At 35.6% G+C, this 72,089-nt stretch overlaps 2 protein-coding genes and 1 pseudogene across 6 annotated transcripts; 2 read left to right on the forward strand and 1 right to left on the reverse strand.

Moving 5' to 3' along the window:
• The first annotated feature begins 6,073 nt into the window (after window positions 1–6,073).
• LOC142643107 (uncharacterized) lies at window positions 6,074–7,719 on the forward strand (annotated as a pseudogene).
• Window positions 7,720–24,895: 17,176 nt separating this feature from the next.
• On the forward strand, window positions 24,896–25,330 carry LOC142643108 (uncharacterized). The gene has a single exon (XM_075817648.1). The coding sequence runs from the start codon at window positions 24,896–24,898 to the stop codon at window positions 25,328–25,330; it is 435 nt and encodes a 144-aa protein (XP_075673763.1).
• Window positions 25,331–34,702: 9,372 nt separating this feature from the next.
• LOC142642590 (uncharacterized) lies at window positions 34,703–56,875 on the reverse strand. 5 transcript variants are annotated; one of them, XR_012845687.1, is made up of 7 exons: window positions 56,725–56,875; window positions 52,396–52,694; window positions 40,975–41,445; window positions 40,247–40,396; window positions 38,051–38,481; window positions 37,227–37,978; window positions 34,703–35,131 (listed from the first exon to the last, which is right to left on the reverse strand). XR_012845687.1 is itself a non-coding variant. In XM_075816982.1 (6 exons), the coding sequence occupies exons 2-6, from the start codon at window positions 52,442–52,444 to the stop codon at window positions 37,349–37,351; spliced, it is 1,707 nt and encodes a 568-aa protein (XP_075673097.1). In that variant the 5' UTR covers window positions 52,445–52,694; window positions 56,725–56,875; the 3' UTR covers window positions 37,147–37,348. The 5 variants fall into 5 exon arrangements, 4 of the variants coding, with proteins under 4 accessions (XP_075673097.1, XP_075673096.1, XP_075673094.1 ...); XM_075816982.1 differs by lacking the exon at window positions 34,703–35,131 and having other exon boundaries at window positions 37,147–37,978; window positions 40,999–41,445; XM_075816981.1 differs by lacking the exon at window positions 34,703–35,131 and having other exon boundaries at window positions 37,147–37,978; window positions 38,051–38,472.
• Between the last annotated feature and the right edge of the window lie 15,214 nt (window positions 56,876–72,089).

Here is a 72,089-nt window from a genome sequence, read left to right on the forward strand (position 1 = left end):
TATATATATATATATTTTAAAATTGATAGTTACAACGGAAGAATGGAGATTTGAACCCTAGATGTTTCCATTGAAAACACTCGAAGGTGCCAACTAATTGAGTTATAAGGCTCTTGGCATAATTTATTTTACTTAAAATAATAAAAGAAGAAGAAGGTGAAATCATGACAAAATGGGAAGAGTGATGAATAGAGGAGGGTTGAATATAACTAACAAAATTAAATTTAAACTTGATCTTAGAGAATAAAAATAAGTATGAGTGAGGGTTTTTAGGGCATTTGAAAAAAATGGTTAATCCAAACTTGACATGCTAAAATGGCAGGTTTGGTTAGGTTAATCTGTAGATTGGCTTGTTTTTATGTGGATAGGAATCCTCTTTTCTCGTTTAGGTATGAAATTTTTTTTTTTTTTTTTAAGATAGAATTTCTACTCTAGCCTAATTTAAGTCTATATGTGTGTGAAGCTCCCTCTTTGAGACTTGAATCACGGCCCTTACCCCCCACACCTCATAAGCATTTATACTTATGGAGTGACCACCGCACCAAGAGTGCGCGGTGGTAGGTATGACATTCTTTGTTTCATTGTTTCATACTCTCAAATCTTTCTCTCTTCAATTGTTTATATTTTTTTCTTTCACTCTTGTTAATCTTTCTTTCTTTCTCTGAGCCAATAAGGGCTAGTCTACCCCATATCATCATCATAACTCATCTTCTTCTCTCTTTCAATCTCTCATTCTTACTAAGCAATCATGGATCTTCATTTTTGTTCTTTGATCCCCAATCTCCCTCCACTAGGGATGCTACACTACCTTAATATGTAGAAATGGTGTGGTGCGGTGCCGTTTTCTTATTATAAAACTGCAAACTGCACTAGACCATGTAGTGCGATATGGTGTAATGTTATTTGCGGTGTGGTGCAGTTATGCCATTTTGCAAACAGTTTTGGTGCGGTTTGGTGAACACCCCTTACTTGTAACCATCAATCCATCATTACATCTGGCCATTGGCCTTTCCAATCAAAACACTCATACTTTTTGTATTATAATTATTATTTTTTATTTCGGATAAATTATACCAATTCCTTTCGAGGTTTAACAAAATGACACTCTCCCCTTAAGGTTTGCATAAAAAAAATAAAAATAAAATAATGTCCCCTTCACACCATGACTTCTATGATGGAATATTTCATTTTAAAAAAATGGCACTATTCCTCTCTCGTTTGTGGTTGTTGTGGGAAAAGAACACTCCCTACCTGTGATTCGTAAAGATGAGACCAAGAATATGTTTCCAAAATAGTAAAACCACTAGGCTATAGGTGCTACAAGTCTACGATGTTAGTCTGCTTGATTAGTGTTGGTGGGAAAATTTTAATGACACCAAATTGAAAACTGGTTTTTTTAAAAGAGTTATAATTTGTTAAGGATGAAGTGTAAAATTTATGTTTTACATCATCCAATAAGAGATTGTTACATTAATATTTTATTTAAAATTCATTACATCCTACCACACCTTGTAACATCTTAATAAACTCCTAATTTGATTGGATTTGTATAGGAGTATTAGAATTGATTGTGTGTGCTTATGGTTGTGCTTATTCTTAGATATGTTGTAAAGTTGTAATTAACAACTATTTTGTGTTGACTTTAATTCCATGCCAAATTTGATTGTAACTTTGTTCAATCTTTTGTATCCTGTATTTCATGTGGGATTTATTTGTAAGGGTTGTGTGTAAGAGAAAGAGTGTGAAGACTCAAGGCAACTATTAAAGACAAAAGAAGTTTTCGCGGGTAGCTCGCAAGTAGCTTTCCTACAAAGTGAAGCATGTACTCAGCACATGACTAGAATGCGAAGAGTCATGATGGATGTGACAGCTGGTTTTCGCGAGTGTCTTACTGGTAAGGTCTTCTCGTGAGATACCTGCGAAACAGTCTATTTTGCTATTTTGTCATATTTGCTCCATTACATTCTCATGCACACTATATATACCATCATTACCCACATATTGAGTAGAGAGCTTTCCAGAGAGAAAACCCTAGCCACAAACCCTTAAGAATGAGAGATTGTCATACCCACAATTCTCTACACTATCCATTGTGGTTTTCCTCTACTCCTACCTCTCCATATCCAAATCCTTGAGAGGTTGATAACCCGAATACTTACCACACCCATACTGAGTGTCTAGTGAGGTTTTGGTGCTGCTGGGAAGCATTGGAAGAAGCCAAGTTTTGACGGATGCAATCGGGCGCATTGCGGGATCTGGAAAACTAGACAAGACATGGTTTTGAGAAGCCTTGTTGGAGTAGGAGATTGTAGGGCTTAGGTGCACTAGGTAGATTAGGCTTGGAAGGTCTCTTGCTATTCGTGTATCCCAACTTATTGTCTAGTGGATCAATTTACCGCTTGGAGGGCGGCAGAGAGTTTTTTTGTCGAGTTCTTCGGTTTTCTCTTCGATAACATATCAGCATGTTATCTTGTGTTTGTATCTCTCATCCCTACTCTTTTAGCTTTCATTTTACTGTTGTATTGTGTTGAATATAGCTTAGAATAGTTGTATTGGTTGTTCGCTTGCATTTACTCTATTCCACACTTAGTTTAAGTTAAAGTGAAATCAATCGAGCCCTAATTTTTTAATTTTAGGTCTAAACTACTCTTGTGTTTTTAATACAAATCCAAGTTTTTATATGTAATAAGATGATATATCATGTTGGTATTGGGGGGTAAAACATGAACTTTACATCACAAATTTACAAAATTTAATCTCTTTTTTTAAAAAAATAAAAAAGTAAATTAACACCAACAGATTCATGAAAAAAAATCATTTAACTATCAAATAAAAAAAATAAAAAAAAGTAAGAAAAGAGAATTGGGCCAAAATTGGAATCATAAAAAGTTCAGTTTCCTGTATTGGCTTCACTTTTTTTTTGTTTTTATTATCAAAACAAGATTTTTTATTTATTAAAATTGTGCCAAATAAAAAAAAAAAAATTTGGAAGATCAATATATATCTTTACGTTTTCACTTACAAATTTACAATTAATCAGTTAAAAAAAAAAAAACCTAAATAACCAGACCGGACCATTCTAGTCCTACTAATAAGAGAAATGAAATTAAAAACAATAGCATGTTTCGGGGAAGAGGAAAAAAAGAAGGATTTTGCGAGAAGAAAGAATCACACCGGTGCGGAGGTTAATCATCTCTTTGTCGCCGACGGTGCCGTAGTCTCTCTGTAGCCGTAGCCACTAGCATTCGACTTCTTCTCAAAATTACAATCAAAGTTCGGTAATTCTAATAATTGCGTGACCCCCCATTCTTCAGAACCATGTTTCTCTCTCTGCCTCACTCATTTTGTTCTTTCTTTTTGCTGAATTTATTTGTGCTTTAGGAACTGTCATTTTATTTGAGAATGTTCTGCTTTTGGAAATAGGCAGTGCTTTTATGATTTCCTCTCTTTATTTTGTTTTAGATTAAGTTGGTACAGTGCGAAACTTGGAAAACATTTGTTTGTTTATCTTTAATGAATCAAGTGAGATATTATCTCATGATAAGCTCTATACAACAAAATACACTGTTGCAATGCTCTTTGGCAAAAAAAATCTTCCCATTGAATGTCCTTGCAATTCTCTGAATCCATATATGGTAGATAGCCACTTGAGAACTTAATCCCAAGAACGTGCTAATTGGTGAAACTGACACAAATGCATAAGATTGCTCCAAATTTAACGAGTGAAAAGAACACTCGAAGAACAAATTATCACAACTCTATAAAGTTTTCATAGAACAAGCACATGATATGACCTTCATACCCCGGTTAAGAAGCCATCTCCAACTGATAAAAGAGTGTTTAGGAATACAAAGTGGTTGCTAAATCAGTTTGTCCCCATTTACTATTTCATGTTTAACTTGAATCTTATTCTAAGCATAACAACATGAGAATGTACTAGAGTTAGAGGGGATGCAGTGAACAGAATCAACACCTGCTATTCTAGCTGTTGGGTAGATCAAGTTATTTTTATATTATTTTTTTGATAATTTGGGATCGAACAAGTTATCCTCTTGAAGAATACTTGAGACTTGCATCAAAACTATTCAATGCTTCATATACCAATCTGAATTCAAACTTCACTTTTAGAATACCAGTTACCATGACAAAGTATGGTTCTTACTCCATTGCCAATAGAATGGCTAAACGCAGGTTTAATCATGTCTCTAAGCTTTAATATCTTCCTCCAACCCCATGCGCAACTATTGGGTATGTGGACATACCAAAAGCTTTTGCCATTTTAAGAGGTAGGTATGCACCCATGCAAATCACAAGGAATCTGCCTCTATAAAGAGATTCCATATATGGTTACTAACATCAGTTCGATTCCAGTCCTGGAACTTTTTAAGCCCCAATCCTACTGATTTAGGAGAGAAATCCACATCTCATGCGACTCTGACTTTAGGGACCATAGATTCAGCACCTGCCATAAAAATCTGTTGAAGCACCTTTTGATCTCTTTGAACACTTTAACTGAAGAATGAAGATACTAGTCCACTAAACTTGTATACCACAAAGCATAGATTGTATGAGTTGTAACCTCCCTGCAAAATAAAGTTTTCTGGCACACCAGGAATTTATTCTGGCTGAAATCTTTTCAATTATAAGCTTGCAGTCACTACTAGACAGTTTTCTAGATATCAAATGCAAGCCTAAATATCTAAGATGCAGTTGGGCTTCAACAAACTGCAAGCAAGATAATATCTTGACCTTTGTACGTCCAAATTCCCCACTAAAGAAGGCTTCACTCTTGCTGGTATCAACTTGAAGACATGAAAGAATTTTGAATTCGTCCAACACATTTTTTATGATGCTAGCAGAGCCTAGGTCAGCACTAGTAAATACGATCTTATTATCACCAAAATATAAAATGGTTAACTGGAGCTTTTCACATCTAGAATGAAACTTGAAGCCTACTGCTTTTATAGCCCTAGACATCATGAGCTTCCTAAAGCCTCCATAGCAATAACAAACAAATAGGGGGAGAAAGGATCAAGCTGTCTCAATCCTTTGCCACCCTTGAAATACCTCACAAGACTACCATTAAAGACAATAGAGAAGCTAGGTGAAGTGATGCAAACCTCAACTCAATGCACAAATTTTTCAGGAATACCACAGGCAGACAAGCACCTCAGAATAATTTTCCAGTCCTCCTAGGCATCGGCCTTCATGAGGTATACTTTAATAGCTCATCTACCGGGTCCATCTTCTTTATGATATTCATTTTCCAATTCATGAGCCTGCCAGAGGATGTCTCCGCCATACTATAACCTGGACTAACAACATCTAATAAGCCAACTTTAATGTGATAGCTAATATTTTTGTACATTTGTAGATGATGCTGCAGCAAGAGATGTGTGTAAATTTCCCCATTCTAGAAGGATTTGGGACCTTAGGGACTATGGATATAGCATGGAATTAACCTCACAGAATAGTTTACCTGAGGAAAAGGAGTTGTCAGCAGCAAGCATATCCTCTCTATTGACCTTCCTCGCATGCTTAAAAAAATGAGCAGAATAGCCATCTGGACTTAGGGCATTGTCCCGTTTCATTGGAACTATAGACCACTTGATTTCATCAACAGTAACATCCCTTTGAAGCACTTGCCTTTTATGCTTAGGAATACTATCTGGTATGAGCTGTGAAAGGCTCTCCAATTTTCTTTCATCTGTCCTTGCAGGATACCCAAGCAATTTCTGGTAGAAACTAATGGTCAACTCTTGAACTATGAGGATCCTCCACTCTCATTCCTTTTTAGTCATATAATCACCTAATTTGATTTTTTGCATTCCTAACTTTCAGAATTCCATGGAAGTATGCTGTTTTGGGCCCAGCAGTAGAACCTATGAAACAATGAAGCTTCTCCTCATCTTTCCGTAATAGTGCCTGCTGACCTGGGAGGAGAAGTCTTCTTTGTACATCCTCTAGATCTTCTCTAGCTTTTTGGACTTTTAACAGAAGACCACCAAAAAATTTCGGGTTCAACTTCTTCAGCTCAACATTAAGCAACTTCATCTTCCTGCACAATCTAAACATGGGAGCACCATTAATTTCTTTGCTCCAAACAGCTCAGTTATTTTCTTATGCTCCCTATTCGCTGCTCCCTTAGTTGTTGCTTGCTTTCTGGTGCAAGAAACTTAGGATGATCTGTCCAGAAATCAAAGAACTTGAATGGCTTGGTGCCATAACTGATGACATTATAAGCAGAAGCATAGTCGGAAACAACTGGAAAATTGAATCCAACCCTAGTATGAGGAAGACAGTCAAACCAATAACAATTAACAAAGACTCTGTCTAACATCCTGTCTAGAAATTGATCATCCTGTCTAGACATTTCAGGTTACATAAATCAGACCATTGTAGGGTTCTAGTATCTTCATTATTGGAATCATAAATGAAAGAAGCAGAAAAAGACTGCCCCTTAACCATAGTGATTTCACAATGAATCCCCAACTACGAACAATGCAATCTTTAATTCATAAAGCCTTCTCAGCCTTAACCATTTCAACTACGCAAAAAGCTTAGAGATTATATCTTTTAACAGCTGCTCTCACTTCCTTCTGACTATGTTTCTTATAAAAGTTGTGAAAGTTTGTTTAAAAATGATTTTAATTTCTAAAAAATTTTTTTAGTTATCATTGCTATTAATACAAATTTATTTTTAATTTAACTAATCATTAGCTTAGTTATGATGTCATCCCAGTTTAAATAATCTTTTTAGACTGGTTGTTTGGTCTGGTTTTAAAACATTGGCACCTGAGCCAAAGGAAGCAAAAGAAGTGGCATGTGAGGATATTGTAGTCTATAGAACCTTGTTATTTGCTTAATGTGATAATCGGCAAGTTGAAGAGGCTGTGGAAATTCTTGGTAAGATTTTAAGGAAGGGGCTGAAGGCTCCTAAGCGCTGTTTCCAGCATCTTGATCTCAGTCCATGTAGTAGTGGTGAAGATATAGAAGGCAACAAGCGCTTGATTAATGGGGCTTTGATCAGAGGTGGGATTCCCAGTTTGGCTAGTTATAGTGCTATGGCTATTGAACTTTACAATGAAGGTAAGATTAGTGAAGCTAACAAAGTTATCATTCAAACGAAAGAAAGAGGATTTAGGCCAACAAACTTAATTTATGAAGCCAAGGTTGCAGCCCTGTGTAGGGGAGGGAATGTTGATGCAGCGGTGAAGGTAATTGAAGAGGAAATGGAGGGAAACTGTGTACCAAATGTTATGGCATATAATATTGTGCTGAAAGGATTGTGTAATGAGAGGAAATCAATGCTTGCTGTTGGGTATTTGAAGAATATGGCTAAGAAATTGGGTTGCAATGTAGACAAGGAAACTTACAGCATTGTAATTGATGGGTTCTGTTGTGAAAGTAGATATCTTGAAGCAAGTCAAGTGTTGCAGGAGATGTTAATAAAATTATATTGGCCTTGTGTTGATACTTAAATCTACTTATCAGGGGTCTTTGCATTGTGGGCAGGCAATACGAAGCTGTTTTGTGTTTGAGGAGATGATTAGCCAGGGTATGAAGCGAGAACTTTCTGGATGGAACTCGTTGGCAGCTTCTGTATGTCCAACATGGCTGACATTGAGGTGAGCTCTCAGACATTTAATTAGATTATTAGATTCTGGTTGTTCATGTTGGAGGAGTCATAATGGTGTAACCATTTTTATAGTCATATTTTTCTTTCTCAATTGCATGGTATCTGAACATAATGAGGAAGATTTTTCAATTGAGAGATACACAATCTGAAAAATTCATTTTTCATGAATAGAATTTGTCACACTGATAACTATTTTAGGCAGCAACTATTCACAGGAAGCATATGGCCTTATACAAGGAGCGTCCGAATAGGATATTGTGAGGAAGCCTCTCACTTGATATTAGGCGTATTTTAGACAAATTTGAAAGAAAGTTATTACTTAAAATGTGCACGAGTCTTCAAACTCCTTCGAAGAAATGGAATTCATCCAATGCTAGAGGTCTTAGGCTTTGGATCTCTTCCATTGCATTGCCAAATAATAATAATAATAATAATAATAGTAGTAGTTGTAATAATAATAATAATAATAATAATAATAATAATTAGTATATCGGGAATGTTCTCACGATGAAGTTCAATCAAACTCTCAAACTATAGTGATCGAACATATCTAAAAGAGAAAACAAGGAGAAGAATGAAGAAAAACACTCCAATCTAACAAGGTACAAGAGAAGAAGGCTTCAACTTCAAGGATAGACCGTTCACATCCCTCAAAAATTCTGGCGTTTTGTTTTTGCCAAAGACACTACAAGATGCAATGTGGCATAGCCTTCCTGAAGGCTATATTCCTATGCCTTCCAAAAGAACCCTGCCAAGCTGCAAACATATCAATAACCCTCTTGGCATAACTCATTGGAATTCAAATAAACAAAACACTGTTGTCCACATCTTGTAGGCAATGGGACAATAATAATAAATATAAATATAAACATAAAGATTGTAGATATGAGCAGTTGTAAAGTTAGAATGAAACTGTGGAAAAAAAAAAAAACAAAATAGGCTAAAATGCATTTTACACACCAGAAGTTTGGGGTTGATTTTAAATTGGTCATTTGAGTTATTGCAGTTGTTAACCAAATAATAAATGAGTACTTTCCAACATTTGTGAGACAGTGCGGCATCATTTTATTGAACGTGGTGTTTATGATTGATGTTTTGGTTCTTTCTTTGCTGAATATATTTGTGATTTAAGAAGTGTTCTTTTGCATGTGAATGTGCTGCTATTAAGAAAAGGCCTGTGCTTTTGATTTTGTAAGTTATGATCAGCTCTCTTTATATTTCTTTAGATTTAATCTATTGTGGTTGTTACTTTTTTGTGATGTTACAATGTGAAACTTGGAATTCTGTTTCTTTATGAAACTATTCTTTTGTACTTGAAGGATTAATTACACTTATCCTATTAGTTTGCTTATTTATGATTTAGTATTATGGCTTCTTTTTTTCTTTTTTCTTTTTCATCTCAAATCGCAATAAGTTTTGGCACCTAAGGAAAGCGTCCTCTGCTTCATGAGGTTCAATATATTTCCTATATAAGTTGTGAAAGTATCTTTCAAAGATTTTCTAAATTTCTTTAGGTATAGTTTTGGTCAACATGGCTAATTTTTACAAATTTATCCTATTTAAATTGTAATTAATTATTTGAACCCCAGTCTAATCTTAAAATCTTTTACCTTTGCAATTTTCTGTTTGCTCTGGTTTTTTAAAAATTGACACCCTAGCTACTGGGGGTAAAGGAATTGGCTTGTGAGTTTCTATAACATATGGATTCATCCCTTATCTTTTTGCTTCTCTTCTTTTTCCGGTTCTTAAGAAGAAAAATAGGAACAAACAATACAAACCTAATAGCTAAAAGTCAGACAAACAGGAGGAAATTAAATGATATCAGAAAAGGTAGTACCAAGTGCATAAAGCACCCACTTTTGCAAGGTTTGGGAGAGGTGATTGGTAGGAAACCATACCCTCCCACCCTTTTTTTGGGTGAGGCTGACTCCCTAAAATCATATCAGAAAAGAAGAAAATAAAATATAGGAGAGATTTTGGAAGGATTGGAAGAGTAAAATCAGCCAAGATATCTTGTGAATATCTAAAATTTTGGATACAATTTGTTGTGTGAGTTGTCATTTTTGAAAGCTCGAATTTGTGTGAATACACTAGAGCTTGTTTAGACCCCTAATTAAAAGTTATGGCTCGGTTATTTTTACTCTAACTTAAACTAAATGCGAAATAAGAGTAAATGCGAGCAAACAAAAAAATAAAACTACTCTAAGTCATATTCATCAAATATCAACAATAAAATGAAAGCTAAAAGAGTAGAGAAGAAGAATGCAAACACAAGATAACATCAAGACACGTTATCGAAGAGAAAATGGAAGAATTCAGCGACAAACCTCTCCACCGCCCTCCAAGCGGTAAATCGATCCACTAAAGAATAACTTGGAGCACACGAATAACAAAAGACCCTCCAAGCTCTTGCTACCAGCTGAATTGACGAAGCCTTGTCATTTCTAGCTTTCCCAGATCACGCAATTCAGCCCCGATTGCATCCGCCAACGATTGGCTTCTTCCAATGCTTCTCTGCAGCACCAAAACCTCACTTTACACTCAGATTGGGTGTGGCAAGTGTTTGGGCTATCAACCTATCAAGGATTTGGATATGGAGAGGTAGGAGTAGGAGTAGAAAAAAACCACAAGGAAATGTGTAGATGATTGTGGGTATGACAATCTCTAACTCTCAAGTGTGTATACTAGGGTTTTTTCTCTGAAAAGCACTCCTTACAATATGTGGATAATGAGGGTATATATATTGTGGGTGAAGACATGGTAGAGCACAAATGACAAAATCAATAAAATCCCACATAAAATACAGGGAAAAATGATTGAACAAAATTACAATCAAATTTCGTACAGAATTAAAGCCAACACAAAATAGTTGTAAATAACAACTTTACAATCTCTCCTTTTGGCTATTCTGTGACAAAACCCCTAAAACAAACTCTAGACTTAAACGTGAGTTAAGAAACAATGACAAAACTCACTCACACCTAATTCTAGAAGCTATGAAGCACTTGCACCGTATACACCTGTGTCCTGAAACACTCGCACACAAACAAAACTTTCATTAAGCTTATGACAAGTTGAATACAAGGTACGTATAGGAACAAGTAAAATGCGATCAAGGTATTAAACAAGATATAGTCTATGAAGCATAACTTGATCAAACAAGAACAGTCATTAAAGAATGACTACAATGAACATTTATCTAGTAAATGATCATCCAGACACGCAATGCAATTAAGAACAACACTCAAATCAATTGCATGTCCAACACACAACTAATGCAAAACACTAAGGTATTTGCATCAAGGATACAAGATCCAACAAGGGCACAATTGTGGAGTACTAAAAATAATGCAACATAATCTAAAAGTACTTAAAAAGCTACAAAGCAAAGATGCAAAAACAAAGTACTAAAGATAAATTGAAATTTAAACTGAAGTACTTTAAAGCTTTAAAAGAAAGCAATGTAAATATCCATAAGTTATAAAAACTTTTAAAAGGTAAATGAAAGTAAACTACTAAACCACTACAAAATAAACCAATATTCTATGATATGCTATGCTATGCTATTCTCCCCCTCAAACTGTGCAGCTCCCCCTCAAACTTTTCCCCCTTTTTGACCGAAATGGCCAAAGAGGCTAGAACTGCTCGGACTCGGCATCGGAGCCATCCTGCTGCTACCGCTGCTGCTCCATCATCATGTCATCAATCTGAGACGAGAGTGCAGTGATTTGGCCTTCGATGTAGGTAATCTGAGTCGAGGGGTTTTGCACATGAGATTCTAGCATACCATACATCTGCTTAACTCATGCAATGGGATGATCAAGGTAAACGCGTGCCCATGCACGTGCTTGGGAAGAGGGTTATGCAGAGCCCTTCGGGGCTAATGTGAACCTATCTTTCTCTTCCTCCATGTCTCCACCTTCTTCCTCAACATTATCCCTTGGAATTTGAGAAATACAAACAGATGGTCCAGTGATATGGGATTCGCTTCGGGTCATGGTTTGAGCACTAATCGGATAATCCCTTGGCATCACGGGAAGACCACTTAGAATCTTCACTCTTGCTCTTGCTATAAGAGCCATGGCGAGACTTGGAAATGGAAAGACCAGTCTCGAGTTCCTTTTGGTGATGCATTTGGTGAAGAGGTAGAAAATGTGACTGCAAATGTCGATCTCCTTGTGTGTGAAGAGATTAAGCAGGAAAATGGCTCTTGGTCCGAACAAGGTGGTCAAGTTCTTCACCGGGTAGAGATTGTGGACCATTATGCAAGCCAATGTTCTCATCTCCAGGGTGAAAGGAACAGTGTTCAGCGCCTTATTTTAAGATCACCACCAAGGAGTTCCACAATGGGTACAAGAGAGTCCAATCTATCATCATATTGGATATAAAGTTGTTGAGATGGTGAACAAACTTCCAATATCTCTTGGATAGATTCCCTTGTGACAGAAAATTCTCTCCCCTTCAGCCAACAATTTATGAGACCCTCTTCCATAAAGGCATTTGCAAAGAATTCCCTTATGATGTCAGCATAGACATTCCTCACTGGGTTCAGCAGCTTTGTCCTTGTCCGTTCTTTAAACACTCCCAAAATGAAAGTGTTTTCAGGGGTTTCCATTGCTACAACCTTTTCCATGATGATCGGGGCCCTTTTGTAGAAGTCGTTGTAGGCCATGTCTGCCTCAATGCTTCGGAAATTTTCCAAGTCAGAGTGTTGATCCTTTGTTGACTTCTTTGAGGTCGATTGCTTAATAGGAGACATTTGTAAAGACAGTTACAAACACAAAGAGACAAGTACAAAACACAAAACAAGAACACAAACTTGATTAGTACCAAGTTAGTCCATAAAACAACCACAAAGTCCTAAAAAGAACATAAACAACATCACAAGATCATGTTGTAATTGCTAAACATGTAGCAAGACTTATCTAAAATGAGTGATATGCAAACATGACAAGTGAATATGTGTGTGCATCAAGTGTGTATGTGGTGTGCATATGTGATGCATAATCAAGGCATGACTAAGCACACTTGGGTTAAAGTGTGTAAAATACACAACCAATGATAAAAACATGATAAACATGCATAATCATGGTAATCCCTAAAGTTTGGTACTCATCGGAGTCCAAAACAACACCAAAATGCCATTTGGGCATTTTATCAAACACCTAATATGCATAAACACAACTAACATGTAAACAATGCATGAACATTTGTAAAATATGCCTAAATACATGTTAGAATGCCACAAGGGGCCAACACAAACACAATCAAAGCAAATGGGACAGAGCCCAATCAAGAAAATCGAAAATGTTTTGCACAAAAATAAATTTTCCCAACCTTTTCAAACATATACCTAACTCATGAAAACCTAGAATCTAAGGCTTAATCTAAGGAATTGAAGATAAAAGAATGATGAAACTTACCTTAGCGAAGACATAGAGTAGATTGCACTTGAGTTTTTGAGAGAAAATTGGTTTAGGGTTAAGAGAGACTCGAGGGAGGCAAGGGGTGTGAGTTTGAAAAACTGTCATGTTCAGCCCTTTAAAAAACTAAAAACACGCGTTTTTCGCGGGTAATCTTCTCGCGAAAAATGCCACTGAAGCACATAAATTTTTCGTGAGTAAAATTATCTTGCGAGACAGTCGCGAAAGTTTCTGTTTGAATTTTGGTGTCAATTTTTTTCATCCTCATTTTCACGAGAAGAGCTAACTCGCCAAGCTTCTCGCGAAAATGCCTCTAAAGGAGTTTTTTGTTAAAAACATGAAATATGCAATATTAACAAAAACTCTAAACACAAAAGCATAAAAACACTTTCAAAAACATATAAAATACTCACAAATCTTTTTGGGTTTGATCGACAAGCAATTGAGTATACACATCACATTTATACACGTACAATCACACAAATGAAAAAAGCATTCGTTGAACAATAGACTTGTGTATTGTGTGTGTGGATCAAGTAGGAACTAGTCTTTAGTCTAGTATGAAATTTCAATGATCAATTTAATCAAGTCATACATGACTAATACGAAGTCAAGTGACCTATCTCACTTGTAGAAATGAACATATATAACCCCTCACCAATGTGATTACACTTGATTGAAAGCTTTTTTTTTTTTTTTTTTTTTGCTTCCATTTACATACTTTTGATAAAAAACAACTCAAATTTTTAAGAAGTGATGCCATAAAAATTTTAAGATAACTTTGACAATTTAGCCCTTGGCTTTGGCACCATACCATTTAGTACAAATCGCTTTCCCTTTTTCCTAGTCAAATACTAGTATGTGTGATGGCTTTTTCAGCTTAAAGTTCTCTTTTCAAGATTGACATTTGTAGAGCTCTTGAAAAAGAAAATGTGAGGAGATATATAGACACAAGTCTACGCATTTATCAAGATCAAGCAAATCTATTGACCAATCATTCATAACAAGCTTGAAGATCTATTTATGATATTCAAATGTAGATTTCTAGATGTCGCTCACACTTAGAAAATGTGCATACATAACAAGCTAAGCTCGTAAATGCACTACGCCATTAGTACGAAGGTACTAGGCCAAACTCTTATGTGATATACACAATACAAGCGATCAAAATTTTTGGAGATTTTTCAATTGTTATGGGTTTTTGAATTTTTCGACTCACTCAAAAACAGAACATGAAAATTAAGATCAACAAAAACAACAAGTACAAAACAAACTTGAAAAAAAAAATTCTAAAACGGAAAAACATAAGCAAACAACCAACCAAAGTCACAACATATCGAAAAAATTGATGCATGGGCATGGTCTAATGCTTATGCATGTGTACCCTTCTTCACCCACACGGCATGTGCATTTGGGATGATATCCCTAGAGGATTGGGTATTTGAATTATGATTCTCAAACCTTTGGGTGAAGTTTGCCAAACAAGAAGTGATGGTATCTATCATTTTCATCACATCACCAATACCGGGATCGACTTCTTGTTCTTTTGATTTCTTGGCATTCCAACTCCCCTTTCCTTGTCCTCTTAGCCTTTGAGAATCTACCTTCTTCAATGCATGCAATTTATAGCAATTAGGTCTAGTGTGTCTTCGGATTTCATAGTGATGGCAAAAGTGTTGGACTTGAGGACCTCTTTGAAACTTCAGAAGAGACTTCCCTTTAGCCTTGGGTTTGGCCACAAATGGATTTTGAGGTTTTGTCAAAACCTTTTGAGCAGTCCCATTTGGCTTCTTCTCAACCTTCACATTCTCAACGCTTGGAGTCGCTACCATTGGTTCCTTGGCTTTAACAAACTTCATCTCATTATACACATTGGCGTTTGAACTACTTTCTTCGGTGTATCCTAAGCCGCTTTTGTCAGAAGAAGGCTTTTGATGTACAAGCACTTCGTCAAATTTCTTGGAGGTAACACGCTCCACTTTGGCATTAGCTTGAATCACTTCAAGCTCAAGAAACTTGATCTTGGAGTAGGCTTCGGTTAGTTCTTCATTCAATGCCTCAACTTCACACTTCGTTTCTTTGTATCTCATGAGTATGCTCTTGTAGTGTTGTTTAGCTTTCTTCATTTTTCTAATAGCTGCCTTAGCCACTCTAGCATACTCTCCAGTCTTCTCAATAAGAGAATTATATGATTCTTGCAATCCCTTTGCTTCTTCATCTTCATCATCAGATTCTTCCCTAATCCTTATAGACTTTACTTCGATATGCTCATCGAGCTCTTCCATTAATAGGCTCAAATCTTCCGAAAAGTCCACGGGTGCAATAGCCATAAATGTGGAGTAGTTTCCTTCTCCGTCACAACTTTCTTCCGAATCCGAATTGGAGCCGTCCGAGTCACTAAGGGTAGTAGCAAAGACTTTACCCTTGGCCTTCAAATAAGTGGGGCATTCCTTTTCACATACCCATGCCCTTTGCACTCATAGCACGTGACCGCTTGAGATGGAGAGGAATCTTTGGAATCCTTCTTCTTGAAGTCTTTCTTATCCTTCTTGAAATTTGAGAATTTCCCTTTCTCAAAAGACTTCCCATCCCTTTTGAGCTTTAAAAAATTACAAAAGTTCTTAGCAAGGTACACCACTTCCTTTTTAACCTCATCCTCATCCGAGGAGTCTTGAGCTTCCAATCTCTCATTGATTGTCTTGAGAGCAAGAGATTTGCTCTTCCTTTGTGATGGTAGAGGTAGCCCATAAGTTTGAAAAGAACTGATGAGTTCTTGAATTAATCTCATCAAGGTCTTTTCTCTCTTTGATGGTGGTAACCTTATCACGGAAGCTCTCCAGCAATGATTGTAGGATCTTCCTCACAATCTTGGAGTCCTTCATCTTTTCACCCAAGTTGAATTTGCCAATTACCACTTCATTAAGCTTCCCATAGAAGGAGTCGAATGACTCATCTTCGCTCATCTTTAATTCCTCGAAGCGAGTGGTGAGCATTTGTAACTTGGTGTCCTTCACCTTTTTGGTGCCTTCATATGTGGTCTCCAAAATTTGCCACGCCTCCTTGGCAATTGTAACATGGGAGATCTTGTGAAATTCATTGGGTGAGACACCACAAAAAATAGCATTTAAAGCCTTGCTATTAGCATTGGCCGCTATAAGGGCTACCTTAGTCCAAGTGGATTTAGTGGCCTCCGGCCTAGTCCATCCAATCTCAACAGCATCCCATACATTATCATCAATTGAAAATAAAAATGCACGCATATGCACTTTCCAAAAGGCATAATTACTCCCATCAAAGCAGGGAGGTGCATTAAGGGATTGAGACCAATCCATTGAAGGGTCAAGGATCACACTTAGGATGTAGAAATTCAACAAAGTGTACCCGCTCTGATACCAATTGAAAACTCGAATTTATGTGAATACACAAGAGCTTGTTTAGACCCCCAATTAAAAGTTATGACTCAGTTGTTTTTACTCTAATTAAACTAAGTGCAGAATAAGAGTAAATGCAAGCGAACAAAACAATAAAACTACTCTAAGCCATATTCATCAAATATCAACAGTAAAATGAAAGCTAAAAGAGTAGGGAAAAAAATGCAAACACAAGATAACACTGAGATGTGTTATTGAAGAGGAAAGGAAAGAACTCGGCGAAAAACCTCTTCGCCGTCCTCCAAGCAGTAAATCGATCCACTGGAGAATAAGTTGGAGTACATAAATAATAAAAGACTCTCCAAGCCTAGTCTACCCCATGTACTTGAGCCCTCCAAGCTGCTGCTACCAACTGACTTAACGAAACCTTGTCTTCTCTAGCTTTCCCGGATCACGCAATTCAACCCGATTGCATCCGCCAACGATTGGCTTCTTCCAATGCTTCCCAGCAGCACCAAAATCTCACTTTACAGTCAGATTGGGTGTGGCAAGTGTTTGGGCTATCAACTTCTCAAGGATTTGGATATGGAGAGGTAAGAGTAGAGGAAAATCACAAAGAAATGTGTAGATGATTGTGAGTATGACAATCTCTAACTCTTAAGTGTGTATGCTAAGGTCTTCTCTCTGAAAAGCACTGTGGGTAATGAGGGTATATATAGTGTGGGTAAAGACATGGTGGAGCACAAATGACAAAATAGCAAAACAGAATGTTTCGCGAGTATTTCGTGAGAAGGCCTTACCCACAAAATACTCCGAAAACCAGGCTATCATGACTTTTTGCACTCCAGTCATGTGCTCTGCACGTGGCTTACTTCGCGGGATAACTTCTCGTGAATCTTCTTGCGAAATCCACTTGGTCTTCAATAAGAGCTTATGTCTTCACACTCTCTCTCATACACAACCCTTACAATAAAATCCCACATAAAATACAGGGGAAAATAATTAAACAGAGTTACAATCAAATTTGACACGGAATTAAAGCTAACACAAAATAGTTGTAAATAACAACTTCACAATTTCCATACATTTTTCCATACTTGTTTCAGAGCATATGAACGGAGAACTTACTTTGTACTTAAATTTAAGTTAGCAATTGTCATTATAGAGTCGTATTTACTATTGGAATGCTTAAGTCTTCTGTGAAGATTTTTTACTTCGTAAAATTGAAGCTTATGCAAAACTAACACTTATGCGTAGGCAGTCTGGCTAGGGGAAAACTATTGCTGGCATTAAATTACATTACTCACATCATTCATGTGTTTTATTAACGCCTCTAAATGAATATTTTATTGAAAACAGCAGTTCTGTAATTTTGCTTGTGACTAATCTCATAAGTTGACATTCATTTTTGCTTCTGCTTATATACATGTATACATGCCACATTGTTTGCTCATTCCTTACATTTTTGCATTGTTTTCCCTATACTTTGGCCCTAACATGTCTATCTTCACTAACTGCACTTTGCTTGAACGTTACCTTTTTGCCTTTCAAACGGTCTTCTTCTCTTTTTAACAAATAATAAATAATCTATGCAAAGCCAGAAGATGAACTTTTTCATACGGTTCTGAACTTTATTATGCTCTCCATGCCCAAAAATAAGCTTTTCACTGAGTAATATATTTCTTTTAGCAAGCCTAGCTACCTATATCATTTATTATGTCTCTACTTATATATATAAAAAATAAAAATAAAAAAAAAATAAAAAAGAAAGAAGATAATATATTATTTTCTCACGTATTTCTGAATTTATTCTTAAATGATTCAGCCTAGCCTGTGGTCCTTTAGATTTCCTTTGCACACTCAACAGCGTGCACCTCACAAACTTAGTTTTTTTGGTCAACCTATCATCATTTGTTGACTTCCACAATTTGACTACAAAACTCTGAAAGCCGAATATAATTCTGTTCAACTAGGCATAGAAAGGCTCACTACCATGATAAACATTTGATGCAATAGTAGCACCACTATATTCTTATCAATATATTGTCGATTATTCAAGCATGGAGCTTTTCTCCAAAAATACTTAGCTTACCTTACACAATATCTTCTTATCAGTACATCGCTGATAGTTCACCATGTCCTCTTTCAATGGTACTTTTTGTTTTTGGTTGATGCAGCTGAAATGGATAGTCATGTGTTGCCCTGTGTCTTTATTCTTGGGACTCATGACTTTTATATATGTGTGCGTGCGTGTGTGGGGGGGGGGGGGGGGGGGGGGGCGGGGGCGCTAAGAAATTACCTGGTTATGGGATTAGTCATGGCTGTTGAAGTAGACAATTTTTACATTTCGGCAAGAGTTGAAATAAATAAATAAAATGAATCCTAAGGCTGAGAATAAGGAGTATTGGTATGTTGTAGCTTAAGAGTTCTCTTATTTCTTCTGCCAACATTCCTACAAAAGCCTTCTTTTCTGCCGAGCTCATTTCCCAAGAATTTGTTACAGGATAAGTCGGAGAGAATTCCTTTAAACTGTCATTTTATCTTTTTATCGGATTTGAATTTTACAAATCCACTTTTAGATTGTATTTTCTTCTTATATCTTCAATACTTACAAAATAAAAAAAAAAAAAAAAAATCAAAGATCAATAACTATATCATTAATCATATGTTTATATTTCAAGTTTGTATTATCTTAAATTGTGCAAAAAAATACATTTATGGATCAAATGCTAAATAACATTTGATTTGAACGATATTTAATATATATGTTAAGAGCATAAATAACATGCAATTTAATGGATAGATTTTCAAAATATATATCTATGTTAATTTTTTTAATGGAAGTTTGTAAAGTTGCTATCGAAACTAGTTTAAAGAGAAACTTTGTCCACTTAAAAACAATAAACTTAAGTGATTAACATGCTGGTTGACCATCTAAACCATGGGCTAAAAGTGCAAGAGAACAGGAGAGATATAGAAGACAAATCTATATCTATATATATTTAAAAGTTGAAGCGTAACATTTATTGTTACTATGCTTCTGTTGAGCTACCTCATCGCCATGTCATTAGCCACATAATTAGTCTTTTTCATATTTACTTTTTACCTTTAATTTTTTTTACAATATTAAATATATAAATATATTGGCTTTACAAATTCATCTTAGGCGGTTTTAACTTTACATATTATTTTGCTCCTTCATCTTCCTTTATTTTGGCTCTTCTTATTTTCATCATTTTTCTGATAAATTTGTCACTCTCCCATTCTATGCATATTTTTCCTATACAAAAAAGGTTCTTAGATGCTTAAGTAATTGTTTTAAGCGTTTACGAATATTTTATATTGTTTTTCATCTTCTTTGTTTCATTAGTGTGTTCTTTGAGGCTTTTAAGAAAACAAATTCTATTTTGTGTTTAAAATTATTTATTTATCTATTCATTTTTCATATGTTGGATTAGATGTTAGATTAGATTATGACAGCATTAACATAATACTTCTTTTTTCAAAAAAAAAAAAATTTATCTACTTTTTCTCCTTTGGAATTGTACTCTTGGTTTTTTTTTTTTTAAGGAAAAAGTATTGCAATCTTTTATTTTATTTTGAATTGTAGTTTTGTTGAGTTTTATTAATTTGTTAATATGTTTGGATAGTGTTTTGATTGCTTAAAACTAAAAGAAAATTTTTCAGATTTTATATAATTTTTAAGGATACACAAAATATTATAAATAAAATTTATTAAAAAATTAATATTTTCATTTATTTAACTTTTGAATATGGGAGAAAAATTGTATTATTTTGATTTGGTAGGACAAAAATAATATATATATATATATATATATATATATATTGATGGTAAAATGATAAATCTGACCAACTCCATGTCGTCCAAAGAAGTCGTCCAGAGAATTTAGATGCATCCCACAAGAAGATTGTCCATCTGAAGATAACTGTCTGTGAGAAGGTCGTTCATAGAAGGACGACCTGCTGTGGGAAAAAGGTATGCTCGTCAGGAAAGCCCTTGGACGAGCCCCTATTAGGAAAAATGAGAAGGTCGTCTATAGAAGGACGGTCTTCCCTAAGAACAGGATACGCTCATCAGGAAGGCTCCTGGATGAGGTCCTGACACTTAGGTGAAATACAAGTGAAGTGCAATAACCCCTTATCACATGAATAATTTCTAGTGACAATTATATGAAAAAAGTGTAACTCCTAAATGGTTGTGGAAGTTATCTTTGAACCCACAGACCTCCTCAAATATAGGGGAGGTTATAAGTCTAATAATCGTTTCCAAGGTGCACTATATAAACGCCCATTCAGACCAGACAAAGGTACGTTTTGACATTTCTTAGAAAGTTGGAACTCTAAAATTTGAGAGAGAAAAACTAACTTTGGCATCAGAGAGTTCTTGGCCGGCGACCCCGGTCACCTTTGATCATTGTTCTTTCTTTTTCAGGCCATCAAGACAACCAGTAGTCCTTCCAAATTCGAAGCATCCAGCCTACTAATTTTCTTCGCATCATCAGTTGGCGCCGTCTGTGGGGATCGTGTTCTTTTCGCTCGATCATTTGTTTTCAGCGATTCGCCTTTCCCAGATAAAAGGCTGAATGGTTCAGACAAGATCAAGGGCTACCAGCCCATGCCACCAAGAGAGTAGGGATGCTTCTAGCAATCCCCATCATGGCCGTCAGTCAGCGCCTATCATGCAATCGCCTTCCATTCAACATATACAGTCCATGGCTGCCGCTATGACAGAATTAACCCGTCAGAATCAAGAGTTGAATAAGGAGATCAATTTCAAGAGGCAGCACCATGAAGTACATGCGGAAGGACGAGCCCAGAGTCAGGAGGGTAGAGGAGAAAACGTTGAGTCCGAGAATCAATCAAGGGGTACTGCTTCAAGAAGAGTGCCACACTTGGAGAGGGAGATGGACCAGATGAGAAAAGCCATAGATGAAATGAAAGAGAATATGAGACGGGCGAACCCCGTGGATGATTTAGTTCACCGAACGGACTCCCTTTTCACGGCTTCCATTAATAGTCATCCCCTACCCTCGAAATTCAAAATACCTTCCTTGGATTCATATAATGGAAATCGAGACCCGTGTGATCACATCGCTAGCTTCAAGACCACCATGCACCTTCAAGGGGTTCAGGACGAGATTATGTGCAGAGCATTCCCTACCACACTTAAGGGATCAGTGCGGGTATAGTTCAGCAAAATACCCCCAAACTCCGTAGGCTTATTTGAGGAGTTGAGTAAGTTGTTCATCAATAATTTTATTGGAGGGCAATGCCACAAGTGTTCCTCTTTTAGTTTGCTAACTATAGAGCAAGGGAAAAATGAGAGTTTGCAGTCCTTCATTACCCGGTTTAATAGAGAAGCCTTGACGGTGGACGAAATGGACTACAAGTTGTTATTGGCCGCCTTTCATAATGGGGTCAACTCTGACTTGTTCATCCATAAGCTCTACGAGCAAGAACCACAAACTATGGTTGGGCTCGTCCATTCGACCCAGAATTTAATAAATGCTGAGAACGCGATCATAGCCAAGAAGCGGAAGAGAGCAGAACGTTCGGAAGCAGGTCACCCGCGTCATCCCAATCAAGATCCTCATCCCAAGAAGGCTCAGGCAGAAGAGAAAAGGGATAGAGATAGTAAGAAGGCGAGTTCTTCAGCGAGAAACCAATAATACACTCCCTTGAATACGCCATTAGAGTAAGTGCTTATGCAAATCACGGACGATCCGTCCTTGAAGTGACTAGAGAAAATGAAAGGAGATCCTAACAAGCGCAATAGGAACAAGTATTGCCGCTTTCACAGAGACCATGGGCACGACATGGACAAGTGTTTTGATTTAAAACAGCAGATAGAGAATCTTATAAAACAAGGGAAGTTGAGGAATTTCCTTGGAAGAGACCACAAAGAAGAGAAGCTAAAATTCAAGGTGGAATAGTCATCACGACCCCTACTTGGAGAAATAAGAGTTATTATAGGAGGAACCTCAGCAGCTCAGTCATCTAAATCAAGGAAGACATACTTGAAGGTGGTGCAAAACGTCTAGCTATTTGGACGATCTCCCAGGACGAGGGAAGCTGACGAGCAATCCATCACATTCATGAACGAGGATGCTGAAAGAGTTCACCACCCCTACAATGACGCGATTGTCATTACCCTGCTCATTGCCGATTATACATCCAGGAGGGTGTTGGTAGACAATGGCAGCTAGACGAACATTTTGTATTACCCCGCCTTCCAATAAATGAGGCTAGGATGATATCAACTTCGACCAGTGAATTTTCCATTGGTGAGATTTGGAGGACCGCCTGTGGGCACCATTATGTTACTGGTGGTGGTTGGAGCGTATCCGCAGCAGATAGCCAAAGAGGTAAACTTCCTTGTTGTTGATTATTCATCATCATATAATGCTATTATTGGAAGGCCAACTTTGAATAGTTGGAAGGCGGCAACCTTTACCTACCATTTGTCTGTCAAATTTTCGATTGAGCATAAAGTAGGTCAAGTACAAGGGAATTAGTTAGCTACCAAGGAGTGCTATTTAGCCATGTTGGCGACGGACGAGCACGTGCAGACAATGAGCATAGACGAGAGAAGGATTACAGCGAAACCCACTGAGGTGTTAGAAGATGTCCCTTTGGATGAGAGCAGACCCAAGAAGTTCACTAGAATTGGGACGAGCATGGAAAAAGAGGCAAAGCATACTCTGATCTAGTTTTTGAAGAAAAGCATTGATGTCTTTGCATGGAATCATAAGGACATGTCGGGTATTGATCCAAGTGTCATTACTCATCGTCTGAATGTATGTCCCTACTCCAAACCAGTGCATCAGAAAAATAGGGTTTTTGCTCCTGAGTGAGACAATGCCATCAAAGAAGAAGTCCAAAAGTTGATTAGCGCGGAGTTCATCTGAGAAGTTTATTATCTGGACTGGTTGGTGAATGTAGTCATGGTAAAAAAGGCCAACGGCAAGTGGCAGATGTGCTTGGACTTTACTAACTTAAACAAGGCTTGCCCCAAGGACAGTTGTCCACTACCACACATTGACCAACTGGCGGACTCGACTGTAGGTCACAAACTGCTGAGTTTCATGGATGCCTTTTCAGGCTATAACCAAATAAAGATGGACTAGACAGATCAAGAGAAGACTTCATTCATTACTAGCCAAGGATTATTCTGCTACAAGGTAATGCCTTTTGGTTTAAAGAATGCGGGGGCAACTTACCAAAGACTAGTTAACCACATGTTCCATCCTCAAATCGGGCGAAATGTGGAGGTTTATGTAGATGATATGCTAGTAAAAAGTTTGGACGAGAAGAAGCATCTGAACGACCTTCAAGAAACTTTTAACACACTTCGGCGGTATAACATGAAATTAAATCCAAGCAAGTGTGCTTTTGGAGTATCGTCAGGGAAGTTTTTGGGGTTCATGATTTCACACAGAGGAATTGAGGCGAACCTAGACAAAATCCAGGCGATACTAAATAGAGAGCCACCGAAGAACATCAAGGAAGTCCAGTCTCTTACCGGACGAGTTACCGCTCTTAACAGGTTTGTTTCGAAAGCTACTGAAAAGTGTTTGCCATTCTTTAAAGTCCTCAAGAAGGCATTTGACTAGACGGATGAGTGTCAAAAAGCCTTCCAAGACATGAAGCCTTACCTCACGACAGCACCATTGTTGAGCCCATTTGTACCTGGAAAGGAATTGTACTTGTATTTGGCAGTGTTCTCGCATGCTGTGAGCTCGACATTGGTCAGAGAAGAGGGACGGGTTCAGAAATCGGTTTACTATACGAGCCGGGCACTAAGAGGAGTGGAGGGACGATATCCGATAATGGAAAAGCTAGTCTTTGTTTTGATCATGGCTTCTAGAAAGCTAAGGCATTATTTTCAAGCTCATGTTATCAACGTCCTAACGGATCATCCCCTAAAGAAGGCAATGAACAAGTTAGAAGCCGCAGGATGATTGATCCAATGGGCGGTGGAACTAAGTGAGTTCAATGTTAAATACCATACAAGGAGCTCGATAAAGGCACAAGCATTAGTAGAATTTACTGTGGAGTTCACTCCCAGTCAGGATGAGTTAGACGAAGGGTCCCAAAGGTGGATTATTAATGTTGACGGATCGTCCACACTATATACAGGGGGGATTGGAGTTAGACTTAAGTCCCCAGAGGATGACAAGTTGGAGTACGCAGCCCGTTTACAGTACCAAACCACCAACAATGAAGCTGAATATGAAGCTCTACTCAAAGGGCTAGAACTGGCTAAGTTCCTAGGGGTGGAATCAATAATAGTCAAAGGAGACTCCTATCTAGTCATCAATCAAGTGAATGGAATGTGCGATACTAAGGAAGATCAGATGAAGAAATACCTTAACAAGGTGAAGCGGCTTGTCCTGAAGTTTAAATAAGCAAGTTTTGTTTAACTCTTGAGGGAGGATAATATGGAAGCAGATGCCTTGGCGAAAGCAGCTTCGGCAGGAGGAGTTATGGACGAGTGTGACAAAGTCCAATACATGCCGAGCATTGACCTCCTAGATATACAGCAAATAGGAGGAGGAATAAATTGGATGAGTCCAATAATAATCTATCTTAAGGATGGAAGGCTCCTAGAAGACAGGGACGAGGCTAGGAAGTTGGAAGTCAAGGCTGCGAAGTACGTCCTTATAAATGAAGTTCTATACAAACGGGGCTTTTCTCAGCCCTACCTAAGGTGCCTGGCTCAGGACGAGTCAAACTATGTACTAAGAAAGGTCCATGAAGGAGCATGTGGGAATCACTTGAGAGCAAGCTCACTAGTCCATAAGGTCGTCCATGCAGGCTACTACTGGCCTACAATTCAAGCAGAAGCTAAGGCTTATGTCAAGGTGTGTAACTAGTGTTAGTGCTATAGCAACGTCCCTAGACAGCCATCGGAGTACTAGACCCCAATGATGGCCTCATGGCCCTTTGCACAGTGGGGACTGGATATCCTAGGTCCTTTCCCCCTAGGAACCAGACGAATGAAATTTTTGGTAGTAGGGATTGACTACTTTACCAAGTGGGTGGAGGTCGAACTTCTTGCAAAAATCACTCAGCAAAATGTTAAGAATTTTGTTTGGAAAAATACCCTATGTAGGTTCAGAGTACCTAAGGTACTAGTATCTGATAACGGACGACAGTTTGACAATGCACCTTTTAGGGACTTTTGTGAACAGTTTGGAATCAAGAATCAATATTCCTCGCCTCCCACCCACAAACGAACGGACAAGCATAAGTATCAAACCGATCCTTGCTGAAAATCATCAAGACTCGGCTCGAGGGGGCAAAGGGGATATGGCCAGATGAGTTGCCAGGTGTTCTTTGGGCCTATAGGACGACTGTGAGGACACCGACAGAAGAAACCCCCTTCAAGCTAGCCTATGGAAGTGAAGCAATCATACCTGTGGAAGTTCATATGGCTAATCATCGAGTGATGAAATACCAAGAGAAAAATAATGAAAAGCAACTCTGTCTTAACCTCGATCTCATTGATGAGGTAAGGATGGACGCAGAGCAAAGGACAGTGAGATATAAAAATCATATGGCTAGGCAGCACAATGCCATGGTAAAACCCAGACGCTTCAACATTGGGGACCTCGTTCTCAAAAGAGTCTCCTTGGCAACAAGGAATCCAGCTTATGGAAAATTGGGACCCAATTGGGAAGAATCCTATAGGGTAATCAACTGCAAGAGGAAGGGGTTGTACTACTTGGAAGCTTTGGACGGACGAAAGTTAGAGCATCCCTGAAACGTGGAGCACTTGAGGAGGTATTATTAGTAATAAGCTTGGACAAAATTCTCCAAGGACGAGGTTGCAACTATGGACAAAGTTATAGCTATGGAAACTGTTGTGTTCTTACTACTACTATGGTGTGTTTTAATAATAAAAAGTGCACTAGTTCTTAAACTTTTGCACCGTCTACAAACACGCTTGTGAAAGACGAGGTTATGTATGTAAAAGTATTTTCCTAAGTATTTTCCAAAGGCACTAGCTTCTAAGCAGGTGCCATATTTGTGAACAATGTTTATATAATAATATGGTTTGGATTTCCAATGTATTTCATGCATAAATCTAATTTCCATAATAATACCCACAAGGGGGCAAAAGCCTAAGACGAATGAAAATTTCTGGACGCAGGAATGTAACGTTCATAAACTTTCCTCGAAATGAGGATAAAGCAAAGAAAAATAAGCTAAGGCATACTCGTCTGAAACACAGACGGACAAGAAAAGGGCATATAGCGAAGCATTAGTGTCCATGGACGAGCATCTAGCCAAGACGCTCTAGTGTTCTAGGACGAGTCAAGCATTAGAAATGTCTTGACGAAAGATGAATGCCAATTGCCTAGCCTATGGACGAGGAAAAGAGCTGGCGAAACCATCACTGCCACTCTGAGGATGAATTATACTTGTAAAAATTGTTGAATGACAAATGAGTCGTCCATATGCAAACAGGTCATCCATAGGAAAAGCATGCGGACGAAACTCTTACATCGTCCATAGAAAAAGCGTGTGCACAAACCTCTAACATCGTCCATAGGAAAAGCATATGGATGACCCTCTAATATGAGTATGCAGATCTCATAAAAGCCAGTAGCATAAGTGGTATATATATGTATATATAAAAAAATAAAATAAAATAAAAACTCGTCCATGTGAAAATATGTTCAATAATTAGACAAATAATGTAAATAAACATTCATAAGTTAAAGCTTTAAAGGGTAGACGACCACCGTCCAAAAACCCTTATAAAGTAAAAAGCCTAAAAGGCAATTGTTTATAAACTCGTCCCAATTTCCTGGAAGAGCAAATTGTACTTGAATAAATTTCAAACGGTCCCAAACTACGGACCTTACAAAAAAAAAAGGAAGAAAGGAACTAAGATAAACTTTTTCTAATACAAATTTACTGAGGGTCATCTCCAGCCTTAGGCTCGTCCCGGACAGGCTGCATGGTGGCATTGTCCTCAACGTTAACGTCCTCTGAGCTCGTCTGGAGGAGAGAGCTATCAGAGCCACCAAGGTGAAGTTTGATAGGGCTGAAATCTACCTCGGGGAAGCATTCAATAGTGTCCATGCGGAAGTTTTCGAAGCCAGCAGCATAGTTCCTGTCGAACAGGTTAGTGAACTAGCTGGAAGCTTTGAATTCCTCGATAGCTACCTTTTTGGCGTCCTTGAGAAGGGTACCAAGCTCGTCATTCCTCTTTTGAAAATGATCCAAACGAGTGTCCTTCTTGACGATGTCAGCCCTCAGCTCCTTGACGAGATTTTTTAGCTCCTAAACCTCGTCCTTAGCTTTGCCTACTGCCTCAGCCCAGTTTCTACAATCGTCCTTAACCTGCCGTAGCTTTGTTTCAAGCTTGGCCCTCTCCTTGTCTAACTCTGTGGCTTGTCTAGACGCTGCTATGAACTTTGACATGGCCTATGCAAACAATTAAAAGTCCAATTAAAAATAAAACAATGGCCACAGTAAAATGACAGGACAAGGTGAAAGATAGAATTACATACCTTGAAGAGGTCACGGATAGCAAAGTGCTTAAATTCCTTCAAAGACATCATAGCAAGTAGCCACGTCTTCCTCAATCACAGATTTTTCAAACCTCTCCTAGGCTTAGTCCTCATTTTCAATCATATTCATGTGAACCTTAGGATGAGGCTGAGACAAAGCAGGATTGACGACCTTGGAAAGGGTAACACCAGCAAGCTCAGGCATTTCCAAGTCCAGGACTTGGACGGGAGGCACTTGGGAGACAGAAGGGGTAGTGCCTGGCTTAACAATTTCGGGCTTAGACGACCTGTGTCTTGCCTTCTTGTGCCCTCGACGACTGGGAAGATCCTCCAAATGTAGATTTTTAAACAAGTTCTTCCTCTTATCCCCACTGGTAGGACGAAGCTAAGACTCCCCAATGGCAGGACGAGGCTGAGACTAAGCCTCTGGCCTAACAACCTCGTCCACTATCTCTTTCCCCTTGTTCTCCTTCATGGTAGCCATTCCTGCAGAGAAATTTGTCAAAATCACTCCTAAAAATGACAAAAGGGATCACTCAAAGTAAAAACTTATGTCTATAGACTATAAGCTCGTGGGCTGTGGCTTCAGGAGAAGGCTTAGGACCAAGTCCTCAAGTAGCGAGGCGTTGAAAAGTAACCAAGGAGTGGAAATTCTTCTCAGGGTGAAGATGAGCTTTTTGAACGCGTCCAAGGTAAAACTTGTTCAAGGACGGTCGTTTGACGCCTGTGAGAAAGAGAGTTGGAATTAAATAGTTATAAAATGACATGCGATAAAGATAACGCAATAGTAATAAGCATACCTTCAAGACGAAGGTTCCCTAACTCTCCAGTATATGGGGCAAATGGATCCCTACCAACCTCAACAGGGTGTCTTGCCCAAAAACTTGAGACGAAAAAAAATTCGTCTTCCAGTTCCAATCTGACGTAACCAAAAACTTTATAATCCTACAATTTCTCCCTCTGGCTGTGAATTGATAAAAACCACGGGATTGGCTAATTTCAGAGGGTTTGTAACAATAAAGGAACTCGTCCACAGTAAGAGGAAGATCCCCTTCAAACACCTCTCTCCACAAAATTTGCATAGAGACGACTAGTCTCCACGCATTGGGGTTAAATTGATACAACCCTAAACCTGACCTAGTCAGTAGCTTCCTACCAAAAGCGTTAAGAGGCAACCTAAGACCTCCTAAAAGATAGGCCTCATAAACTCCCACGCCAAAATGAGCTTGAAAACACCATTCCTCTCGGAAGGCCAACCTAGGGTTCAACTCGTCTGGAATTTGATACCAACTCCTAAAAGACGCTAACTTCTTGTCGTCCGTCTTAAAAGGGACTCCCACAGCGCAGCTATATATGGTTTCTACCTCGTCTGGAGGGACAGACGGGGAAGCACTTGACGGACCAGCCTCAGACCCAGATGTTGCTCTCCTCCTAAGTTGTTCTTGAAGGACTTCCAGGGTGACCACAGGAACCCCAAAAGTATACTCCTCGTCTGTGGTATTCCCCCCACTACTACTATCACTACTAGAACCACTGTAGCTAGAAGAGTTATGATACTCATCTATCTCTTTTTCCACACTATTACTAGACGAAGAAATTACAATTTCAGACATTTTGAAAACTTAAGGAAAACCTAATGACGAGTGTAAAGAAGATACCTGGCTCTAAATGAAGGAAAACTAGGGACGTTGGAATACTTCTAGACGAGACGATGGACGAGAAATGTCAAAGAAGAAAATTGGAGAAATGCAGAGCTATTTATAAGCATTGAAAAATGGTATCTCGAATTACGTGACCAACCTGGAAGCGCCACATGGCACTTCCCTTGAAAACTTGAATCGACGTGACAGATCGCCAATGAAATTGTGACGCATGGCACACTTTGAGACCATAGAACTCAGTCCTTAAAATTGTGACACTTGGAGTAGCTTATGATGAACAACATGAAGACACACATCCAAAAAACAACAGTAGGTCCTCCAATGCTCTGGACGACCTTCAAATGCTCTGGACGACCTTCTGGACAAGGGGGCAACTGATGGTGAAATGATAAACCTAACCAACTCTATGTCGTCCAAAGAAGTCGTCCAGAGAATTTAGATGCGTCCCACAAGATCTATTTCTTTTTCCACACTATTACTAGACGAAGAAATGACAATTTGAGACATTTTGAAAACTTAAGGAAAACCTAATGACGAGTGTAAAGAAGATACCTGGCTCTAAATGAAGGAAAACTAGGGACGTTGGAATACTTCTAGACGAGACGATGGACGAGAAATGTCAAAGAAGAAAATTGGAGAAATGCAGAGCTATTTATAAGCATTGAAAAATGGTATCTCGAATTACGTGACCAACCTGGAAGCGCCACATGGCACTTCCCTTGAAAACTTGAATCGACGTGACAGATCGCCAATGAAATTGTGACGCATGGCACACTTTGAGACCATAGAACTCAGTCATTAAAATTGTGACACTTGGAGTAGCTTATGATGAACAACATGAAGACACACATCCAAAAAACAACAGTAGGTCCTCCAATGCTCTGGACGACCTTCAAATGCTCTGGACGACCTTCTGGACAAGGGGGCAACTGATGGTGAAATGATAAACCTAACCAACTCTATGTCGTCCAAAGAAGTCGTCCAGAGAATTTAGATGCGTCCCACAAGATCTATTTCTTTTTCCACACTATTACTAGACGAAGAAATGACAATTTGAGACATTTTGAAAACTTAAGGAAAACCTAATGACGAGTGTAAAGAAGATACCTGGCTCTAAATGAAGGAAAACTAGGGACGTTGGAATACTTCTAGACGAGACGATGGACGAGAAATGTCAAAGAAGACAAATTGGAAAAATGCAGAGCTATTTATAAGCATTGAAAAATGGTATCTCGAATTACGTGACCAACCTGGAAGCGCCACATGGCACTTCCCTTGAAAACTTGAATCGACGTGACAGATCGCCAATGAAATTGTGACGCATGGCACACTTTGAGACCATAGAACTCAGTCATTAAAATTGTGACACTTGGAGTAGCTTATGATGAACAACATGAAGACACACATCCAAAAAACAACAGTAGGTCCTCCAATGCTCTGGACGACCTTCAAATGCTCTGGACGACCTTCTGGACAAGGGGGCAACTGATGGTGAAATGATAAACCTAACCAACTCTATGTCGTCCAAAGAAGTCGTCCAGAGAATTTAGATGCGTCCCACAAGATCTATTTCTTTTTCCACACTATTACTAGACGAAGAAATGAGAATTTGAGACATTTTGAAAACTTAAGGAAAACCTAATGACGAGTGTAAAGAAGATACCTGGCTCTAAATGAAGGAAAACTAGGGACGTTGGAATACTTCTGCACGAGACGATGGACGAGAAATGTCAAAGAAGAAAATTGGAGAAATGCAGAGCTATTTATAAGCATTGAAAAATGGTATCTCGAATTACGTGACCAACCTGGAAGCGCCACATGGCACTTCCCTTGAAAACTTGAATCGACGTGACAGATCGCCAATGAAATTGTGACGCATGGCACACTTTGAGACCATAGAACTCAGTCGTTAAAATTGTGACACTTGGAGTAGCTTATGATGAACAACATGAAGACACACATCCAAAAAACAACAGTAGGTCCTCCAATGCTCTGGACGACCTTCAAATGCTCTGGACGACCTTCTGGACAAGGGGGCAACTGATGGTGAAATGATAAACTTGACCAACTCTATGTCGTCCAAAGAAGTCGTCCAGAGAATTTAGATGTGTCCCACAAGAAGGTCGTCCATCTGAAGATAATCGTCCGTGAGAAGGTCCTCCATAGAAGGACGACCTGCTGTGGGAACAAAGTATGCTCATCAGGAAAGCCCCTGGAGGAGCCCCTGTTAGGAAAAATGAGAAGGTCGTCTATTGAAGGACAACCTTCCCTAGGAACAGGGTACGCTCGTCAGGAAGGCTTCTGGATGAGCTCCTGACACTTAGGTGAAATACAAGTGAAGTGCAATAACCCCTTATCACATGAATAACTTCTAGTGACAGTTATATGAAAACAATGTAACTCCTAAACGGTTGTGGAAGTTATCTTTGAACCCACAAACCTCTTCAAATATAGGGGAGGTTATAAGTTTAATAACCGTTTCCAATGTGCATTATATAAACGCCCATTCAGACCAGACAAAGGTACGTTTGACATTTCCTAAAAAGTTGGAACTACAAAATTTGAGAGAAAAACTAATTTTGGCATCGGAGGGTTCTTGGCCGGCGACCTTAGTCACCTTTGATTATTGTTCTTTCTTTTTTAGGCCATCAAGATAGCCAGTAGTCCTTCCAAATCCAAAGCATCTAACCTACTGATTTTCTTCGCATTATCATATATATAAATTACATTTGTGATTATCCCTATAATAAATTAAAATATGATTATGTAATTTAGTCCAAAATGAAATAATAAATAAATTTAATGAGACCGCCCTAAAAAAATTATCATTCGCAACGCATAGGATTTGCGACTAATGAACTTTTTATTTTTAAAAAGGTACACGAGCCATGATTACTAGATTAAGTAAATTCCTCAAAATGATGAAATCCCCATTGTACAAGAAAAAAAGGCACCTCAAACACACACACACACACACACATATATATATATATATATATATATAACTTTAAAGTCTAGCACTAATAATTTTATTAATTACCATTTAAAGTTATTATTATTTTTTGGTGAAAAATACTATTTTAGCCCATACACTTTGGAGTTACGATTAATTTGGTCTCTATGTAACTATCAATTTCGTCCCTATCGTTAATTTAGTAATGGAAAGCACCTAGGTGGCAATGGTGTGCATTGCTAGCACACTTGAAGTGCCTTGGTTTGTTGTTGGTTAAAATTTTATGTAATCTAGGTTTGATTTGTTGGTTTGTTCATTGTGTATGATTTTCTGGGTTTGGTTTGTTAGGGAAAATTGGTTTGTTCATCTGTTCATGTTCATCGTATTCATTTCTCACTCTGATTTGCTCTTTGATTTTTGGGGGTTTTGATTTGTGGAAGGTAATTGAAATTATGTTTTGTTTGATTGAAGGGGACAAAGCAAATGGCAGGTTTGAGATTTTTTCCACAGACATCTTGATTTGATTTGCTCTAATTGTCACTGAAATTTTTAAAACCCCACTTCAATCCTTCCACAAACATTCCTACTCGCTAATTGTTCCTCTTCCACGAACAAAATCCTTCCACAAATGTCATCGGTTAATAAAAATTGGTCAAAAACTCAACACATGTAATGAAGAAGAAGAATAGAGATGGTGATCTTGGTATTTAATGTCAATATATTTTTTAGGGTAAATTACAACTTACCCATATGTGGTTTGACCGAAATTTAAGTTGTTTACCTGAAGTTTAAAAGTTGACACCTTGCCTACTTGAAGTTTACTCCATTAAGCTTTCGTATTACTTTCACAGTTAAAATCACAATAAAAAAAAACACAATAAAATTAAAAGAAACAAGATCAAAAAATGGTTTTTGTAAAAATATTTGGGAGCTTTAAGAGCTATAACAAGAACACAAAAATAAGATGACATCTTCTGATAGAATCCATAAGATAGTCATTTTTAATCCAATAATTTGCATGAAAAGCTGTAATTGCCTTGGTAAGAGGACATCTTCTGGGGCATTCTTTTCGCTTCAGCAAAGTTCAAGTTCAACTTGCCTTTGTTAAAGGAGATTCTGAGTCTGGAAATGGAAAGAAGAAGATTGGGTTTCAGTTGAATGATTTGAATAAAGAAGAAGAAGACCCAAATTCAAATGAGGACGAAGAGACAGCTGTAACAGCAACGGCTAGTAACCAACAGTCATCTAGATCAAAACGATGAAGTTTGGTTCAGTGGCAACGGCGTCGTTTTGCTCAAGTTAAATTCATAAAAACACTAGCCTAGAAACGGTGACGTTTTGAGCATAGTGTATAAAATATCTTCTTCTCAAGGAGACTTAGCCTGGATTCACTCTGATCTCTACTCTCTGGTAGTTTCACGATCATCAAGCTACGGTTATGCCAGATTGCCAGGCTGGACAGTTTGTTATGAGTCTGTTGCAATTCAGTTAGAGTAGGATTTTCTAGAACCATTCCTAATTTATAATGTATATATCTATGAAGCACGGGTGCGTTTCGGGATTCGGTGTGGGTGCGGGAGCGGGTGCGGGACTCGGCAATTTTTGAAAAAGTAGAGTGCGGGTGCAGCAATTAAAAAATTATTAAAAATATTTTTATTTTTATTTTTAATATATTGCTAAACATACTTTTTTCACATTATATAACTATATACCAAATTTAAGAGTAATAATAAATAATAACTAGAATACAGAGAATGGGAGGGGCTGAGTCTTGGTTTTTTTTCCAAATGGTGCATTTGTACCTTTTTTTTTTTTTTTTTTTTTTTTCGGCCATACGCACCTGTTGTTGTTGTTGTTGTTGTTGTTTTTTTTGAATTTCGGCCGGTTTCGCCGGTATCGGCTGGTTTCACCGGTATCGGTTTTCGACCAATTCGGGCCGAATCGGCGTGAATCGGCCCGATTTCACGCGCGTCGGCCCGAATCGAGCCGAAAATATTAATTTTTTAATCCCGACATGGCACGGACGCGCAGGCAGTGGCGTCACCTGCGCATCGGGCCCCGTCGGTATATATATAGAATATAATGTATCTTGTATAGTTGAGAGCTTGGAAATACAATTTCAGAATTACTCAGTTTTTGCTCTCTCTCGCTTTCCACCATTGTTATACACAATCCAAGCTCAAATCTTTCAGTCTTCACAGTAGCAGGCAAATTTCTCGCTATACTAGCTGCTTGAATTCGCATTAGCTTTTGTGCCAACATAGAAATCCCCACAATAGATTTATCAATCTTGGAAAGCAGAGGATGTGATACAAAAAGTCTAACCTCTTCCACTCGCGCCTCTTTATAAGATTCTTCTCCTATCCGATCCCTAACGCAGACATAGCTAAGCCCAATATTGACATCATCATCATCAGTAACCTTCTCAACAAGCGCTTCAGGAGCCTTGTCAGACTTAGTAACGACAGCAAGAGTCCTCCCACCAGTCTTAATCTTCCAATGTCACATCACCGCCTCATTGCCCATAACAACGACCATCTTTCCGCAGTTCAACCAAGGCAAAAGTAAAGTTAGCCACAATAAACACGCATCAAACCAAATCATATCAGAACTCAAACAAACTCCCATATCTAAAATGAATTTCTGAACGCCAAAGAAAAAAAGTACCATAATTGCTTGCCTTGATCCATATTGAGGGGTTGGAGGAAGGAAATAGAGAGTAAAGGAGATGCATAAAAAACTTTTTGAGCCAAGCACCACGAAAAAAGAAATTTTGATCTTGTTTTTGTGTTCTTGTTTTAACTCTTGAAGCTCACAATTTTTTTACAAAAAATATTTTTTGATCTTTTATTTTTTAATTTTGTTATTTTATTTATTTATTTATTTGTGTGTTTCTAACAATGAAAGTACAAGGTGGATTACAGAAGTCTAACAGAGTGAACTTTAGATAGGCAAAGTGTCAACTTTTAAATTACTGATAAACAACTTAAATTTCAGTCGACTCACAAGTGATAAGTTCTAATTTGCTCTATTTTTTAATTGTTAATTTAGTAGCCACATAAACTTCAAGTGTGCTAGCAATGCACATCATTTATCATTTAGGCAATTTCAGTTAATAACTTAACATTAAAGATCAAATTAATTGCAAGTTGAAAATAATATAGATTAAATTAATTGTTACTAAAATGTAGGGGCCATAATAGTATTGTTGATTAATATATATATATATATATTGTCTTATTTTTTTGAGCGATGTCATTTAAAGTTATCATCTTATATCTCAAATTTTCTCAACATGACTAAGCACCTGCAGCCCCTTTAAGAAAATTAGGAAAAAATGCTTATACACTCCCTGAACTTTAAAGCAGTGGCCATTGCACCCTCTACAAAGAAGATAAACTTTCTATAGTGAGAGTGACACGTTGATCAGAAGTTAGAACCACCGTGGCATCCCTCCCTCTGCGCCAAAAATTTTGTCCCGCCGTCCATGGTCTTGTCACATTGTTCAACTGCATATCCATCTCTTGTTCGATAGCCACCATGTGACTGACATTCGCATTCCAAATATTTTCCAAGATACATCAATTTTGAGACTTTATTATCTTACAATGAACTCTGATTTACAAGTTTGGATGTCTTCACTGATGTTTGACGATGAATTCCTTGGAAGCTGCAATCAACAACCAGACCAAATCCAAAAACCCAAATAGCCGAGTCCCCCACAATCTTTACAAACGCAACAAAGAAAACTAACCAAAACCCACCAATCCAATTCGAAATCCCAACAACGCACACTGAATTCATCAAAACCTTTTCTTTTCTTTTTTTTTCTTTTTTTGTAAAAAGAGTTACATATAAATTCCTTTAATCAAAAACTAAATTGAAAAAAAAAAAAAAAAAAAACTTTGTTTTATTGAAGGTTCTTGGGGATCAAAGTCTAGGAGCTTCAGAGGCGTAATTCCCATGTCCAGATCCATTAACCTTCTAAAAATTGAAAATAATTGGTTTTAGAAATTCAAGACTTTTTTATTTTTTTTTGGGTTTGTGGTGCGGATCCATATATACTGTTGAACTGCACTGTGAGACCACAGATGGCAAGATGAATTTCATTTGACAGAGGGAGGGATGTTGCGGTGGTTTTGACCAATCATCTTTCTCACTCAAAACGTTTCTCTCTTCTTCCACTAAGTTTAGATTTCAGATTTGGTATTTTAAATATCACGTGTCTCACATGCATATTCTATTATAATTTTAACAGCAAACTAATGGAAGTAGTGATTTGGCACATGAATAAAGTTTAAGGAGTAAATTGGCTAAAATAAAAGTTTAAGGATTGTAATAATCACTAATCTAAAGTTTAGGGGGTGTGAGGGCATTTTTTCCAAAAAATTATTCTGTTATTGGACCATGCAGCAAATCGGACCTTTGACCATCCATACCCATAGATATGTTAGTATTGTCATCCCTAAAATTCCTAAAATACAACTAAAATTTGATAAACATGAATCAACAAAAAAGAAAAGGACAATAATGAAATTTGATTAGGATAATCAGAACACAATCTCAACACACGAATTTATTTTTAGTATCAACCCGTGGTACACTTAAAGGTTGAAACATTAAAAGCGCATACCTGGAGTTACTTTGAGAAGCACAAACAATTGCCCAGTTGTCATCTTCCATTAAAAGAGTCTAAATTAATTTTCAGCCAATTCTACTTTATTTCCTTCCCCTCCCCCTTCTTCTCTTCTCAATTTAAACTCCTCTTCTCAATTCAAATGGATCATTAAGTGGCCCAAAAAGAAACCTAGAAGAGAATGTTGAGCGTATTATATCAACCCAGAATTGATAATGTAGTCCAACGAACAAAATAATTGGGACACTAGCCGAAGCAAATATAACTATCGGAATCGACGCCATTTCACTTTTAAAGACCAAACAGCAGGTTGCGCTGAAGGCTACCAGCATGCCTGCTATAGAGATAAAGAGTGCGGTGACTCCCAACTCCAACTTTGTTGGTAATGACACGAGGAAATCCATTTCCGTGAAACATGATGTGAGAATTGACAAAAACATTAATATTGACGTCGAAGAGAAGACCAGTGCTATTGCATCTGATATCAAAAGTACCCTAAACCAAATACTTTTCGAAAAAATAGGGATCCCTGTGTCTTGATTACTGCCACCCGGTACGGTGAAAGTTGCAGCGAAAACCACACCGGTAATCAGTGTTGCCACAACAATGTAAAAGTTTACTGTATCCTTCATCCACCTTTCACCTTCTCTCCTTAGTTCTTTATGTTCCTCTGTAAATAAATCCCAAGGTGTTCGGTTCTCATTATCCCTCATCTTCGGGTATGAAGGCGGCACAATCCTTTCTACCTCCTACAATTTTGGACATGTAAATTGACAAGTGTAACCAAAACAAAAAGAAATTTATATAATACAAACACCAACCTTAAACCATAACAACTCCCGTTGCATTCGAAGGGCTGCTCCTGGTACAAGATTTAATCGGGCTTTCGGAGCCAATTTTCCTGCTAAGTGCAGGATGTTTTGTTTGTAGGTATCAACATAAGTTAGAATTATTTCCTTCATAGCGCCCATCTCATGTATCAACTTGAAGACACTCTCTTGCCGATTTATAACAGCAATGTGAAATAAACTTTGATGGAAATTGTTCGTAGTCCATATCATATCCGGATAAGTGCGGATAAGTATAATTAGAAATTCAGCATTCCCAAATTCTGCAGCATCAAAAAGTGGAGTTCGAAGAAAAATGTTTGAGAACCGGTTGCCCGTGAATTCTTGAATCGCAATCGAGATGCGATTAATCATTTCTTGGACTAATGCTTGTGTGTTAGTTTTGTCACGGATACCTTTGAACCCTAGATATTGGTTAAAAAATCAATTTAAAGATCATTCAGTCTAAAAGAAATATTAATTACATAATCTATGAAAAGACGGAAACATTGGGTAGATTATTTTAAAATCCATATCAAAAAATAATGTTGAAAGATTTGTTTTATCAAAAAAAAAAAAAAATTGAAATATTTGAACTTCATTCCCTCATTGCTTAAACCTTAAAGAAAATGTGTTGTGTAATAGAACTTGCCCCATCATCTTTCAAAAGTTATCATGGTTTTTTAGTGTAATTTGTAGTGTGCCTTTGTATTAAAATCTCATTTCTTCTACTTTGTGTGTATGTTTGGTTTTCAAAAAAGAAAAGAAAAAAAAAAAAAAAAAAAAGGAAAAAAAACAATTATCCCACATTGCTTATAAGAGATAGTGTTGTGTGTAATTGTCCCACTCTCCCATAAAAGTTATGATAACTTTTGAATGGAGTTTGTGGTATGCATTTATGTTTGAACCTTATTTTGTCTCCCTTGTGTGTATTTGTTTCTCAAATAAATAAATATAATTATAACTTAAAGTAAATTTTATTTTGATCTTTCAAAATAAAATTTCAAAGAACAATAAGATTAACAACTAAGTTTAGAAGTTTGTTTCTTGTTCATTGTGCTAATTGGATGACTAGTGACCATAGTTGTCAGTATCGTATGATACGTATCATACAATGTAAATATCATATAAATCGTATCATATCGTAAAATTGTACGTATCGTACGATGCATAAACAAATGTTTTAAAATGAGTTTTTGGTTATCTAACAAGTTGTTAGACTTGTTTTTAATACAAAATTATTAAGTTACTTAATTTAGCCTAATTAATAAAATAACTTGTTCATAAGTTTTTTTTTTCTTTCTCTTACAAAATTTAGACTATTCGTATTTACAAATTTGTTTTCTATACTATAAATAAGGTATTATTTGACAATATAATTATTTTTTATTTTTATCATTATTATTATAAGTTCAAAAAAGTAGAATGCCAAAAAGAAATATATATTTTTTAAATTTATTAAAATAAAAGAACAAGAGAAGATAGTAAATGTTGATGACAATGAAGAATATTTCAATGAAGAAATAAGTTTGCAAAGTGATAAATATGATGATAATATTGACTTAGATATAGTTGATACAGCAAGATGATGAATATGATAAAAATAAATTATTACTTTAGGTCATTTTTAATGTATTATTACTCTTGAGTTTAATCAATTTGAATGTGCATGTTAGAAACATATACTAGTTTGATTTATTTAGTTTGTTTGTAAAATTTTATTACATAAGTGATGAATAAATTAGTCATTATTTAAATATTTTCAAAATTTATAACGAATATGTACAAATAATATTTATTAATTTATTTTTAAAATATATACAAATAATTTTTTTTCAAATAGTGGTACACCCGAAACGGTACACCAATATTGACCGGTACCGAAATATTTAATTTTGTTAGTCAAATCGGTACAACTTCTTGTACGAGATTGACTCTCTTGAGAAACAGTTACAAGTATTACGATAGACAAGACAATTCAAATAGAAAATGGTTTTCCTTTTGAGAATTTCCAATGGTTTAGAAAGTAGAAATATCATTTAAAATTAATTGAGATTAAGCTACTTCTTATTCCAAGTTGATTTAATTTGAGTAAATTTGTCAAAAGATTGTGTTAATTTAATATAAACTCGTACTTGGGAAATGTTATATCTATGCAGAGAAGGAAATTTGGGTTCAAGCCAAACTAACAGAAGTTGAAGCGTCTTTTCCAGAGTGATAGCTGACTGTTGCTGCCAATTGCAAAGGGTTTTTTGGCCAACTCACGCAATGCTGCAATAGTCTTTTCATTTCTTGCAGTTGCTAATGCATCAAATTTTCTCAGAATACCGAGTGCTATATCTGTCCATAAATACAATACATCATTGTCAAAGGTTTCATGCCCAATCAAAATTTCCGTTGAAGGACATAAAACAAGGCCAAAATGGGGTTTTATCATTTCTCACAAATTTTTCAGCAAAATGTCATTTGTTTGAAACTATTTAAGGATATGTTCCTATTTTAAAACTTAATTTTTAGAAAATTGAGTTTCAATATAAAACTCGATTTTTGGACAATCGAGTTATAGTGAAATGAAACTTCAAAAAAAAAAAAAAAAAATTATGGAACTCTTGAGTTCCATTCAAAGAACTCGAATTCCACTTGAATATTTTCACAGAACTCAAGTTCATTGAGCTCAAGTTTTATACTAGAAACTTGAGTTTCATGAACTCGAGTTCCATAATTTTATTTTTTTAAGTTTCATTTCGCTATAATTCAATTGTCTCAAAATTTAGTTTTATATTTGAAACTCGATTTTTAAAAAATTGAATTTCAAAACAAGGGGCATTTTTCTAAAAAGTTAGTGAGAAAGTAGTATTTTGTCATTTTGGCCAATAAAACGATGTTATGGAATTTTTAATTAATTGCCTGCAACTCACATGTTACTGAGATGTGGGACATACCATACATATCATTGGTAATAGTAGACATAAGGATCTCCATGCGTTCGTCGATAGACAAAAACCGGAACTCAGTCCTAGAGTATAGATACAACGTCATTTCTCTACTTCCGAGCTTTGCTGCTATGTGAAGTGGTGTCCTATATTCGCTACTGCGGATATATAGGAGCCTACTGTTCCTATTCACCATCGCCTCAGCAATTGTCACAGTTCCTGATTTTGCAGCAAAACAAAGGGCTGTATCTCCATCTACGTTTTGCTGTTCTAATTCTTCGCTAGTCAAAAATCGAACCACTTCTTTTACAAAAGCAGTGTGTTTTGATGCGAATGCAATGTGAAGAACTGACTCACGCGTTTCTGTAAGGGATCCTCGAACGGCATCTCGATCAGCCTCAAGTATAGCCCTAGCAGATTGCCAATTACCTCTTAGAGCAGCTGCTAAATAGCCGTCTGGAAATTTTTTTTTTGATAAGAAGAGCTTAACTTTATTAGATAAGTCTTTTGGTGACACGACTAATTTATATTCTATATATAATATAAAACACAAGTTTTTAACTTTTTTGTTGATCTCGCGAGAGCTTGCCATATAAGAAGTTTTGAAGCTTTCATAATTTTCAACATCAACAACATTTTTTTTAGGTTTATATTTAAAATCCGGTTTTCTCAAAAGTCAAAGACTCAAAACCCTATTGCTATATAAAAGTCAAAGACTTAAAATCTGGTTTATTTAAAAGATAGTTTTCTCCTATCCGTTTCTCTCTTCAGGCCATCATTTTCTTTTCCAACTTAGACTTGGTATCAATTTTTTTTTTTTTTTTCTTTCTGGAATTTGTAGACATAGTAAGTGATTTCGTTCATCAAGATTTAATTTTATCTCTACGTGTTTAATAGTTATCATCATCGAAAGTCTCAGAGTTTATTATTTAAAAAAAAATTGTAGTTTGTTCTTGTGATTTTCATGTTCTAAATGCTTTCATTGTACTTTTTTTTTCTTTAAATAATAATACAACTCCATCACAAACCCTAACCCTAATGCAGTCTCTGTAGGCACCAAATAAATTCTCTCTCAATAAGAACGAATATGTCTGGAATTGTTCTTCGGAACACATACGGTTCCACATTAAAAACAAACAATTATACGTCAAGCCACTAGAGCAACTGATTAGTATTGGACTATTTATCAGAAGCTTTGCCACAACAATATATTTATTTAATACAATGAAGCTAAAGTGTACACGCCACCTCTCATCATGGAACTTATAATTTCCAACACCAACAGAGAACAAACACCTGAGAGTATAGCTATCACATGCATTCTATCAAACACTTGTTAGCAATATGCAACGATACCCACAAAAGGAATATTTGATTTTTGGGGTTATACCATCCTCCTTTCCTCTCATCCTAATAATTCCAATTCTCCAACACTACCAACCACGAATGGCTAAATAAAAACAAATCTCAACAAAAAAACCAAAACCTAACTCATAATGTCCAAAATTTTAAAACAAAAAACAATTATTAGTAGCGGTTTGACGGTGGCAAAATCCATGCCTGACAGTAGGTGGTGGCTCTCTGCCTTACGGACTTGCTTCTCTCGATCTCTCTTTGCCTACTGACTTTCTCTCTCAGTGTTAGCTTTTATTTTTTTAATAAGGCGGGCATATATGAATTAGAGAAAATCAGCAGTGCCACTGTCACTCTCGCCTTCAATAGCCCCAATTTGGTATAAGCCTCGTGCTTCTTCAATATTGTCGGAATGAGAGAGAGAGGCAAGAGATAAAGAAGAAGAAGGCATAAGGGTTGACCGGGAGTAGAGAGGTGGTTTATCGGGTGGGAAGTTAAAACTTGAACTAAAATTTTAATTTATTTAAATATAATAATGATTTGTAAATTTGTAAAGGCTGGAAAGCTGAGGTTGCCACGTAATTTTTAAAGGTTCCACAATTTTTCACATCAACAATACTTTTTACTTTTTTTAAGTGTAATTTTAAAACTAAGTTTTCTTAAAGGTCAAAAGACTCAAAACCCTATAGCTATATAAAACCCTACCTTTGTGGGATTTTTAAAAGACAGTTTTCTCTCATCCGTTTCTCTCTTCCGGCCATTGTTTTCTTCTCCAACTTAGACTCGGTATCATTTTTTTTTTTTCTAGAATTTGTAGAGATGGTAAGTGATTTCGTTCATCAAGATTTAATTCTTTCTCTACGTGTTTAATAGTTATCATCATCGAAAGTCTCAAAGTTTATTATTTTAATAAAAAATTTGTAGTTTGTTCCTGTGATTTTCATGTTCTGAATGCTATTGTTGTACCTTTTTCACTAACTAATAACACAACTCCATCACAAACCCTAACCCTAATGCAGCCTCTGTAGGCACCAAATAAATTCTCTCTAAATAAGAACGAATATGTTTGGAATTGTTCTTCGGAACACATATGGTTCCATATTGAAAGCAATCATACGTCAAGCCATCAGAGCAACTGATTAGTATTAGAATATTTCTTATAAACTTTGCCACAACAATGTATTTATAACATACAATGAAGCTAAAGTGCACAGGCTTGAGACAATCTCTTTTCCGACAATGATAAGCAACTAAAATTAAATAAAGATTTTTTTTTTTTTTTGGTCTTTTTTACCTTCAGTTCAATTGCCCCTATTATTTGTCTTTGGTTTTTAATGAGCTTTTGTTGATGCCCACTTTTGACAAAAGTACCCAATGGCAAAAGAAGCCCAACAATACAAAAAGATGAAGAAAGAAAATACTAAAATAAAGACCATTAGGCTAGAATGGCAGGAATAGTGGTCAATAGGCCCACAAAGAATAATAAGTGGCCAGAAAGAAAGCAAATGGGTTGAGGAAGCCCAATGAATGAAGAAGTAAACCCATGAGAATTGTAAGAGATTGAGAGAAAGTAAAAGTGGGCTAAGGAAGCCCAAGAAAGGAATTAGTAAATTCATGGGGTTGGCACAAAGGCCAATAAGCCCGAAAGGTAAAGATGTGGTAGTTAGGTTAGGGAAGCCCAAAGAATTTAGCAAGAATATATGGGAATGAAAGAGGAAAGGAAGAATGAAATGGGCAGAGGATGTCCAAAGAATGAAATGGGCTATAAGGAAGCCCAAAGCATGGAATGGGCTGGCCCAGTAGAAATGTTAGACAGAAAGTCCAAAAGAAGAAATCATAAAAGAAATAAACATGGTAGGTGCTTCAGCCTATAAACCCAGAGATAACAACAGGTATAAGGATAACTGATATCATAGCAGGAGCAGTGCAGTGCAGTAGCATGGCAAGAGCACCAGTCAGCCCACGGACACAGGATAAAAAGGGACATGGGCCAAGTAAAAGGGGGAAAGCCCAAGCAATGCCCATTCCGAAGAAGGGATGTGATACAGAGAACTAAAGCTCAAAGACCCATGTATCGTTCATGCCACAAGAGTTATACGAATACCAAAGCGTACAGTAGAATCAGACAAACCTAGAGGCAATGGCAAATGCTTGAGAGCTAGAAAAGCAATAGACTCGAATGGAAGTGGAGCATGCACACAAGGCTCAAACACCACTTACCTGTACCTAGCTAATACAGGGGAGATAGGCCACGGGTCAGAGGTATGAGAGGGTGTGGTCTGGTAGTAGGGAGAAGGGGGAGCCTATTTTGGAGTTTCTGCTTAAACTCTTTTGGGAGAAGTGTCCTGCTAGGATGACATCTCACTCAAAAGAAGTAAATATAAACTGAAATCACTAGATACATGCTATTAAGGTTGGTAATGGAGAAACTTAACCTTTATCCGGATGAAAGTATTAAGAAAGGTAAGAGACAAAACAAAACCATTTTTTTCTAGGAATGAGGCGTGACATAGCCAACACAGTGTAGTAGTGGTGGCTGGGTAGCCGGCAAACCAATGGGCAATCTTGGAAGGACACCCATTGTTGGTGCTAACATAATAATAATAGAAAGAACACAAAGAGAAACTAAATAATAATTCTAAATATTATTAATTTGAAGAGAAAGAAAATGCACAACACTATTTGAACTGAGGCACACCACTTGTTCTCTTTAAGGAAATTCAAGCCCTTAGTTAGCTTGACACCTCCACTCTTTGCCTCCTCCTTGCGTATATATCTAGCTCAATATTTGAGTCAATTCATATTAGTTCATTAATTACGACAATTAAAAAGAATAAAATAGTATTTCTCCTTTATAATGTGGGATTAAACAATTCACTAACTCTTCATTTTTCATATTTACTCTCACATCTTTTTACATTTATGTTGTAATATTTGTTCAATTTTATTGATTAATATTAAAATGCTCCAACACCTACAACAAGCCAAAAATGGTTAAGGGGAAAAAATGGCAAATCCTATCACAACAAACAGTATAAAAATGCCATAGACGTGCACAGTGAGGGGGGGGGGGGGACGGCAAAACAGAAAAACAAAAAGATAGAAAGAAAGAAAGAAAGAAAGAATACAGAAAATCAACAAGAAATAGAAAAACAAGAGTGATAGGAGCAAAAACATGCATCAATAGACTACCCACTTCTCTCCCTCTCAATAGCCCACTTTCTAATGAATTAAAAATTCACGACTAAGTCATCTAGGTCCTTTTTCAAAGTGTGTAATTGCTACGCTAAGAGCTACCTCTGAAGTTACACACATTGGAGATTGGCTCCCCTTTTAGACTTGTATTTGCTAAGCCTATTCCTTTAGCGGATGGATTTTCTTCTCTTTTGTGTTGGTTGATCAATGACTAACTTATTATCTTACTGCTAACTTTTCTTTGCCATGACCTTGTCACCTGTAATCATATTGTGATATCTTCCTTTGTGGAGTTATTCGTATATTATTGTTATTAGTAGAAAATGTTTTAGTTGTCCTGCTACATCATGTTTCCTACTATAACATTTGCAAAAGTTTTTCCTGTCGTGAGCACGTAATACGTTCAAGGTTCCTGCCAGGACACGTCAGCACAAGAAGGGCTCAACTTGCGCACAAGCTGGCTTAAGGTGTGTTTCAGTTAGGCCAATCCCGACTCTCCTACCCTAGAATCACAAGCCATGGTATAGCAGCAGCAAGCCAGCCCAAAATATAGAAAATGCCCACCACAGCTTTGCAGAATTTGGAATTGAAGAAGCAAGATCAAGATGTCGTGGACGTCTAAGGTGTTGATTTCTTGGTATGGGTTTGATTTGCGTTTATATGTTAATGTAGGTCAATCTAAGCTTGCTGCTTTGATTTGGAATGTATAACCTTAGCATGCAAGTTAAGAATTATATTGGCTATTGATAGTTTTCTATAAATGATATTAGTTGTATGCGGTTATGGCTCTATCTAATTTATGCGCCAAAAAATAAAAAAAAATCTAATTCTAAAGAATTACTTTATATGCTTTGTGTGAGTTGGGAAATTGATTCATCCATATCTCCAGTCGTATTGGTCATTTAATTTTGCTGAGTTACAAAAAATAAAATAAAATAAAAAACTAAACTAAACTAAAAAAAATAAATATAAAAAACTAAAAAACTATACTATTATTCCACAAAAGAAGGGATTGCATTTACATCAAGCTCTACACATTCTTAGTTAAATTATCCCAAAAAATTCAACTTTCTCTTTTAGTTTAGCCGATCTATTTTTTACATACACTTACATCAATCTCAAGATTACAAGTTCTACACTGTTCATATTGTCATTTTCAACTTACCCCTTTGCATTTTGTTATGAATAAATTTTGTTAGTGTGGTTTCTTCCAATACAAAAAGGTAAACTATGTTCAACTGTGATTAGATTCGTATATAAGTATATACTAGTGTGTAACCCGTGCATATATACGGGTACAAATTAAAAAAAATTACAATTATATGGTTCAAATTATACATGATATTAACTTACACATTTTTAAACCATACATTTCTAAAATATATAACGTTTTCTCATTATATGTGTGTGTGTGTGTGTGTGATTTAGAATTTAATTGGTTTTACACTCTTTGGTTTTTGCACTTAATAAGTCACTTGCTACTAAAATCAAAAACTTAGATAGACACATGACGAAAAATTGAACTTCAATTGAAATCCAATTTAGAATCTAATTGGATTTGAACTCTATGATTTTTACACTCAATAATTCACTTGGCACAAAATTAAAAATTAAATAGGATACGTAGCGTAAAAATGAGAATCCAATTAAAATCTAATTAAATTTTATCTGAGTTTTGATTATATATATATATGGGTCGGATTCTCAATATTTGTAGTTATAATAAAATTATTTAAAGAAATTTATCCTTTGTCTTTTGTAAAACACTAATTTTTTTTTTGTTCCATATGATTTCATACCATGTATTTCTTTTCTGTGAAAGAAATTCTAATTTTTCTTTTTTTTCCCCCAACTATCTCAAGGTCAACAAAAGTGAAGAAAAGCTCTCATACAAAATGTTCATCCAATATTCTATCAATACCCAAACCCCCCCCCCCCCCCCCAAAAAAAGAAGAAGAAGAAGAAGAAGAAGAAGAAAGAACATTATTCAAACAAGAGATAAACTCGTACATTGCACATGTTAGTGACTAATAATCATAAATGACTGAGTTATATGAGTGAAATACGTGACTATGACTACATTCTTTTGAAAGTTTTTCTTACAAGGTGTAAGTCATATGTTTCACTCGTTCTACAAGTAGCCTCTAAGCACGTGTGTTGTGCGTGCTTAGAAGCTCTTTTATTTTTTTTTGGTGAAGATTAATTATTTGCATCTATTATCATTTGGAAATATATATTTTTATTTTTCAAACAACTAAAAAAGATAAAATTTAGAGATAAGCCTTAACTGTAATTTTTTTTTTTTTTGGAACGTGTGTTTAAAAGTGGTGTAATGATATAGAGAAAAGTTTGGGGTGATGAACATGACGGGAAAGAAGGCCAAATTTTAGGAGTTCTCTTAGTTTTTTATTTTTTAAATTTGGGGTGTTTTACTTTTATTTGAATGAAAAAGAAATAAAAAGACTAAATTTTAGAGAATAAAAAGATTAACATGAAGGAAAAAATAATAATAAATTTTAGGAGTTCTCTTTTTGAATTCAAAATGAAATTTGTTATTTAATATTTTCTAAGTTAAGTTACAATTTATTAATGAAGGTATTTTTAAACCATATAAAAGTCCATATCAAAGAAAATAATCCTTTTATAAATAGTATAGATAATTATCAATGACATATCCAATTATATATATATATATATATATATATATATATATATATATATATATATAAAAATTCAAACAGGTTATGATGTAAAAGATTACCACTATACCCTCCAATAATAATGTGACACATCCGGATTTTATACAAACCCTCATAAATATTTAATATAAAAAAATGAAAACTCAAATCCGCTGAAAAACAAAATCCAATTTCACTGCAAAGTGGGACAAGCACCGATTAATACGGTGCCGACGACGTTGCCAAAATCTAATGTGTCACATAATACATTGTTATTGAAAGGCGCAAAAGTAGTCTTTTACACGACCTTTTTGAATTTCTTTTCATTTCTTTTTCTTTTTTTTTTTATATAAAAATTGAAAAATAGACATTTATAATTTTAAAGATTAAAGCTAAAGAAGAGGGCAGCAACCCTGACTAGGGCTACAATAACTTGAAGAAAAGTTCACAAGATTACATAACTTTGAAGGAGTCATTAAAACACAGGTGTCTGAAATTTATTAATACAAATTCTAAAGTTTTTTTTCACACACCACCTCATAGAGCCTAAAATATCGTCAATCCTTAAAATCTGAAATACCAAAGGAAAGCAGTGAGCTTGACAACTTAGTAAGTAAATTAAATTAAAGGTGTCCTTTGGCTTGTCAATGCATGGGTACTACAATACGAGTGCCTAGTATCGTTCACAGACCAAATCCTAGTGCTATATATTGTTTGATGGAACCCTAGAATAGAGGGAGAATACAAATGAGAGAGATGTATGACTATGACAGAAACCACTCTATTAATTTGAGCACTCTTTTCCGTTTAGAAAATGCTTAAATAGCCTACTGTAGTAGATTCTAAAGTTACCATTGCGTATCATTAGTGTGATGGTCACTCCACAAGTATGAGTGCTTATGAGGTATAAGGGATAAGGGCTAAGGTTCAAGCCTCTAGGAAGGAATTTTACACACATATACACTTAGATTAACACTAAAATTAGGCTAAATTAGAATTTTTATTTTGTATAAAAAAAGAAAAGAAATCCTAAAATTTGGATTTTTCTAATGGCTTGTCCACATGAATGCTCGATGGGCACCAATCATATGGCCTAATGCCATTATGCTAACATCCTCTCCCTCATTCATCATTCATTAGGGTTGTACATGGTGTAGTGCGGTCGATTATGGGAGGAATTTTGTAGCACACCTATAGGGTGCAGTTTCCCTCATGTCTGACCGCACCTCACATGTGAAAGGGTAGGAATCGGTCTACTTCAGGTTTGGTTCAACCTAGTAGTGCGGCACAGTTAGTTCAGTGCAACAATAAAACAAACATATAATTTTTTTTAAAAAAAAAAAACCCTAATGGAATTAGAATCATCTAACAACCCACATAGAATTATCAAACATCCCAAATATTCAAACAAACATGTTCATAATATTTCTCTAATATCCACAAAAGTTTCAAACAAATTCCCCATATTTCTAGAAGCATAGCAAGGAGCCAAGGTGTTAGGAGTTTTACTTGTTGCTAATGATGGCATGAGGAATGATAGCGCTTGGGCGACATTAGGTTAGTCACTTGGCTTCATGTCTCCTTAACACATTGATAGTTCCTCATGCCAGATTAGTAATGCTCCTAAGTGCTCTTTAAGGAGGACACACCCAATCTCCCTACTTAAGTTAGATAGATGAGTAGTTTGAGAGGGCAGCATATGGAGGCACCTTACTCCACATGATGCCCCAAGACCATGGTAGAGTAGAGCCATGGTAGGCAGAGTTGGTTTCAAGATGGGTGGCAGCAGGTGGTGTTAACCCCTGAGTGATGTGCATGGCATTGGTGGCTTGATGGTTAGCTGCTTATGTGGGCTTGGTGGCTTGTGTACAAGGCAAGGTTGGACTGCCATGATGATGTGCAATCAGATGCTGTGTGCAAGGCATGGGCTAGTGGGTGTTGGCCTAGTGCATGGACAAATGCTAGTGAGTTGATGGTAGTTACTTTGTGTGTGTGCTGCATGTAGGCATGCTGTATGGACTATGTTTGCTAATGGGGGAGGGCTTAGGCATGGGTGAAGCCTCCCAAAACATGTGGAAACACGCTGTGTAGCCTGTTAAGTGATGGGCAGAAGCCTTATGATCAGCTGAGACACGGGCTGTGAATGTGCTGATGTGCAGGAGCAATTACCAAGAAGTACCAAGGAAGTTTCTGGTTTTCCTGATATTCAAACCTACTGTATAAGGACTTAAAACATGGAGAAGAAATCAAGACAGCAGCAATTCAAGGTGTCCTAAGTCAGACCACAAGTGGCAAGTTGTCCAAAACCTAGACTGTTATTAGGCTATAATTGTCATAACAGTTATTTCTGTGTATATAACCCTAATGTTGTTGGGGGTGTCAATAGCAAAGTGTATATGGCTTTAAAGAGAATTATGTGCATTTCTCCAGGCTTGTAAAGGGTTTCCTTTGTACTTGAGATTAAGTAATAAAGGTTAGAAGTGGGTTTCCTGTAAACATAGTGTGTGCAGTGTGCGTGTGTGGTGTTGGATGAAACTAAGTCAATGACTTAGGACCATCACAAGAAGAAAATTGAGTGAAAATTTTGACCCTATGATACAAGGAGATTTAGCCTACGTATTAAGCATTATACAAATTCACATACCTGAGCATCAAAACATACACTATAAATTTCTAGATTACAGCCATGACAAAAAGGAGAGGAGGGAGGGGAAAACTTGGAGAATAGTGGCATTGAGATGCAAAAGACGGTGGTGGTGAGTGGTGGTGAGAGAGAGAGAGAGAGGAGAAAGAAAAATCGTAGATCTAAAAGATTTCTCAAATTTAACCTAGGCTTTAACTAAAATGACACTATTCCAATTTTCTTTTCTTCTTCCTTTTTTTTTTAATTATTCTAATACTAAAACAATGTCTCTTTGAACCTAATATTAAAATTTAAAATGGGTCCAAAATGACGTTGTTTTGTATCAAGCTTAAAAAAAAAAAAAAAACCTTAAATGAAACAATGTCGCTTCAAACTCACTTAACCTAAACCTATTTTTCCTTCTTCTTCATTTGCCTCTCTCACTTTCATGCTATACTCAATACTGGTATACTCTCTCTCTCTCTCTCTCTCTCTCTCTCTCAATTTCTTGTATTTTAAAACTGAAGCATGAGTATGTATTGTCTATGTATATATATATATATGGTTGTTGGTTTGGTTTCTCTTTGGTTTGCAAATATTGCTGTCAACCACCACACCAGCCGACGTCGATAACGGAAAAGGCCTACCGACCACCGCTCCAGGAACCTTTGATGGAGCTTTCAACGGTCGGATTAGCACGGTTCCAAGTGGTTTTGTCGACGTTGGTGAGTTCTTGAACAAGCCTATCATATATGATGAGCACACAATCCAAAGTGCATCTCTCATCCACTTCTATACATTTTTTTTTTACACATATAAGTAGAAATGGTTTGTACATCGATAAGCCTAAACTATAAGATTTATATTGTCATATAGTTAAATTTGTAAGGTTTGTACTATTAAATTTGTAAGTACCGACCAATATCTCACTACAAAAAGAAATTTTCAAACTGACATGTAATGAATGTATTTGATAAATGTTAGAGTTACAAACTATTTTATAATTTTTTTTACAAATTGTTGATGTAGTGAATGATCATTAGTAAGAAAAAAAAAGTAATATTAGTAGTGGACTCAGATAAGAATTAGTAAAAATTGATCACAACAATACTTTTTAAAATTGTTGTGAAATAATTTATGGCTATAACATTACTCTATAATGAATAAGTTCCTTAATTACTTTTTGTATTGTATTTAAATGTGGACACATCATCCTGTATAATAAAATTTGTAATATCATTATAATCATCCGATTTGTAGTAAGTATGTTCCTTAATATACTTAAATGTTACTCTATAATAAATATGTTCCTTAATTACTTATTATGTTATATTTAAATGTTAACACATCATCTTATATAATAAAATTTGTAATATACTTATAATCATCTCATTTGTAATATTCCTAATATCATTCAATTCCCAATGTAGTCTTTGCAAATAAGAATAGAAGTGGAACAAATGATTTTTTAGAACTTTTCTCAATGATATTTGAAAACTATTGTGTCATTTGTTTGAGTAACTGCGTGCGTGCAAGAGATAAAGAGAGAGCACTTACTTTCAACAGTCTGATGTTGATTTTGATTTTCTTGTGCGACACGCGGCATTCCTTCTTTTAATGTCGAAGAACCTGAGCTAACTCCTTTGGGTTTGTCAAGAATAATTGGTCGCTCTAGTGATGTAGCTGCATCGGGCTTAACTTCCAAAGCCGTATGAAGACTAGTATCTCCAGTAACAGATTGTACAGAAGAGGGTCCTTGTTGATCGATATTTTCATAAGAAGCCCCATGATGAATGACTCATTCTATGAGACAAGTTATGAAAGCACCCCCTTTGATGGTTTTTCTTTTCCCCCTTCTTTTGTAAGAAATAAAATATAAGAATTGTAAATGAACTACGTAAGATATTATGTATGTAAACCTAAGAAGCAAGGGTGCATTTCAAGTCTTGGGTGCAGGTATGGGTGTGGGTGCGGGTGCGAGACTCAGCAATTTTTGAAAAAATATAGTGCGGGTGTAGCAATTAAAAAGTTATTAAAAATATTTTTATTTATATTTTCTATATATATTTTTACTATTAAAATATTCTTAAAAAACACATTTCTATGGCCTTGGTTCACAAAATAAAGAAAGAACAAGGCAAGAAACACAAAACACAAAAGAAGTAACAAATATTCAAAAACAAATCAAGGAAGAAAAAATTTAAGATGTTTGGCCTCATTCAAAGCCGATTTTAGTTGTCCCGGCATGATTCAAGGGCGATTTTGGCCTTTGTTGGTCGTTTCGGTCAGTTTTGACCGCCGGCTGATATGATTTGATTTGGTCGATACGACCTGATTCTGGCCGAATCAGCCTGGTTCGGCACATATCGGCCTGAATAGGGGCAAATCCCAAAAAAAAAAAAAATCAGGCGCGGCACTGATGCGCAGGCAGCAGCATCAGTGGCCGCGTCGAACTCTGACGCAGCACCCTCCCAACCGTGTTGGTGCTTCCTAGATGTAAACATGGAATACAAAATTCTATGTAAATAGTTGAAGAGTACAAAAATAAAAAAATAAGTATCGTTCAACGTAATAAAAATTTCTATTTTGAAATAATTTAACTTTATGGGCTAATGATAACTTGCAAATTGCAATGGTGGTTTTCAACCCAAATATTTCCCACCCAAAGGGTGCTTTTTTTTTTTTCTTTTTCTTTTTTTGCTAATTACCCAAAGGGTGCTTGCCTTGATGTTTCTTATATCATATGTACATTCAAAGCTTAACGCCTTGCAAGTTAAAGTTTAAAAGAGAGAGAGTGAGGAAAGATTTTAAATAAAGATATTGTGTAACATACCATGACAGAAATACGAATACCGAGCTTATGATTTATGGACTTAGGAAAACGAAAAATTCCTAAGACGGCAATAATTATTTCGCTGTTGATTTTCATTACATGAGCTAGTCTAACACTTAGGCCCGTTTGGTAAGAGATTTCTTGTAATGTTGTTTAAGTTTTGTGAAAATACGTGTGGGTGAAAGTGTGTGAAAATACGTATTACGGTGTTTAAACAACAATTTTTGTTATTTAAACAACGTTACCAAGTGAGGCCTTACTATTAGAAGTTGAAGGAAACTAATGTTGCCCAGACTTCTAAAAGCACATGTGGCTCCTTTATGGATGAGCTCTAATGGGAAAGTTTGTAAACAAAATTAGACAGAATGCATAAATTGAATCAATTTGAAATTTAGCAATTTAACCAAAGTAAGTTTAGAGGATTAAAATGAATATTAGCCAAACTTAGAAGATGTAATTTACGTTTTAACCAAAAAAAATTTATTATAATATAAAATATAATATAATTTTAACTTATTATAAGTGTTCTATGATAATTACTTTTTATCGGTACGTCTAGACACTGATTGGTTTCTAGTATAGATTAGATTCATACTTTAGATTTCTTATTTTACAACAAAAAATTTTATCAATTAAGCTTACTGGAACTCATTAATTATCTTAAGATTTTTAGAATCAAAATAAATTGGAGCAAAGCCCAATAATTCACATCCTCAAAGATGTTGGGTTGTAGACTGTAGTAATTATCTCGTGTCTTTTTTCTTTTTCTTTTTTTCTTTTTTTGATAATCTTCAATGATATGTATTAAAAGGAAGTGAATACAGGGGGACAATATGCTAAACAGATAAGACTCAAGAGTCAAAGGCAGATTTTCAATCCTTCTCACATTTTGTATGAGTAAAAATGTAATTTTATAAAATGTAGTGGTGTTTGTGTAATTTAGTAAATCGTAGGGGTTGGTCCGTTGGTGGACCTATTGACTAGACTTGATTTTATTTGACTTAGCTTTGTTTCTTTATTGGGCGCATTGGGTCAAAAAAATTGATTGGGTTAATTGTTTCGGCAATAATAAATTTTGGGCCTTTCATTTCGGGCTGGGCTTGGGTGATTAGACTGGACAGCTTTGGGTTGGTCATTCTTTTAACCTGCAGGTTACGAGTCAAATAATAAGTGTGATCAAAATTTAAATAAAATTAAAAATATTTTACAAAAAATATCTGAAAGGTTAAAAATTGATTGATCAATTTTTTTTTGAGAACATTGATTGATCAATTTTAAAATAATATTTTTAATGAAAAATATAAGCATATAAGGACCGGCTTATACAATATTAATTTTTGAAAATTCTTCGTGTAAACATTTTTTTTTTTTAACAATAAAGATCTCAAAAATATATTTTTTTAGAATCTGAAGAGATAAATTTTTTATTAACAAAGATTTATAATGATAAAATCCTTAATTTACATTATATGACTAAATAATGCCAATATTAAAAAAAAAAGGTAAAATAATAAGTCATAAAAGAATATTGAATTTATCTATTTAGAGAAATATAAAATTGAAAGATAAGATTATTTAGGAATTAATTATTTAGATAAAATATAATGAAATTATTTTAAAACTTTGAAACGAAAATAATTTAATATATTTGAAAGTTTTTAATTCTATTCCGAACTTTATATAAATTAAAAAGATACATTTTGGAGATTATCATTTTATCATTAATAAATCATAAATGATACTGCATGTATTTGCTGATTTCTTTCTTTAATAGAATTCTAATATTTTCAAAAGACCAAATATAAAACAATTTAAAAATATGTTTTTAAAATTAGATAAATAAATCATTTATATTATATGGAAAATCATAGTCCTTTTTGAAGATCTTTTTTTTTTTTAGAAAGCTTTTTAAAGATCATATCAAGTTGAACAGGCTACAAAGATCCCATCAATTTGATTGGGTTGGATCGGATCATATATTTAATGGTCTAATGATTTTAAGATGAATTGTGTAACGTAATGACTTTTCGAATTAATATAGTTACTGAAACAGCGTAGGCATGTAGAAACAGAATTTATAACACACAATTATTACAATTTTTAACACTAAGCTAGTAGGCAAAATTATAGAGAAAACCTCTCTAGCAAACTTTTATTAATAAACACATAACATTAATCAACATCTTTATAAAGAGTATTTATAGTCATAGAATTTCTCTTACCCCTTTTAGAAAAAGAAATAATAAACATACTTCTACTTGAGAAAGGAAAAATAATTTAACTAAGAAAAAAAACAATTAAAATTCTAATTCAACTAGGAAAACTATTTTAATTCAACGTGTTAAAGCAATTAAATCCTAATTCCAAAAAAACAACTTAAAATATTAAAATTATTTTATTCTTTCTTAACCAATCTGCATCATTTCCTCAAGATTTTCAAAGATTGATGGACAAAATCTTTAAAGAGCTTAAAGATTTTTGTGTAGTCTATATAGATGATATTCTTGTGTTCTCTAAAACAATGGAAGAACATAAAAAGCATCTTAAATTTGTTTGTGAAAAATTCAAAAAAAATGTGAAATTAAGAGTCCTTTCCCCAAAGAAAATTGAGGTAGAAGAGGAATCTATATAATTCGTAGGCTTAGTTTTATATCAATCAGGTTTGAAACTATACGTTTCAAGCCTTAAGGCCCTCCCAAGGCAGATCTAATCTTCCTCTTCATTTTTCTTCTTTCTTCTCTATTTTTATTTATTTATTTATTTGTGTTTAGTTAGTTTTACCATGGTTCAGTGAGGGAGCTGTTTTAATTTGGGAGCCATAACGTTGATTGTTGGGGGTGATTTTGGGCATATTATCTATTGGTAGGAGCTTGTGTTGGAATGATGGGTCCGAGGGTATAGGCTCAAAATTGGGTGGTGATTGAGCCACTGCGTACGGTGGTTATGGTCCGTTTGTGAGAGTTGTGGGACGTGGTCTAGTGTGTGTGTGATCAGGGTGTGTGTGACGAAAGAAATAGAATTAAAAATAGAAGGTGGAAGGATTTTGGAGATACCTTGGCTATGCTGTTGATGTACTTGTGCTGTTATTGGAGTGGTTGTGAGTTTCAGTGGCTCCCTGAGCTTGGACTTCATAGAAGCATGTGGGACGAGATTTATTTGGATAAGATAACGAGACCAATCCAATAATACATAGTTTTTTTTTTTTTTTTTTTTGAGAAGATCAATAATACATAGTTAATAATTAATAATGCATATATCCCAAACTTATCAATGGACACTCAAAAGTCAAAACATGTGCTTTCATGAGTTCAACTATTCGTCTCGTGTACTATAAAGTTATTTTGAACCACCCAAATGTCTTATCTTTATTTCTTTGGCTTTCTAATCCTTTGTTTTCTTCATTTCATACTCGACTACAACAAAGACTACAGCCTGGAATTTTCATCCCATATTTGTCTCAAATTTGATGTCCCTAATTTATTTTGGTTTGGATTGGTTTTTTTTTTTTTTTTTTTTTTTGGGGGGGGGGGGGGGGGGGTGGGAAAGAATGTTTATTAAAAAAAAAAAAAAGCATCTCTAATTTTTTTTAATCTATTAAAAAAATGTACGTTTTGCTTGCTAAAAAAAGGTATTTATTATTGTCCACAGAAAAGTGATTCTAATATTAAGTTAAAATCTAAAGAGAAAATAACGCAAATATAGGGAAATTACACTTAATATTTAGAAACTAATTTTAGGAAATTTATTATTTAATTTATAAAATATGAATTAAGAAGATCAAGTTTCAAAGCATTCGACAATATTGTGGAAAAACATGAATATTTTTATAACAAAATGAGTATTATATATAGGTCTTCAAAAAAACAATTATTACAAATGATATTGTAGTTGTAAAGTATTCGCACATTGTGTATGGCATTATTGTCTAGTATTTCATAATGGTGTATGTTGTCCGCTGATATATAAGATTAACCTAACCATAGAATGAGATTTAGAGTTTATATCCCTTACACCAAAAACTAACTGACGTCTTGACTTAAAGATATAAAACAATCGTCAAAAGGTGGATAGCATAAATTTTAAATCTAACGTATTAAAAAAAAAACCAAAAAAAAAAAAAACATAGAACTTAAATAAAGTATGAAAGCTAGCTGTGGTGCTTCAAGTGACTTAAAGTCTAAGCATTAATAAGTGTTGTACACTGACATCTAAAATTAACTTTACCAAAGAACTTAACAAAGTCTGAAAGCTAGTTGTTGCAAAGTTTAAACATTCACAAATTACAAAATGCTTGCCCCTTCTTGGTTCTTTATTGAGCTAGCTCGGATTCAAAATTCACTTGGGGGAGAAGGAAGTGGGAGTCTCGCAAGAAAATGATCTACGGTCGATTAGGAATAAATCAAAATTTGAGGGGGCAAAAAAAAAAAAGATTAATTTGAAGTAAAATTAATCCAACATATTAATGGACATTAATAAAGAGTTCGATTAAACATTTTTGGGCAGGTCTAGGATCTTGTTGGTTTGATATATGGATTTGTTAAGATTTAAAAGTTTAGAAAAATTAATATAACTGTGAACACAAACTTGTATATAGATCTTAAAATCTATAGAATATATAAGATAATGTTCAAGGTGCTGCAAGTTAGAACATAAGAAAAAAGAAGCTGCAAGTTTAGGAAATTTGAAACATGCCAAGTTCAACCAATCGAGAAGAAGGCTCGACTAATCGAGATATGGTTCTACAGAATTTGGGCCAAACTTGTCTGTTTGAAGTCCAGTTCGTGATCTGCTTGTTGCAATATATAAAAGACATTATAAGCTAACCCTAAGTGTGGTTTTCAAAGAGAGAAGTTGTTTGTTCGTCTCGGGTTTTAGAGAGAAAAGTGAGATGAGAGGCCATCTTTATGGTGGTGTTGGCTGAGGTTCACCATGAAGGAGCATGAAGGGTCTACTCCATTTAGATCGGTGAGATTGAAGAGAGAAGAAAGTGATTTTCAGTTAGGAGAGTTGAAGGTTGAGGAGGCTTAGACTTAGGTTGATTGGAGATAAAGCCATGGAGGCTTGGCCATGGTTGGTGTTTAGTTTTTGGAGAGAGCTTAAGATTAGAAAGACAAAAAGAAGGGGGAGCTCGGATCTGAGGGATAGAGAGAGAAGAGCTCGGTGATAGTAGGGGCGAAGAGTAGAACCATTGCCTATGGTGGCAGTGATGTTCGGAGATGCTGATACTCAGGTGGTCGACCATAAGAGTTTCAGAGATTAGAGAGAACTAGAGATTAGAGACAGAGAAAAGAAATTTTCTAGCATGAAGGGAAAGAAGAAAAATAGGAAAAAAAAAAAAGTTTAATAAACAATGTACAAACGATATTAGTGACTAAGGACCAAATTGATCATTTTTTAAAACCTTTGGATGTGCTTAGTAGAACTCCAAACCTCAAAGTAGGTTATTGTAATTTACCCTAAAAAATATAATAAGATACTTTGCGTCAAAGTGAAGATAAAGACAAGTCTTTTCACTTGTCAATTGTCATCTCATTTTGAATTAAAGGCACCACATGAGGCCAAATAAATCAAAGAAAAAAGTGAAGATAAAGATAAGTCTTTTCACTTGTCATCTCATTTTGAATTAAGGCACCACATGAGGCCAAGTAAAGCAGAGCAAAAAGTAAGAAGAAACCACAAAATGTAAAAGAAGAAACAAAGAAAAGAAGAACAAGAAGGAGAGCAGGTGAACTGAAAAGAATAAGAAGCAGCAGGTAAAGTTTTATGTTTTTTCACTTTAGAAAAGACGTTATTAGAAATATAGTACAAAACACATTTTTTGCATTATGAGTACTTTAAATACGTGTTTTCAAAATACTTTTTAAACCATAATTTTCACATCATTTTGAATAACAATACTCAAACACCTCTACCAAATAAGGCCTTAGCGATTTGCAATTGCAACAATTCATGATGTTGTGGTGACTGGTGAAAAAAATAGTCACTAGCTCTAATTTTTACAAAACCCTTTTTTTTTCTTCTTCTTCTTTCCCTTCTTAGCCCTCCCTTCCTTAAAAATTTAGAACGTTTCAAAAATTTACAAAGGAACTGAGATTGACGTTGATTAGTTCATGAGAGAGAGAGAGAGAATGAGCTAGGGGTAGAAGAGAGAAAGAAAAGAAAAAAAAAAAGATTTTAGTAGTAGCAAAATAGTGCCTCACTCGATGTAGCGAGTTCAAATTAGATATTAAATTTTTTTTGATAGTTTATTGAGTCTAATGTGTGGGCTTTTTGTGGGTTTTTAGCTACATTTTTAACCTCAGATTAGTTTACTGAGACTGATGTGAATGCTCTAAGAGGCCTAAATTAGCTATATTTTTAATCTCAGGTATTGAGACTAATGTGAATACTCTAAGAGACCTAAATTTAGTGGAATAAAATTTTGTGTGGTACTAATGGGCATCTTGGTCATTTTATTGTTTCCAAGGGTATTATGGTAAGTTTGGGGAAATCCAAGATCAATTTGGTCATTTGGGTGAGGTTTAGGGTAAGTCATGTGTTTTTGTTGATCTCAGGGGTATTTATGTCATTTTGGTGAAGTTTAGGGTTAACAAAAAGTTCCTTGTCTATCTTACAAAAAAAAGTGTATTCTTTCTCTGCTAATTTAAGGATTTTTTTGGTTTATGGAAAACAAACTCTAATACTAAGTTAAAATCTAAAGAGAAAATAAAGTAGATATAGGACAAATGTAGGTCTATATCAATTGGGAAGTGATTATAAGCTGGTTTTTTTTTTTGCTTATTTTATGTATTATTTGTGGGTGTCATGTTACTTTTTGTCTTAACTTTATTACAAACTAACTAACTTTCAACTATTAATTAAAAATAAGCCATATATTAGTATTTTGTTTCATATTATTCAAATAAGTTACAAAAAATAAGTAATTTCCAAAGGTTTATTGGTCTACATCCAAGGTATAAAGCCTTACATAGCTACATCTTTGACATATAATAAAGTGTATAATACCAAAAAAAAAAAAAAAAAAAAAACCCTAATAGGGTATATTAGTATATATAGACGTTTCTTCTATAAAAAAAAAAGTAGAGTAATTGCAAATTTGAATTTTACCCCCTGAAATTTCATAATTTGGATTTTACTCCTTGAAGTTTGAGATAGTTGGATTTTACACCCTAACGTTTAGGATTGTTTGGAATTTACACTCCCAAATTTTGAAACTTTAGGATGTGAAATCCAAACGGCCTATTCCGGCCTCTTGGACCAATAAATAAATATTATAAACCGAAATATATTCTTCACAATTTTTTTTTTTTTTTTGAGATCTTTATAAAGTCTATAATATTTTCATTGGTCAGAGGCTTATATCAAAGGAGGGATTCAGCAAATATATAATTGCGCCAAGATGAGTTTTTTAGAATTGAGTGGTTCACGGCTGGAAAGTAGAGTACGGCAGTTTAGTACTAGGAAATGGAAATTACTAGAAAGCTTTATTTTATTTATTTTTTTACAAAATAGAAATTCTAGTTTAGCTCAATCTAAATGTATATGTGTGTAAAACTTCCTCTTGAGACTTGAACTTGGCCCTTACTCTCTATACTCCACAAGCACTTATAATTGTGGAGTGACCATCGTGCTAAGGGTGGACGATAGTGAAAAAACAAGACAATTATTCCTTGTCTATTAGCTAATATTGGTGAGTAAAAAAATTGCTACAATAATTGCTACAGAAATTGTTATTATCTAACCTTAGTGAATAGAAAAATAATTTTAATAGTGAATTTAAATTTAAATTTTAAAACTAATAACAACCTATATGATTTTTGAGGCTTAAAAGGATCATGAACGGATGAGGGCCAATCAATTTCCTTAAGGGGGCCAGCTCATAAAAAGAAGGCATTGCATCATATTTTTATATAGTTTTTACCTCCAGTAAAATGTTTTGTAAAATTTTTGTAGGGCCATGGCCCCCTTGTAATACACATAGTTCCGCCTTTGCATTTAATCACCTCTCTCTCCATTCCAGATTGCAAACCAAGAGTTAAAATGGATGATTTGGCTTAATGGACTTAAAATGAGATCCTTGTCGACGTTGTCGTAGCTTTGAAAGTTGAGATTCATTGGATAGTGGAGAGATAGTGGCATTGTGGATTGTTGGTGATAGTGATACTACAGAGCTGTGATGATGACGATGAACCAAAAAATTGAAGAACGTCGCTATGTAGATCTCCACCGACGCAAGATTAGCTTTTCTTCTGCTCACAAATGTCAAATCTACTAAATTGTCCACTTTTATGTTATCTACTAATTTTGGGCATTTGGGCAATTTTCTTTTTGTAAATCGCTACAAGAACTAATGAGTGATGAGTAATGGGTAATTTTGAACTTGCGCATGGATGCTGTTTAAACACATGAAGGACCTTTACAGAGAAGTTCCTTCGATGACAAAAGATTTCAGAAAAATTATGTTTTGGTCCTGTCTCTGTTTCTGAAACACGTTCACACAATCCTAAAATCCTTTAATTTCACTAACTGCAACTGAAATGGTTAGGAAAAAAAAAAACAAAAAACAAAACAAAACAAACAAACAAAAACAAAAAATACAAATGGAATTTAATCAAGATGAAATAACAAAAAAAAAAAAAAAGACTGAAATTTTGATTAAGATTATCTGAATAGAATCCAAAAAAAAAAAAGACTGAAATTTTGATTAAGATTATCTGAATAGAATATCATCAAGATGAATTTATTATTATGTACCAAGTTGTGGTACCCTTGAGACATTAAAATTGGATACTTCGAGCTACTTTGACAACCACAAACAATTGCTTAGATGGCATCATTGATCAGCCACTAAAAAGTTCTATATTTACCTGGCTGAAAAATAAACTTAGACAACAATGTTGAGCGGATGATATCAACCCAAAGTTGATAATGTAGCCAAAGAAACAAAATAATTGGTACACCAGCTAAAGCAATTATAACAATCGGAAGCAATGTCATTTCGCTTTTAAAGACTGAAAAGCAGGTTGCACTTAAGGCTACCACCATGCCTGCTATAGTGGTGAAGAGCGTGGTGAGTCCCAAGTCCCAACACCAACTTTGATGGTAATGACACGAGGAAATCCATTTCTATGAAACGTGATGTGAGAATTGACAAGAATATTAATATTGAAGAAGAAAAGGAGAACAATGCTATTGCATCTGATATGAAAAATACCCTAAACCAAATACTTTTCAAGAAAATAGGGTGCCGGTGTCTTGACTGCTACAACCCAGTACAGTGAAAGCTGCAGCAAAAACCACAGTCGTAATCAATGTTGCCATGATCACGCAATAGTTTGCTGTATCCTTCATCCACTTTTCACCTTCTCTCCTATGAGAAATAACAGAATTGGGAAAATCTGAATTGTATTGAATAAAAATTAGTTTGTTCCTTATATACAACCTCAGGCTCAACCAGTGACAGAAGCAGAGCCAACTGAACTAACCAAAAGCTAACTAACTACCTCCTCACGTGTGATTAACTAACAGCTCACGTGCAAATACAAATATTAATAACAGAAACTATAAACTACAAGTCGTATAGGAAACAATATATACAAAACTACTAAACTACAAGTGCATCAGATATAGCTTCTTGAACTTCAATCACATCCATGGAGTCTTGCTTCCTTTGCTCCAACTCTTTAGCCATTTTACGCTGATCTTGATACTCCCCGTCAAGATGGACTTTAGGTTGATAAATATTGATAAGTCCTATCTTGGACAGAAGGGAAAAAAATTGCTTGTGACTTGATGCTTTAATGAGCAAATCAGCTAATTGAGACTGAGTTCTGACATGGCTAAGCTTGATAACTTTCTCCAACACCTTATCCCTCACAACATGACAATCTATCTTGAAAAACAGGGTTGGAACCTATGTGAAGAGTTGCTTGGCTGTCACAAAATAACAATGCTTCCCTATTGTGATCAACTTGAAGATCCTTTAACAAATATAGAATCCAAACAATTTCACAAGTGGAAATAGCCATTACTCTATATTCTGCCTTAGCTAAGGACCTAGAATCAGTAGATTGTTTCTTTGATTTCCATGAAACTAGTGAATCACCAATGAATATACAATATCCAGTAACAGATCTCCTTGTTTTTGGACATGTAGCCCAATCAGAGTCAATAAATCCTTTCACATGAAGCTTTGAACTTGCTGAGAAGAAAATGCATTTTCCAAGTTCATTCTTCACGTATTGGAGAACCTTAAGTGTTGCCTCAAGTGTGGTTTTCTTGGTTTAGCCATGAATTGGCTTAACTTATGCACTACATAAGTAATGTCAGGCCTTAGGATGCTCAGATATAGTAATGTTCCCACCAATCTTCTATACTGCCCTGGGTTATCAAGCAATGAACCTTGATGTTTACTAAGCTTCAACTTTTGATCCATGGGAATTTTGACAGGTTTGCAACCAAGAAGTCCTGCATCCTCCAAAATCTCAAGGGCTATTTGACACAAAGAAATGCCTTTGTCCATTCTTGCTACTTCCAAACTAAGGAAATACCTCAACTCACCCAGATCCTTCAACTTGAACTTCTGATTCAATAGCATCTTAAACTGATCAACCTGCTCTTTATCAATACTTGCAATGAGAACATCATCTACATATACCAATAAAACAATGAAAGAAGTCCCTTGCTGCCTGGTAACAAGAGAGTAGTCTGCTTTAGATTGAGTGAAACCAAGTTAAATCAGTGTGGTGGAGAATTTAGAAAACCATTGTCTGGAAGCCTGTTTAAGTCCATAGAAGGACTTATTTAACTTGCATACAAGTTGCTCTCCATGCTCCCCCTTGCTGTGAAAGCCAGGTGAAAGGGCCATATACACTTCTTCATGTAAGTCACCATGAAAAAGTGCATTATTTACATCAAGTTGGCTAAGGAACCAACCTTTCACAGCAGCCACTGCAAGAACACGCTTGGCAGATACCATTTTTGCAACAGGACTAAAAATTTCAAGATAATCTAGACCCTTCTTTTGAGTAAATCCTTTAGCAACCAACCTAGCCTTGTACCTCTCAATTGACCCATCTGCCTTGTACTTAATCCTATAGACCCACTTGCATCCCATAGGGTATTTGGCAGGAGGCAAAGGTGTGATGGTCCAAGTGTTATTGGCTTCCAATGCAACAATTTCAGCATCCATGGCATCTTGCTATTTAGGGTTAGAAACTACTTGTGAGAAACATGTAGTTTCTGTAGTAGTGCTAATAGAACAAAAAAAAAAAAAAGATTTGTAGGCAGGTGATAAATTGGCATAAGAGAGAAAAGAAGAAAGAGGATGGGGAGTACCTGGTTAGGACTGACTAGAAATGGATGCTGAGGAAACCTGATTACAATGGTAAGCCTTAAGATAAGAGGGGGGGCTTAGAAGTCCTAGTAGACCTTCTAGGAAGCACACCTGGATCAGAAGAGATATCATGATCAAGTGCATTAGAGGTAACATGATTAAAGGCATCAGTAAAAGCTTGATCATCTGAATCAAGATCATGATGAAGCTGTAAAATAGAATCAGCAGTGACAGATGGTGTAGGATCAAGAAAAACAGATGGAATGGAAGGAATATTAGGCAAAGGAATCAGATCTATGGAAGGAAGGGAAAAGTGTGAAGCAAAAGGAAAAACCTTTTCATGAAACACTACATCCCTAGAGATGAAAATGGAGTGAGATTGAAGATCAAATAACTGGTAACCTTTAATATTGAAAGGATAGCCTAAGAAAACTGACTTTCTAGCTCTAGGAGTAAACTTGTGCCTATGTGGGGTAACATCAGTAGCAAAGCAAAGGCAGCCAAATGTGCTTAAGTGAGAGTAAGAAGGAACTTGATGAAAAAGGACCTCATAAGGAGACTTATATTGCAGGAAAGGAGTAGGAAGTCTATTAATCAAATAGAAAGCTGTGAGAACACAATCACCCCAGAAAACAAGAGGGAGATTGGATTGAATTTGTAAGGCTCTAGCAGTAGCCAAAATGTGCTAGTGTTTTCTCTCGACAACTGAGTTTTGTTGTGGAGTATACACAGAGCTTTGTTGATGAATGATGCCCTTAGAACTATAGAAATCAACCATATTGAATTCCAAGGTATTATCAGTTCTAATGAACTTGATAGAAATATTAAATTGGGTGTGTACCATATTGTAAAATGAAACAATCAAAGGCCTAACTTTTGATTTAGCTTTTAAAAGGAAAACCCAAGTAGCCCTTGATGTATCATCTACAATGATAAGAAAATATCTATGTCTAGCAGTAGTAGGAACAGAAAAAGGACCCCAAACATCCATGTGAACAAGATCAAATGAATGAACAGCTCTTTTATTCTCAAAAGGAAAAGGCAGCCTCTTTTGCTTAGCCAAAGGACATACATTGCAATTTTTAGTACAAAAATTTTGTAAGAAAGGAAAAAGATGACTCAAAGAGTGAAGTTTCATATTAGATGGATATCTTAGTCTAGAATGCCATAAGGAATACAAGTTGGCATGTGAAATAGAAGAAGAAAAAGCAGTAAAAGAGCTGAACTTATTCTTGAGAAGAAATTCATCAAGAGACTTGGAAGCTGTGAAGAGACTTGAACCTTGTAACAGATAGAGTCCATCATGCATTTGGCCCATTCCAATCGTGTTCTGACAGGTAAGGTCTTGTATAAAATAGTAATTGGAAAGAAATACAAGACAAAAGGGATGAGAATGAGTTAATGCACTAACAGATATCAAGTTAAATGAAAAAGAAGGCACACAAAGAACATTGGTTAGGGTAATATGTGGTGAAAGTTTGATTGTACCAACATGTGTCACAAGAGTAGCCTCCCCATTAGGCAGTTCAACCACAGTATGTGTAATTGCAGTAAAAGAAGTCAATAAATATAATGAACACACTATATGATCTGTAGCACCAGTGTCTACAACCCAAGTTTCAACACCAAAGGCTTTTCTATTCACAACCTTGGCAGAAAAGACTGAATGTGAAGAGCAAGAAATTGTACCTACAACTGCATTAGAAGGCAAAGAAACAACATTGACCATATGAGGTTCCTAAGCTGCAGGTACTGATCAGGAGTAAATGCAAGTGCTTGAGCAACAATAGAAGTATAATCTGTGTTTGGAACAAAGTAATTTCCTTGGGATTGATTTGTAATAGTTGAGACTTGATGTGCCATGACATTCTTGTTCTTGAATTTGTAACCTGGTGGGAAACCATGGAGTTTGTAACACTTATCTACAGTGTGACCCAATTTGCCACAGTGAGTGCACATAGGTCGTTCCTTTCCTTTCAGATCGTTGCCTGAACTTTTGGTGGCCAAAACAGTAGATTCAACCCTCACAGAATTGGTGATAGACCTCTGCATCTCCTCTTGAATGAACAAAGAATGTGCCTTATTAACAGAAGGCAATGGATCCATGAGCAAGATTTGTATTCTAACTTGAGAAAACACATCATTGACTCCCATGAGGAATTTCATTGTAGATTCCTTTTCTTGAAGACCCTTCAATCTCTAATTGATGTTGCACACACACTTGCCACAAGTGCACTGAGGAAATGGACTAAGATTCTGAAGCTGATCCCACAAAACTTTGAGCTGAGTGAAGTAATTAGTAAGTGACTGCTCTCCCTGATGAATCTCAGCAATCTGTTTTTGAAGATTGAAGACCTTAGTGCCATTTCCTTGACTGAATGTGTCTCAAAGATCAGTCCAAATCTCAAGCGTAGTATCTCTGTAGATAATACTTGCTTGAAGTCTTGGTGAAACTAAATTGATGATCCAAGTACCAACCATATTGTCAGCACAGATCCAAGATTGAACAGCTATTGGTGAATTCACCAATGGTGATGAAATGGTTAAAGAACCATTAATGAATCCAAGTTTATTCCTTGCAATCAAGGACTTCCTCACTGACCTTGCCCAAGCAAAATAGTTTTCTCCCCTAATTAATGGTTGAGAAGTAAGAATAGCTCCTGGATTTTCACCAGGATGTAAAAACAGAGGGTCATTGGGATTGTATGATTCTTGCGAAGAAGATGAAGATTCAGTGGTGGAAGTGTTAGCAGAAGTTGTGGTATTAGCCAATAAAAGAAAGCGAAATGCTTGAAGAAACGTAGTGAAAATTTAAGAAAGCTTGAATTGAAAAGGCTTGAAAAGGAGCAACAATGGCGGACAAGAAGAAGAAATTCCCAAATTTGACAAACCCTAGAAGGGAAGTTTCTAGAGAGCTCTAATACCATATGAGAAATAACAGAATTGGGAAAATCTGAATTGTATTGAATAAAAATTAGTTTGTTCCTTATATACAATCTCAGGCTCAACCAGTGACAGAAGTAGAGCCAACTGAACTAACCAAAAGCTAACTAACTACCTTCTCACGTTTGATTAACTAACAGCTCACGTGCAAATACAAATACTAATAACAGAAACTATAAACTACAAGTCGTATAGGAAACAATATATACACAACTACTAAACTACAAGTGCATCAGATATAGCTTCATGAACTTCAATCACATCCGTGGAGTTTTGCTTCCTTTGCTCCAACCCTTTAGCTATTTTGCCCTGATCTTGATATCTCCCTAGATTTTTATGTTTCTTTGTTCTCTTCATGTTCAGGTATGAAGGCGGCACAATCTTTTCTGCCTCCTACAGGTTTCCAGATGTTCATAAATTGATAAGTGCAACCAGAAAAAAGAAATTGAAATAGTACAAACACCCACCTTAAACCACAACAACTCCTGTTGCATTTGAAGGGCTGCTCCTGATACAATATTTAGTCGATTTGAAGGTGCCAAATATCCGGCAAAGTGCAGGATATTTTGGTTTTTGTCATCAACATAGGTCAAAATTTTTTGCTTGACTGCGGCAATCTCATATATTAGATTGAATACACCCTCTTGCCGATTTGAAACAGCGATGTGAAACAAACTTCAAATTTGATTGTTTGCTATTGATATGATATCAAGATTAGAGCTAATAAGTATATTAGGAAATCAGTATTCCCAAATTTTGCAGCATCAAAAAGTACAGTTGGAAAATCGTATGAGGATTTTCTGTCTTGGAATGGTTAAACCACTTTTGAGAGGCGTTCAACCAATCGATAGGCCAAGGTCTTCATCAAAGCTTTCTTGCAGATTCCTTTGAACCTTGTAATTTTTTCTTTTTTCTTTTTTGGGGGGAGGGGGGAGGGAGGGGGGGGGGTGGGGGGGATCAATTCAAAGATCTTTTAGTAAAAGAAAGTATATTAACTCTATAATCTATGAGGATGGAAACTTCTCTTTCAAAAAAGGAAAGAAGACGGAAACCTCAAATACATTATTTTAGCATCCATAACAAGAAATTATATTGAGAGATTTGAAAAGATGAGATATGATTTGTGTACTGATTTTGGACTTTGGTCAGTATGGTTTGTCTTTGAATAACCCAATTCACTTTTAGTACATCTATTAAAGGATATCAAATAACACAACATCCAGTCCTACGAATGAAAAATCTTGTCCCATTATATTGAATTGGTTGTTAAATCTTTTAAAGGATATTAGATGGAGTATTGCTGGAAAGGTATGGGCTTAGAGTCATTTATGATGCTGCTAGTCATGTTGAAGCTGAGCTTGCATCTGTGCTAAAGGATAAAGTCTGGATTTGGAAGCCTGCAAGATCACATCAGCTGGTGGACATACAGAATAAACTGCATCTGGTTGAAATAAACAAAGAAGATTCTGGTCGTCATCTCCTAAGTTTGTGTGTGCTGAAACATGGAATGAGATTAGAGAAAAATGGGTGGAAGCTACTATGGTTTAATTTGGCTATTCCCAAGCATTGCTTCATAGGCTGGATGGTCATGTTAAACATGATTCCAACCAAAGCCAGAATGATTCAATGGGGAATTAATGAAGATATCTTCTGTAGTTTCTGCAAGTTGCTGCACTGAGGATAGAAATCATCTTTTTTTTCAATGCTCTTTCACTACAAGGGTATGGAAATCTATTATGAGCTTATGTTTACTCTCTAATCCTAAATTCAGCTGTTAGAATTTAGTTGATTGGAATATTACTACAGCTCTCTATTTTTGTAGGTGTTATACTTGATTAAGTGCAATTAGCTGCTAGGTGTTGTATTGGCGTTTGTATTCTATTATTTGTTAATGAAATGGTTGATTCTTTCAAAGAAAAGATTAAAAGAATTGATTGTTATAATGGTAAGATAAGTAGTTTTGAATCTAAATAGTGCCTGCTGAACTGGGAGGAGGAGAAGTCTTCTTTGTACATCCTCTAGATCCTCCCTAGCTTTTTGGACTTTTAATGGAAGACCACCAAAAAAATTCATGTTTCAACTTCTACAGCTCAACCTTAAGCAACTTCAACTTCACCATTACTTTCTTTGGTTGAAACAAGCTCTAGTCATCTGCATAACTTGGGATGATCTGTCCAGATATCAAAGAACTTGAATGGCTTGGGGCTATAACTGATGACATCATGGAAAGACATATAAACAGCAGCATAATATGAAACACCTGACGGAATGAATCCAATTTCAGTACGAGGAAGACAGTCAAACCAATAACAATTGACAAAGACTGTCTAAATTCCTTTCTAGAAATTGATCATCGTCCCTCTTATTGGTCCAAGTGTATAGTGCACCAATGTAAGGATGATCCAACACTTCTAGCTACAGAAATAATTGATGAAACTCATCCTCAAACAGAGGACAATCTCTCCTGCAGACCCATTACGCAGTCAAAATCATCACCAACCACCCAAGGCTTCTTACCCACTAGACATTTGAGGTTACATAAATCAGATCATAGTTGTCTTCTACTTCTATGGTGATTTTGGAACCATAAATGAAAGACCCAAAAAAAGACTGCCCCTTAACCATGGTGATTTCACAAAGAATTACTTGATAAGAGCTATGGACAACTTTTACCTCAATTGCATCCTGATTCCAATAGACACAAGTCTACAATAGCATCAAGATCCTCATATATATGAACATTCTCAAAAACAGAAGTTAGAAGTTCAATTTCCTATATTAGATCCATCCTTTTATTCCACAAAACATAAACAAGATTTTTTATTTCATTAAAATTATGTCAAATAAATAAAATACTAGGAAGATCAATATATCTTTATGTTTCCACACACAATTATTTAGCAACAAAAGTTCACTATTTTTAAGAAAAAGTTGCAAACCGAACAAAAAAAAAAGAGGTTACAAACACCTAGCAAATTAGTAGAAGACCCATAAATCTTCCGAACTATTATTTTTTGGCTAAAATGCAAAAATTACTTTCTAAGTTCTATCAAAATTCATTTTAGTCATTTAACTTTATATTATTTTATTTTAATCCTCTAAATTTCAATTTTATTCAATTAAGGTATTTGTGTGAACTTTCACTAATTTTTTTTTTTAAATTGAAAAATATTTTTCAATCATTAATAGGAACTTTTTATTTTTAAAAATTTGAAGTAAAAAAAATAATTAGACAATTAATAACAGCACTTAATGGAATTTGAGAGAGCAATCTTAATTAAATAAACTTAAAATTTAGAGGACTAAAATAAAGTAAAGCCAAATTAGATGATTGAAATGAATTCTACTCAAACATGTAGTATCCATTTGGATACACATTTGCATTTTGCTTTTGCGCATTTTTTTTTTTCAAGCCGTAACTTTTGACTATTCTCTCGTGAACAGTGTATCCATGTAGTATTCACGAGTCTCACAAACTTCACTTTTCAGTAACTATTTTTTATTAAAAATAGGTCCCACGGCACTATTTACACATTTAAAAATTATTTTACTACAGTGTTTTCAGTTTTCAGTTTTAGCAAAATAAATTCTATCCAAACGGACCCATAGAGTCTTTTTTTTTTTTTTTTTTTTTTTGTTCATATTAAAAAAAAGAAAAGAAAAGAATACCCACAACACAACAGTCAGTCTAGTACACATTTCTCACTTCCCATTGCAATTCTTTTATACGTCACCGTTTTGTGGCCGTGACCCATTTTCAGAAGAATCAGAAAACCCATTATGCTACCCTTTTTATTTTTAACCCTTTGAACCTAAAATAGTTGATTTATTAACGCTTTCCGAAATGGGCAGTGCTTTTGATTGTGTAGCTTATAATTTGCTTATCTCAAAAAAAAAAAAAAGCTTATAATTTGCGCTTTTTAGTTTTTATTTTGCTTTAGATCAAGTTGTTAATATCTTTTATTTATTTTTTATTTTTATTTTGTGATGTTACGGTGTAAAACTTGGAAAACATTTGTTTGTTTGTTTATTCAATTTCTTTTTTTTGATGAATCAGATGAGATATTATATTGATAAGCTCAATACAACAAAATACACTGTAGATTTTATTGCAGCCCACACTACTTAGTCTACTCTACA

This window comes from Castanea sativa, chromosome 7 (genome assembly GCF_040712315.1).
Source record: "Castanea sativa cultivar Marrone di Chiusa Pesio chromosome 7, ASM4071231v1".
NCBI classification, from domain to species: domain Eukaryota; kingdom Viridiplantae; phylum Streptophyta; class Magnoliopsida; order Fagales; family Fagaceae; genus Castanea; species Castanea sativa.

Bases quoted from the DNA above. Each gene is read 5' to 3' on its own strand.
- LOC142643108 (XM_075817648.1), top strand. From the start codon at position 24,896: ATGGAAGCAGATGCCTTGGCGAAAGCAGCTTCGGCAGGAGGAGTTATG.
- LOC142642590 (XM_075816979.1), bottom strand. From the start codon at position 52,444: ATGCCGCGTGTCGCACAAGAAAATCAAAATCAACATCAGACTGTTGAA. The intron at 38,482-40,246 runs GTTAGTTTGGCT...ACCAATATCTAG, and splicing joins GAAAAGACGCTTCAACTTCT to GGTTCAAAGGTATCCGTGAC. The intron at 37,979-38,050 runs GTTGGTGTTTGT...CCAAAATTGTAG, and splicing joins GGGAGTTGTTATGGTTTAAG to GAGGTAGAAAGGATTGTGCC.